The sequence below is a fragment of the Phaseolus vulgaris genome, chromosome 4, assembly GCF_000499845.2.
Source record: "Phaseolus vulgaris cultivar G19833 chromosome 4, P. vulgaris v2.0, whole genome shotgun sequence".
Classification (NCBI taxonomy): Eukaryota; Viridiplantae; Streptophyta; class Magnoliopsida; order Fabales; family Fabaceae; genus Phaseolus; species Phaseolus vulgaris.
In genome coordinates this window covers 5,205,269-5,266,216 of record NC_023756.2, presented here as the reverse complement: position 1 = coordinate 5,266,216, position 60,948 = coordinate 5,205,269, and the positions used below count along the sequence as shown (strand labels likewise).

The 60,948-nt window shown below is 33.2% G+C and overlaps 10 protein-coding genes across 43 annotated transcripts; 4 read left to right on the top strand and 6 right to left on the bottom strand.

Annotated features, from left to right (window-relative positions):
* Positions 1 to 2,402: 2,402 nt before the first annotated feature.
* Positions 2,403 to 8,588, top strand: LOC137837036 (uncharacterized). Of its 4 annotated transcripts, none has more exons than XM_068645861.1 (9): positions 2,403 to 2,743; positions 3,666 to 3,750; positions 3,884 to 6,168; positions 6,249 to 6,563; positions 6,642 to 6,741; positions 6,818 to 7,632; positions 7,732 to 8,146; positions 8,235 to 8,345; positions 8,460 to 8,480. In XM_068645861.1, exons 3-6 carry the CDS (start codon positions 4,853 to 4,855, stop codon positions 7,604 to 7,606), a joined length of 2,520 nt encoding a protein of 839 aa, XP_068501962.1. In that variant the 5' UTR covers positions 2,403 to 2,743; positions 3,666 to 3,750; positions 3,884 to 4,852; the 3' UTR covers positions 7,607 to 7,632; positions 7,732 to 8,146; positions 8,235 to 8,345; positions 8,460 to 8,480. The 4 variants fall into 4 exon arrangements, with proteins under 4 accessions (XP_068501962.1, XP_068501961.1, XP_068501960.1 ...); XM_068645860.1 differs by having other exon boundaries at positions 8,235 to 8,361; positions 8,460 to 8,473; XM_068645859.1 differs by having other exon boundaries at positions 2,403 to 2,740; positions 8,235 to 8,588.
* LOC137836964 (uncharacterized) lies at positions 3,887 to 4,795 on the top strand. The gene has a single exon (XM_068645773.1). It carries the CDS (start codon positions 3,887 to 3,889, stop codon positions 4,793 to 4,795), a length of 909 nt encoding a protein of 302 aa, XP_068501874.1.
* Positions 8,589 to 14,778: 6,190 nt separating the features above from the next.
* Positions 14,779 to 19,861, bottom strand: LOC137837042 (putative disease resistance RPP13-like protein 1). The gene is made up of 2 exons (XM_068645868.1): positions 15,608 to 19,861; positions 14,779 to 15,103 (listed from the first exon to the last, which is right to left on the bottom strand). Exon 1 carries the CDS (start codon positions 18,975 to 18,977, stop codon positions 15,645 to 15,647), a length of 3,333 nt encoding a protein of 1,110 aa, XP_068501969.1. The 5' UTR covers positions 18,978 to 19,861; the 3' UTR covers positions 14,779 to 15,103; positions 15,608 to 15,644.
* Positions 19,862 to 20,054: 193 nt separating this feature from the next.
* Positions 20,055 to 22,531, bottom strand: LOC137837047 (calcium/calmodulin-regulated receptor-like kinase 2). 2 transcript variants are annotated; one of them, XM_068645901.1, is made up of 6 exons: positions 22,359 to 22,531; positions 21,301 to 21,427; positions 21,088 to 21,170; positions 20,937 to 21,008; positions 20,408 to 20,611; positions 20,055 to 20,332 (listed from the first exon to the last, which is right to left on the bottom strand). In XM_068645901.1, exons 1-6 carry the CDS (start codon positions 22,434 to 22,436, stop codon positions 20,198 to 20,200), a joined length of 699 nt encoding a protein of 232 aa, XP_068502002.1. In that variant the 5' UTR covers positions 22,437 to 22,531; the 3' UTR covers positions 20,055 to 20,197. The 2 variants fall into 2 exon arrangements, with proteins under 2 accessions (XP_068502002.1, XP_068502003.1); XM_068645902.1 differs by having other exon boundaries at positions 20,421 to 20,611.
* LOC137837044 (chaperone protein ClpB1) lies at positions 22,478 to 25,777 on the bottom strand. Its single transcript, XM_068645870.1, has one exon. It carries the CDS (start codon positions 25,536 to 25,538, stop codon positions 22,797 to 22,799), a length of 2,742 nt encoding a protein of 913 aa, XP_068501971.1. The 5' UTR covers positions 25,539 to 25,777; the 3' UTR covers positions 22,478 to 22,796.
* A 2,356-nt stretch (positions 25,778 to 28,133) lies between these two features.
* LOC137837045 (pentatricopeptide repeat-containing protein At4g02750-like) lies at positions 28,134 to 36,611 on the bottom strand. 29 transcript variants are annotated; one of them, XM_068645881.1, is made up of 12 exons: positions 36,056 to 36,611; positions 35,194 to 35,472; positions 34,584 to 35,002; positions 32,328 to 33,880; positions 30,303 to 31,277; positions 29,886 to 30,073; positions 29,721 to 29,799; positions 29,202 to 29,266; positions 29,001 to 29,079; positions 28,773 to 28,899; positions 28,538 to 28,634; positions 28,134 to 28,366 (listed from the first exon to the last, which is right to left on the bottom strand). In XM_068645881.1, exons 4-5 carry the CDS (start codon positions 33,825 to 33,827, stop codon positions 30,471 to 30,473), a joined length of 2,307 nt encoding a protein of 768 aa, XP_068501982.1. In that variant the 5' UTR covers positions 33,828 to 33,880; positions 34,584 to 35,002; positions 35,194 to 35,472; positions 36,056 to 36,611; the 3' UTR covers positions 28,134 to 28,366; positions 28,538 to 28,634; positions 28,773 to 28,899; positions 29,001 to 29,079; positions 29,202 to 29,266; positions 29,721 to 29,799; positions 29,886 to 30,073; positions 30,303 to 30,470. The 29 variants fall into 29 exon arrangements, with proteins under 29 accessions (XP_068501982.1, XP_068501976.1, XP_068501989.1 ...); XM_068645875.1 differs by having other exon boundaries at positions 34,584 to 34,885; positions 35,194 to 36,611; XM_068645888.1 differs by having other exon boundaries at positions 28,763 to 28,899; positions 30,245 to 31,277; positions 34,584 to 34,869; positions 35,194 to 36,611.
* On the bottom strand, positions 34,079 to 34,711 carry LOC137836944 (pentatricopeptide repeat-containing protein At4g02750-like). Its single transcript, XM_068645748.1, has one exon. It carries the CDS (start codon positions 34,709 to 34,711, stop codon positions 34,079 to 34,081), a length of 633 nt encoding a protein of 210 aa, XP_068501849.1.
* A 6,867-nt stretch (positions 36,612 to 43,478) lies between the features above and the next one.
* On the top strand, positions 43,479 to 46,602 carry LOC137837043 (chaperone protein ClpB1). Its single transcript, XM_068645869.1, has one exon. The coding sequence runs from the start codon at positions 43,675 to 43,677 to the stop codon at positions 46,414 to 46,416; it is 2,742 nt and encodes a 913-aa protein (XP_068501970.1). The 5' UTR covers positions 43,479 to 43,674; the 3' UTR covers positions 46,417 to 46,602.
* Positions 46,586 to 48,618, bottom strand: LOC137836921 (calcium/calmodulin-regulated receptor-like kinase 2). The gene is made up of 6 exons (XM_068645717.1): positions 48,589 to 48,618; positions 48,449 to 48,506; positions 48,231 to 48,342; positions 47,743 to 47,896; positions 46,738 to 46,875; positions 46,586 to 46,603 (listed from the first exon to the last, which is right to left on the bottom strand). The coding sequence occupies exons 1-6, from the start codon at positions 48,616 to 48,618 to the stop codon at positions 46,586 to 46,588; spliced, it is 510 nt and encodes a 169-aa protein (XP_068501818.1).
* Positions 48,619 to 53,663: 5,045 nt separating this feature from the next.
* LOC137837035 (calcium/calmodulin-regulated receptor-like kinase 2) lies at positions 53,664 to 58,303 on the top strand. Of its 2 annotated transcripts, none has more exons than XM_068645856.1 (8): positions 53,664 to 54,057; positions 54,928 to 55,323; positions 55,658 to 55,811; positions 56,789 to 56,915; positions 57,045 to 57,127; positions 57,206 to 57,277; positions 57,603 to 57,806; positions 57,882 to 58,303. In XM_068645856.1, the coding sequence occupies exons 2-8, from the start codon at positions 54,995 to 54,997 to the stop codon at positions 58,188 to 58,190; spliced, it is 1,278 nt and encodes a 425-aa protein (XP_068501957.1). In that variant the 5' UTR covers positions 53,664 to 54,057; positions 54,928 to 54,994; the 3' UTR covers positions 58,191 to 58,303. The 2 variants fall into 2 exon arrangements, with proteins under 2 accessions (XP_068501957.1, XP_068501958.1); XM_068645857.1 differs by lacking the exon at positions 53,664 to 54,057 and adding an exon at positions 54,521 to 54,631.
* The last annotated feature ends 2,645 nt before the right edge of the window (positions 58,304 to 60,948 follow it).

Here is a 60,948-nt window from a genome sequence, read left to right as displayed (position 1 = left end):
ATGCTAAAAATCACCATCTACATGTTCTCCTTTATTATTTTTCCTTAAGCCTTTATTTCTTTTCATAGATTCAAGTTCTACTTGTGTTTTGAATTCCTTGAATATTGGAAACAACTTTGACTTCCTCTTAATAAGGTACACCTAATATCCTAAAGTAATAATCAATGAATGATACAAGATAATTTGCTCCTTCAAAGGATAATACTAGTGATTCCCACACATGAGAATAAATCAAGTCCAATATTTGCTTACTTTTGGTAGTCATCCTAGTAAAATTCAATCTATGTTGCTTTCTTATCCACAATGCTCACAAAAAAGTGAAATAACTTATTTGAGTTCAGGTAAGAGATTATTGGTAGATAATAGATTCTTTATTAAGTTCTTCACATGTTGTATCCTTTGAATTGTGCATACAATACCATCATAAATTTTTATCTTAACAATACTTACTCCAAAAACATTTAAGGCTCAACGTGGAGTCATGTGTCAGGTTGGACTTGAATCCACTACACACCCATCATAAAATTGTTTTTTACTATTATAGCTAATTATTATTTTGCTAACCAAAATATCTTTATCTTCTGGCGTGCTTGCAACACAACCTTTCGAGGTTCGTGCTTCAAAGTTATGTCCTCCATTCTTCATATGCCAACAATCTTTCTTCACATGTCCTCTTTAGTCACAATGGTAATATTTAAGATTCTTCATTCTTAGATACTTTAATCTACCATGATTTTGACTCCCACTAGAGTCATGTTTTATTGATTTATCTCTCATCGTGATTAAAAGGGTTAGTCAATTAAAAAAGGTTAGTCAAGAGTCACTTGATGCATTCATGTGAGCCAAAAGTGATAATAAATATATTTGTTGTAATTTGTGAATTATAATAAAATCCTTTAAGAGTTGCTTGAAAGAGAACTTAATATAGCTTAGTTTGAATCAGCCAATATAAATAAGTACATATCTTCTTTTTTATTGTGCTAGTCGTCAAACTATTTTCAACTAAATTTTACAAAATTATTTTCAATAGTTAGATGATCTTCCACCAAACCATCTGGTAAAGGTTGTGTTTTCCAAAACTTATGCAAAAAAAAATTAAACTTCATTTAAACCCCTTCTTAAATTAGTTTAGTCGTATATTCTATTTGGTGTTGGTTATTTAATTTATTCTAAAGGTTTGCATCCATGTAATAAATTTGTTGTAGGTGACATAAATTATCTTATATGGAGACTAAGTGGACCAACTGACAATTGAATCATAGCATTTGAGTTGTTACACTCTTAAGTAGAAAAATATCCACCCTACTATAGATTTTGGTCTAATTGTAAACACTTAATACAATAATTAGTATAAGAGTTAATTGGTACAATAAGTCACGAGTTTGATTCCCACAAGACAATTGTTGAGGAAAAAGTTGTTACAGATGACCTTAATTGTCTCGTGGTGGAGGTCAGGTGAGCATCGAATCAAGTGACATTAATTATCCTATGACAAAAATTAGATGAACTAAGTCACAATTGGATCATGACATTTGAACTGCTACACTCTTAAATACAAAGAGTTTACTATCACCTATAAATTTTGTTAATACTTGAAGAATCAGTCTTGGATAAATATATTTAAATCTTATAACCATGTCATTGATATAAGGAAACTTTATAACTATATTGCAAAAACATATATTAAAATATAAACTAAATAAATTTATAAATAATGAAGTTATTCATTTGTAAATTATTTAGTCAGTTTTATTTATCTTTACTTGCTTCAAACATTGTTTATAAATATATCAAAATACACACAACTATTAAATTAGAAATTTACAATTAATAAAAATTTACCAGTAATTTTATGTTATTAAATTATAAATTTACAATTAATAGAAATTTACCAATAACTTTATGTGGATACAATTTGAAAATTACAATAGAACATTCACTACAAGAAAATGATTAAATGACAACTAATTTAGAAACCAAAAAAAAATAGTTTCTATAGTAACTAATTTAGATACCATTTTATAAACTAAAAGTTATTAGTTACTAAAATGGTATCTATTATTAATAAAAAATATAATAAAATTAGATACTACATTTTTGGTAGCTAATAATAAATAAAAAATAAAATAAAATTAGAGACCATTTTTTTAGTCTCTTTGTTAAGATGTAATTAGAAACCAATTTTTAAGTCACTTTTAATCTATTTTAGAAACTAATTTTTTTGTTTATAAAAATAAAAAATTAAAAACTAATTTTTTAGTTTCTAATCATCACATAATTAGATACTTAAATTTTTAGTCACTATTATTTAAATTTAGATATTTAAATTTAGTTACTAATTTTAGAGTAATTAAATTTTATAAAATTATTTTTTTTTTAATTTGAGCAAATTGGGTGCAGGAGGTAAAATTAATTATTTTTTTAAATTTTTTTAACTTGAGCAAATTGGTTGCAGGGTAAAATTAATCTAGGGTAAAATGAATCTATCTTTTTCTCTGTAGCTTTTTCTTCTCATCTTTCAATCTCCACAACACACTCTCCAACCGGCGACGCATCCACGACGGCGACGCTCTCCGACGGCGACTCACTCGCGACAGCAGCGCGCAACGGCAGTGTATCCCGCGACAGCAGCGTGCGACGGCAGCGCATCCCGCAACAACAGCGTGCGACAGCAACGCGCGACGGCAGCGCAACGCGCGACGGCAGCGATTCTGCGACAGCAACGCACGACGACAGCAGAGTAGTATACTTCTCCTTGTCTCATTTCGTGCTCTATTCTTACTCTGTTTTTTATTTTTTGTGCTTGCTCATCCTTATAGATTTTAGGTCATTGCAGTAGAGTATGATGTTTTCCCTTGTCTCAAATTTAACAATTATATTCCAATGTGGAGTTTCAACATTTGATTTTCCCATAGAATGGTCCTCCTTCACATTTTTATTACTATTTCAGAAATTCAAAACTTAGCAATTCTTTTTAATCTTCTCAGATTGCGTAAATACTTAATTTATAACTTCTCAACTATAAACTGATAACACAGTTGTTCCTTATAAGATAATAATGTTAGTTTTATATTAGTTGATAGTTTTTTTAATCTATGTACAGAATCCTTATAACATAATAGTGTTAGTTTTTGTTTTTTGAATAGAGTATTCTCTGCTGTGTGCTATAAAATGCAAATCAATTCATTAATTTATTCACAAAAGTCTCCATCACTCTTAAATTTATGCATCTTGAACACATTAATAAGATATCCATTTGTATGAAATTGGTCTTATAATCTTGCACACACTTTTTGATCTAGTTCCAGACCTATAGGATTGTTACATATAATATTGAATGACTGAGTATTAAAAGTCATAAGATTAGAACGTCTTATGACTTGGGATAACCTAATTTTTTATGAGTTTCCTTTCTACTTATTGGACTTAGGATTTTAATTGGATATCCTCTTTGTTATCAATCCTTTTGAAAAATGGGATTTGTTTAGCACTACCATCTGCATGAAGCTGAAAATTAAACAAGAACTGCCCAAGATAACTTAATTTCTTCTATGTGTTGAGATGGATTTGTTTAGAAGTCTTATATTTATTCATAGGCTTTATATATGAAACTGTTTTGTTGAATGTCTACGTAGCTAATATGTGTATTAATATGTGTGTGGTAGGTGAGTAAATAGGTTGAATTCTTTTAGTCCAAGACTAGTACCTGTGGGGCTGCAAGTTTCTCCTGTTCTTCCGGCAAAAAAAAAGGTTAGAAATTTTTTATTTTAGTCATTGTATGTTAATAGTTTAGGGAATATTTGATTGTTCTCAAATAAATTAAATAATGATAGATTATTAGACTTTCTTTTATAGTTGAATGATGCATTGTGTTATACGACAGATTATGGATATTCGTCAAAATCGAAGTTGGATGTATGATAGATTTATGTCTGATAGAAGGGGATATAAAGATGCATTTTTAAAAGGAGTAGATGAATTTGTGTCATATGCATGTGCAGAAACAAATTTGTCAAATGGAAAAATAAGATGTCCTTGTTCTAAGTGCAAAAATCTAAGGTTCTTCCATTTTGAAGAAGTTAAAGTTCATCTTTATAAGAAAGGATTCATTCCTGAATATTGGTATTGGACATGTCATGGAGAAAGTGACCCAAACATATGCATAGATACTAGTCTTGAGATTTTGAGTACACAAGAAGGATACCTCAATAGATTTGAGAGCATGGTTTATGATGTTGCTGGTCTAGAGTATGAAATATATCATGATCAAGAAATGGATGACTCTCCAAGTATGAATGAGACTCCAAACATAGAAGCCCAAAGGTTTTACGAACTATTAGATGCAGCCCAAAAACCATTATGGCCCGGATGTAATAATCACACCGAATTATCTTTTGCTGTTAGATTTTTGACAATTAAATCAGAGGGGAACATGTCTCAAAGATCTTGTGATCAAACATTAGCCCTTATGAAAGAGACACATCCTATTGGTAATCTTATTCCTAAAGATTTCTATAGGGCCAAAAAGTTAGTCTCAAAACTTGGTTTAACTGCAAAAAAAATTGATTGTTGTGTTGATGGTTGTATGTTATTTTACACTGATGAAGAAATGAAGTTAAGAGAATGTAGATTTTGTCACAAACCACGTTTTCAGATACGAGGTGTTGGTAGAGATAAATACAAAGAGGTTCCTGTTAAAAGAATGCATTATTTACCTCTCATTCCTAGGCTTAAGAGATTATATGCCTCCATGAGTTCTGCTCCACATATGAGGTGGCATCATGAAAATAGATGAGAACCTGGGGTGTTGTGTCATCCATCTGATGGTGAAGCTTGGAAACATTTTGATAAAATGTATCCTGAATTTGCATCTGAACCAAGAAATGTAAGGTTAGCTTTATGTTCTGATGGTTTTTCACCTTTTAATAATTCGACTCCACCTTATTCTTGTTGGCCGGTAATTATCACCCCTTACAATCTTCCTCCAGAATTATGCATGACTACTCCTTTTATGTTTTTGACATTAATTATCCCTGGGCCACATAGTCCAAAAGGTAAAATTGATGTGTATTTGCAACCATTGATTGATGAGTTAAAACAATTATGGAATGGAGTGTTGACATATGATATTTCAAGAAAGCAAAATTTTATGATGAAAGCTACATTAATGTGGACTATTAATGATTTTCCTGCATATGGAATGTTGTCGGGTTGGAGTACATCAGGGAGATTAGCATGTCCATACTGTATGAACCAATCAAAAGCTTTTAGATTGAAAAGAGGTGGGAAAATTTCTTGGTTTGATTCTCATCGTCAATTTTTGCCTATGGACCATTCATTCAGAAGAAATAAGGATGCATTTTATAAAAATCGAATTGAAAAGTCTCAACCTCCAAAATTTTTTACTGGGAATGAATTGTGGGAACAAGTTTGTTTTCTCCCAAAAACAACTGAAGTTAGTCCTTGTATTTGTGATGAACATGGTGGGTCTCATAATTGGACAAAACAAAGCATCTTTTGGGAGTTGCCTTATTGGAAAACCAATTTGATAAGACATAATCTTGATGTAATGCATGTAGAGAAAAATGTGTTTGATAATGTCTTCAACACAGTGATGGATATAAAAAATAAGACCAAAGATAATGTTAAGGCGAGAATGGACTTGAAGGAGTATTGTAAGCGAAGAGAACTAGAACTACAAGTTCAATCTAGTGGAAAAGTCTTAAAGCCTAAAGCAAAGTTTGTTTTGTCCAATGAACAAAAAAATATTGTTTACAAATGGATTAGTGAGTTGAAAATGCCAGATGGGTATGCCTCAAATTTGCGTAGATGTGTAAACCTAAATCAGAGGAAGTTGTTTGGAATGAAAAGTCATGATTGTCATGTGTTAATGGAGATGTTATTACCTATTGCTTTTCGTGCACTTCCCCATCAGGTGTGGAATCCTATAGCTGAATTAAGTAAGTTTTTTAAGGATTTGTGCTCAACAATTTTGAGAGTGGATGATTTGTTATTAATGGAAAAAAACATCATCATTACGACATGTAAGTTGGAACAAATATTTCCTCCTGGATTTTTCAATTCCATGGAGCATCTACCTATTCATCTACCTTATGAAGCTAGAGTGGGAGGTCCTGTTCAATACCGCTGGATGTATCCATTTGAGAGGTAATTGTTTACTTCATTTAATGTACACAATTGTATATGTTACTTATAAGTTTAGTAGTTAACAATATGCTTTTGTATAGGTACTTGAATAGGTTGAAACGAATGGTTAAAAACAAATCCCATGTAGAGGGTTCTATTTGTGAGGCATACTTAAGCTTGGAGACTTCTCATTTTTGTTCATATTATTTTGAGTCACATGTCCAATCAATGAGAACTAAAGTTGGTCGAAATGATTTTGGAGGTCAAAATGACACGAGGCAAACAACTTTATCAGTTTTCAATCATGTTGGTCGTCCAGGAGGAACTTGTAAGAGTCATTATTTGAATGAGAAAGAATTAGCTACTGTGCATTTGCATGTCCTGCTTAATTGTGAGGAAGTTCAACCATATATTGAGTAAGTATTTTAATTTTATATCTCATTTATTTATTTTTTTAATAGTTTTAATGTATATAAGAATGTATACAATTACAGACACTTTGTGCAATATTTGGAAGCATCTATTCCAAATATAAGTAGAATTGATATTGATGGGAGAATTGCATCCGAATTTCCATTTTGGTTTCGAACATATGTAAGTATTATACACTTTTCTTTTGAATAGTTTTATTAATTATGAAAAATAATGATTTTGGGATTGTTATTTATAGGTTCATGATAGAAATAACTTAGTACAAAATCAACATTTGCATCACTTGGCATGGGGTCCCCAAAAAAAGGTTCATACTTGGCCCATATACTTTGTCAATGGTTTCAAGTTTCACACGAAAGAATGGAGTATTGGTAAGAAAACAATCAATTGTGGAGTTTGTGTGAAGGATGATAATGAAAAATACTATTATGGTATTATCAAAGAGATTATGCAAGTAGAATACTCAAGAGAACCAACCAAACAATTGGTGGTATTTAACTGTGAGTGGTTTGATAATACCATTAATCATGGTATAAAAGTTCAACCTCAATATGACATTGTGGAGGTTCATTGTCAAAGAAGATATTCAAATTTTGATCCTTTCATATTTGCAACAAATGCAATTCAAGTATATTATGTACCTTATCCAGAAAAAATAAAAGAAAAGGTCAATTGGTGGGTGGTTATTAAAACCAAACCAAGATGTACAGTGGATGATCGATATACATTAGAGGTTGCTTATCAAGAGTCAACAACTAACGTTAATATCACAACAAATGAGGAGTTACTTGGTCATTTGATGGATGAAGACGAGTATGAGGAAATAGATGAACTAGACATGAGAGTTGTTGAGAATTCGAAAGAAAGTAAGCAAATGGAAGAGGAAGAAGAGGAAGAAGAGGAAGAAGAGGAAGAAGAAGGTTTTTTTGAAAGTGAATTTGAGTATGATTCTGAAGATGATGAAAACTTAAATCAATATAGACTTGATGATTACTTTAATGGTAATAGTGATGATAGTGATGAGTAAATCACTTTCTTTATGATACTGTAAAGGTGAGGCTTCATTTGTATTTGTGTTCTATTTTCTATAATTTTTTCTATTATGTTTTATTGATTTCAACAATTTTCTAATTTGTTTTATAATTATTGCAGATGTTAAACAAAAATCATGGTAAAGAAGTTACTTTTTGTGAACATTCGACCAAACAACGTTCAAGACGTCCTTCTCAAATTACTTGTGCTTCTCGACCAATTGCTTTCCATCCATTGATTCATCATTCAGAACATCTCAGTTTGCAGCTCAACCTTTGGCATTAGGAGCTTTTAGTTCAAATTCAAAACCAAATGTTAATCAATCATTCAAAACACCTAAGTTTGCAGCTCAACCTTTGGCACCAGGAGCTTCTAATTCAAATTCAAAACCAAATGTTGATCAATCATTCGGAACATCTCAGTTTGCAGCTAATTCAACATCAAATGAAATTAATTCAACACCAGATGAAACTAATTCTACATCAGAGTCACATGGCAATTATGTCAAGTCAGTTTTAAACCTTGATGGGCAAGGGTATGTATATCAATGTAATCATTACTCTTATAACAACCAAATTAATAATAAACTGTGGAATTATGATAATTTACATGTCATTTTGCAGATTCTTACCTTCACGCCCTGCAGCTAATGGGATTGGAAATATCTTCAAAAGTCATTATACCGATCCATGACCATCTTGGAAGAAGATACCAATTAGAACAAGAGACTTGTGGTTTGGAGAGTTTTTGGTTGATTTCATATAATTAACTTTGTTTAATTATCTAGTTTAATTTTATTATCTATGTTAGTCTTACATATAATTAACTTTGTTTCTTTATTAATGCAGAAGAAGTTTTCGATTTGTCCACCGGATCATTGGTGGGCAAGAAAGAATTTTGAAATGCGAGGTGCTGTAATCATGAAAAATAATCTAAATAAGGCTCGACAGAGAAAGATTAAGCCAAACTGGATTGGAGATAGTACATGGGATATATTATGTCAGCAATGGGCATCTGAAGAATTCCAAAAGAAAAGCACGATCGGGAAAATAAATAAAGTCTCTGGATGTGGAGGTTTTGGAGGATCTCGTCACACATGTGGCTCTATTAGCACATCTCAGCATAAATATAATATGGTAATTTGTTTTCTAACTATTTTCTTTTTATAACATCTCAATATATATATATATATATATATATATATAATATGGGAAGTGTGTGAATTTTATTTTTTTAGACAAAGATGAATGGAATTCCTCCCACTATATTAGAATTGTTTTGTCGCACGCACCAACGACGTAAAGACAACTCTTGGGTGGATAAAAAATCAGAACAAGTAAATGTAATGAACTATTACCTTTTATTTTAGTTGTTTTGTTATATTTTTTGTTTTTTCATTTTCAATGTTAAAGTTATTGTTAGTTTATTGCTGTTGTGTGTTTAAATATTTTGAAATTTTGGATGAAAAGTAGTGTGGTTGAAGTGAAACAGCTTGCGATAAAGCTCAATTTCATGATTTTCAAAAGCTGGGATAGGTTTGTAGAAAAAGTTGTTAATGTGCTTTCCCTGAAAACTGTTTGAGCTAGAGGCATACACTGCTATAGTGATTAGTCTCTCTCAACCTCTAGGTTCCTAGTCTATCCGACCTGTCCTTCATCATCAAGTTCATCTAGATTTTGCCTCTTAGGTGCATCTTACAAGACAAGGGTATGTATGTATGTTCCTTGTCACTTTTTTATTATTATATTTCAAGGGTAGGTGCATCCATAACTATTATTACAAAACACAACTCAATTATGCAAGACCACAGTGTAAGAACCGAGGGAAATCCTAGACATGGATGGGGCAACCTAGACATGGTAAAAAGCAACCAGAGAAAGGGTTACTCTAAGTGAAACCCTAAGCCTGCAAAGGAGTCAGACTCTGACTGGATATCTAGAATGGCCATAGTGAGCACGGGCTTTTGAATTAATATCTCACAGAGCAAATATGGAAGCATATTGTGATACTTAGGCCTTGAGGCCCTCCTGACCAATAGATTAGCTTTGAGATGGGTTTTCCTCCTGGGTTTGAGTCGTACTAAAAACATTGGAACAAATCAAAGGGAGCATGTCCCAATTAAATAAAGACTAAATCAAATTTAAATGCAACTTTCACGTTTAATTTAAAAATATAAACTGCTATTGGTGGTGATGAAAAGCCAGAGGAACCAATAGCTCCAGTTATGGCAGCATTGGCTGCCTGCTGAATATACACCATGTTGTTATTTTGATTACACCTGCTGAATATAAATCATTTGTTTACAGTTTTACACTTTAGAGCATATATAAGTGACCTCCAATTACAATAAAGAAGCTTTGCATGTAAGTACACAATGAATTTAAAGAAAATTAATAAAAGATAACAAGATAAATGTCTTGCACCACTGTATCAGAATGAAACCTGACAAGGTTTTAAATTTCTAATCAATAAAAACAATACCTTAAATCAATGCTAATGAACCGAGGGGAATCAAATCAGTGTGTTAGGTTGTTATTAGACATTGGAAAAACCGAGGAACCAGTATGACACCAAACCAACACTGGCAATTGCTTCTTTGGTGCCAAAGAGAAAGAGGGGAATTGCTGGCACACACATAGATCCTTACCAAATAAACCTCAGAGTACACTGTTATGATATGTCACTGTTATTGTTTACCTGTACATTAATGAAAAGTTTCCAACTAATTTCTTTTTAATTACTTCAAATAGACCGAGAAGCAATCATTCATGAAATAATATCTGTTTGTTTTCTTGATCAATATTCTATTGGTATAAATATTCTATTGATGTTAACAGGCAGAATTTACACGTAAATTTGAAGACTTAACACAAAATGCATCTGCACAAGGAATTCCCCCTCCAAATGAGTTAGATGTTTGGTGTGATGTAGCTGGAACCAAGAATGGGAGGATATATGGTCTTGGAATTGAATCTACTGTTATTGGAGGTAGGCCTTACTACCTTGGCTCATCTTCTTCCTCAAATGGGTGGATACAAAGTCAAGAGCTTGATGAACTTAAAAGAGATATGGAAGTAGTTAAGAAAGAAAGAGATGAGCTTCGAATCAAAATTTTAAATATTGAGCAACTTTTTGAGAAAAACAATGCAATGATTCGACAATGGATGGATAGTATTAATCGTCAATCAATGCCACCAAGTTTTGAGGAAACTCAAGATGAGGATGAAACACAACCACCTAGTCAACCACTCAGTCCTTATCAAGGTAATTTTGTTACACTATTCTATATATATTTTTAAATTTCAATCTTGCTAATAAATTTTATTTTATATTTTTTGACAGGTAGATGATTATTGTTATAGCTAGCATCAAAAGCTCACATGGTACACCACTGAGCATTAGCTCTTCATGGAATAAAGTTCACAAAAAAATGATAGATTAAGCATTTTACTTTTCAAGCGCCTTGTTTGAATCATTTGTAATGATTAGCAGCAGCTCTTAGCTTCTACATTGCATAAAATTACTTCTAACAATAGAAATAGTTGTTATAAGTTGTTAATGACAGCATAGTTGGTGCTGCAGAATTATAATATGTGTCATTCTCATGTGCTTTGAAGTCCTTTTGTTCTGTTTTTTATGCAGTTTTATTCCAGCTATGCCAATCTTTTTTTGCCTCACTGTCAGGAACTAAAACCATAGTTGGTAGAGGGTAGATAAAGTAAGAGTGGGTATGCTAGTAGGTGCAACTGTGTAATTTTTTACCTTAGCTGCAGGTTCCTTCTGTTGATAAGCTCAAGAGGGGTGGTTCTGCAGAACCTTATATAGACAAGTAAGATAAATGATATAGTGAACAATATTGAGAGGGCCACTATTACAACCATCTTGCTTGGACAAACTGGTTGATGGAAATCTTGCATGGTGTCTGTCTCACTGTATTGTGCTTGAACATTAGAATGAAATAAAGAACCATCATGATGAACACTGGTAAATGGTTCTTGAAAGGCATGTTCCTGAAAATTGAGATCATGCCACCAGTGATGATGCTCCAATGCATATTTGGCAAATCATTTTTAGAGCTATAGCTATATCTGTATTTGATAAATGCAGACAATGAGAAAGTTTTCAATCTTGGCTTTTAATTAGTTTTACACTCCCCAACAAGGAAGGTTAATCTGTTTGTTGGTTTATGCAATGAACGCATCAACAATTAAATAAAAAATAATAATAATAATAAAATAAAAAAAAAATAAAATAAAATAATAATAACATAAATAAATAATAATAAAATAATTAAAATAATAAAATAATATTTTATAATAAATTATATTATTTAGAGACCAATATAGTGACCATTTTTTGGTATTTATATTCTATATATTTTGGTCACTAAATTAGTTTAAATAAAATTGGTTGTTAATTTGGTTTTTATATAATTGGTCACTAAATTAGTTTCTATATATTTGGTCACTAAATTAGTTTCTACATATTTGGTTACTAAATTAGTTTCTACACATTTAGTCACTAAATTAGTTTCTATATATTTGGTTACTAAATTGGTTTTTATTTAATGTCACTAAATTGGTTTCTAAATTAGAATCTAAATTGGTATCTAAAATTAGCGACCATGATTTTAGCCACTTAAGACTATTAGTTTCTAAATTAGTTTCTAATAAGTTAATGACTAATTTTATCATTTTAGAAACCAAAAAATTAGTTTCTAAAAGCACTTTTTCTTGTAGTGATTGATACGTTTGTCATATAAAAATATTATCTACTCCAAAATCTCATCACAAACTTAGACTTTAATGATAGGTCAGAATTAATTTGGTCTAATATTTTTCCTTATCTTATTTGGCATAGTTTTTATAAGAACCTGGAATGTCTACCTATGCATAGTTTTGCTTGATTCTTCCACATGAGTTTATGTTGTTTTGTTATCGTGTTGGAATGAATTAAGGAAAGAGGAAACACAAAACATCTGATAACAGAGAAAAGGATACTCTAAGATGCACCCAACCGTGTTGATTTTCAATTGGATTTAGTCCCTTCATTTTGATCTTAAGGGTTTAGGGTTTATATGCAGTGTATGTATGTGGTTTTTTTTTTCATTTGTAATGGAAAGGTTGGTTAGTTGATATCAATGGAAACAGATTTTTTCCTGAATTTTTTCAGTTTACTAGAACTTCTCAAGGAGGAGGCCATCATAATGACATTCTAGCACTCCTGATTATAGAAAAAAATTTATGTTGTTTCAAAGTGGCATGCAGGAACTCATGTTCTATCAAGAATGGTTCATATAGTGAATTTTCCCTTCAGTCCATGATTTATAAATGGCAACATTGGAACATTGATTTGAACATATAAGTTGTTTCATTAGATTAGCTGTAAAATTCCTTGGTGCCATAGTAGCAATGGACCAAAGTGATTCTTTGAAATCACCCCATATACAAGTAATTATGTTCATACAGTTTCTGTTAGGCTAATGGTTGACATCCTGCTAAGTTCAACCTATTCTATAGTCTCTACCTTCCTAACCCTAACCCTAACCCTAATCTCTCTCCAAATCTTTCTTTTTCAAACTCAAAATCTAGCTAATTAGCTTTAACACCAATGGACAAATTTTTTTTTACCAAATATTAAACAAGAACCAAAAGACTTAGAACACAATCACCAACTTTTTAGGTCAAACTCAGATTTAATTGGACAAACTTCAATACAAAGAGTGATAGCCCAACAATAAAAAAGAATAAATTAGCTCAAAGACAGCTTTGATAAGTAATTTTGGTAAAAAAAATATTGAAAATTTAAAATTATTTGGTTGAAAACTAACTTTTTCCATAAAAAAATATATAAGAAAAAAGTATATAAATATTTTCATAAATTAAAATTAACTTATATACACAAATAAAAAATGATCAATTTTTAAAAAACTTAAATATGATAATTTGGACTAATTATTTTTTGTAAATTATAAATTAATTAATTTCCTTTTTTTCTTTCATTCTTTTCTCATATGATTTCAAACGATTTTTAACAAATAAATACCACATCTTAATATTTACGAAATAAAAACATTACCAAAATGTAATCTATGGTTTTTTTTTACGAAAAAAAATAAAAATGACCTTTTATATTTTTTCTTCAATATGAAAGTAATGTTTTTTCTCGAACAAGGTGTGAAGAATCTAATAATCAATTATAGTGGGAAAATAATACACTCGTTTAATTTATGTGATAAAAGGTTTAATTTTTTTTACCAAGAAATTTGTAATTTTTTAAAATTGGTAATATCTATACATAATTCCAACAGTTTGATGAACATTAATTAATAGTTTTATGAATTTGAAATATTTTATATTATTATTTAATGACAAATAATAATATGTAATGATTTTTAGTAATCATTTTTCAAAAATTATATTTACGTTATTCTTTTACTAAGTGATAATAAACTTTTTATATTGATAATGTGTAAAATTCAAAACCTCAACATTAAACATTCAAATTCTCACATTATTATTTAATTTTTTTACATTTTAAAAAATAATATTATATGTATCACATGAATAATTATATAATAGGATAATATGATACATTTAATAAACCTTATTAAGATAATCTCTTGTATTATCTTAAATCAACCTATAAAAATGACTCTTAAGGTTATCTTTAATGTAGTATCTTATTATTTTTTATATCTCATTATTTTTCACATTTTCTTACTTCAATGCAAAAGTTATATAATTTTTCTTTTTTTTGATAAATTTCACATTAATAAATTTAATTTTGATAAAAATAAGGTAATTTAATTTGAGTAATCAATTAAATAAACTTTAGATGTGTTTTCAAAAACATTAAAATTGAAAATTGACATTTAATTTTTTTCATACTCTTAAAAGATCGAAAAGTATTCATAGTTATTTATTTCACATTTGAGAATCAAGTAAAAAATAAACTTGTTAATTCTGCAAATTTTGTGCTCTTACAAGGTTTTGAAACAAGTTTTTTCTCCTTATGCATGGTTTTTGTAGTCATTTGACTTTTTAAGCTTTTAGTGAGATTACTTTGTATACTAATTTGACTTTTCTTTTCTTTTAAATTTGAAACCAATTTAATAAAAAAGAAAAGAAAAGGAAGGTTAAAATTCCTTACTATTAAAAAGCAAGATTAAAAATCCAATTACAATCTCCAGATTGTAGAGGAGAGGTAATAAAGTAGTAAAATATAATTGAAACAGTAACATACAAATAAGAAAAGTGGGTTCTATTTTATTCCTTCAAAGACAAGTTTAGAATCAAATAGACCCACCAAGAGGTTCAACAAAAGAGTTTGGTTCAGAAATCCACTTTCCAATCTACAATGTTCTAAGAATTAATGTTTAAAGTATTTGAATTTCAAAACTCCATTCTTTCAATTTGTCTCTCAGATGTTGGAGTTTGCTCGGGAATTGTATAATATCATGGTACACTGCTAGAAACCAACTTTGGAAGAGCTGTGGAAGAAATAAGGTAGAAACAAAAGCATTAGCACATTGTTCCATTTAAATCATTAACTTAAAATTCAAGAAAGAATGTGTGTACCCATCATAAATACACTAGCATACAAATTTTATAGAGCTGCATGCAATGGGGTTGGAGTAGCTACAGCTTGAATTGAGTATGGTGAGTGAGTGATGTAGTTGATGAATGATAAAGCACATGTCTCTGCCATTAATGTATATTCTAATTCCTACTTTCAGAACCTCTACCATCACATGGAAAATGTTCGACACATTTGGTTGGAAGAATTGAAATAATTTTGCACGAAAATAAGAGTAAAATAAAAGTAATTGATTGATGAAAAACGTAGTTGAGCCATCCTCCTTTAATAAATATCATGAGTTTAAGAAGTATAACATGTGCTGCTCTTTTTTGGAAAATGGCAATTATAGGTTTACCGTTTGCAACTAAAAAAATTGTAATCCAAAAGGTACAAAGATACTGTGGAGAATTCGAACCTGTTGAAGTGACAGACAAATTCAAATAGGTGCACGCCTAATATGATCGAATATCCAGTTTTTGGATGTGAGCAATCTTTCCCCAGTCTTCGCCATCTGGATTCCGACAACGCTCCTTCAGCAATGGACAACCACAGATTGTAAGAGAATAGATGGATTTGGGGAGACCCTCCGCTGGTAAGCATTCAAGCCTGGGACAACCATGAAGTGTGAGAGAGGAGAGGTGGCAGAGACCCTTGTAGTGCATCTTTTTAAGATTTGAACAATTATGGATATATAGAGAGATGAGAGAGCGTGGCAGCAAAACTTCATCGGGAAAACACTCCACGTCGTCCAACTGTTCAATAAACAAGGTTTGAAGAGATGTGTTGGGATCCAAGTTGTCTCTCAAGGAGGCTATAAGTTTTAAACTTGAAAGAAACATATGTTTTATATTTAATGGCAAACCTCCATCTGGGAACAACTCAACTTCTGGACAATTAAGTATATAAAGCTCAGTAAGAGACGGAAACAGGATTTGCATGGGTTTGGGAAACAGGAATGATTTAAATTGAGGGCAATCACGAATATGTAGATTCATGAGATGATTATGAGCGTACTCCTGTGAAATTATTTCTATGTGGTGGCACAATGTCAGATGAAGTTCATGGAGCTTTGGAAAGAAATGTAGTCGAAAGATGCCATCAGTATGCGATGTGTCCATACTGTTTCCGCTAATTCTGAGCTCATCACTAACAACTTCTTTCGTACCTTTCAGTTTCGGACAATCATTCACAAAAAGCAGTTGAAGACGTGGAAAAGAAGTAGTTTTACACTCCCATTCTTCCCATTCCTTCATATTCCTGAATTCCAACCACTCCAAGGATGCAAACGAAGAGTTACTCCCATAAAATTCATCACCAACGCTCACTATTCCATCTAACCCTATAATTAGGAGGGTCTTCAGTGATGACAAAAGTCCAAGGGGAGGCAAACATAGGCAATATTTACACTTCTCCAACTGTAAAAACACCAGATTTGAATTATCGAATTCCCAACTTGGGAATTCTGTACCACTGTAGTTCCTAATAAACAAATTCTCCAAGTGATTGGAAGGTTGTAGATTCTGAAGTACTTCCTTTTCTTTCTTTGGATCATCAGGCATGTGGTCCGACTTCCATTCTAATTCTAGCTTCACAAGGCGTTTATCTTTCAAATTTGCTTTTAATGCATCCAAAGGATTCCCAATATTCTGCACGTCATTGATTGATAGCCTTCCATGAAGATTGAGTCCTCCCAATTCGCCCAGTTGCTTAGTACTTAGCTCACTATTTTTATCCACGAAAAACATACTTAGTACTTGAAGATTCTTCAATTCTCCAAAATGCATTGGCATCTTTCTCACTTTTGTACCTTCAAATTCCAGGCAACGCAATTTGGTAAGCTTATGCAAATTTGAGGGAAACTCCTCCAACAATGAACAAGAGCTCAACTTCAGTATTAGTAAGTTATAGAGCAAACATATCGAGTCAGATAGCTTTTGTATAAATGTAAACGAAAGATCTAACGATTGGAGATGTTTAAGATCACCTACAGAATCTGGGACCTCTCTAAGGTCTGAACAACCATAGAAAGATAACACGCGTATAAACTTAATCTTGGAAAACAAATCATGTATCAAAATCTTGAAATGCCATCCCCCAAATGTTGAGATAGAAAGAAATGAACGAAGTCTTTTAGCATCAGTTAAACTCTCAAAACCATCAAAACTTTCGACGTCACGAAATTCAAATGAAAAATGACGGGTTGTTTTCGACATACATTTTTCATTATAAAATTTCAACCTGAAACAGAAATCCGCACATACATATTTTGCCAAATCATTCAGAAGGTCATGCATGACGAAACGCCCTACGAAGCTTGATTGGTTAAAAAAACACCTTGACAGTAGATCATTGAAGTACTCTTCACCAACTTGTTCTGGATGTCTAATCTGTTGTGGACTCAGTAGAAAATTTTGGGCCATCCACAAAAAAATTAACTCCTCCTTCCCAAACTTATAATCTTTGGGGAATAAGGCACAATAAGCAAAGCACCTTTTAAGATGAGAAGGAAGATGGCGATAGCTCAAAAATAACGCAGGAATAATTTCACTGTGTTCTTTTGGTAACTCCCATATCTCACTTTCCAATATGTTCTTCCAATCTGAAATGGATGACTTTGTGCTCAAAAGACATCCAATTGTTTTGAGAGCTAGAGGTAATCCCTTGCACTTCTCAACTATTCTTCTACCAACCTTCATTAACTCATCATTCAATTCAAGATCACCATCTTTTAATGCATGATTTTCAAAAACTTTCCAGCATTCATCCTCTCCTAATTGCTTTAGAAGATGCACTTCAGACCTCATGCTAGAAGCAACTTTCTCACTTCGAGTTGTGACAAGAATTCTACTTCCTGGAGCCCCGTAGCTAAGAGGAGTTCGCACAGCTTCCCATTCTGCTGGTCTTTCGTTCCAAACATCATCCAAAACAAGAAGAAATCTCTTTCCTAACAATTTTTCTTTCAGTTTTTTGTGAACCATTTCTAGGTTCCCACTGTCATCTTTTTGATTTGTGATTGCCTCAAGAATTGTTCTTGTCACGGTCAAAACATGAAAATGATCAGAAACACAAACCCATGCTTTGATATCAAATTTTGCATCTTCGATCTTAGGATCACTGTACACATGCTGGGCCAGGGTGGTCTTACCCAACCCACCCATGCCCACAATGGAAAGTATTGATGGCTGGTTAGGATTGTCAGTTTCAGATGTGAGCCAATTAATTATTATATCTTTATCAGCATCTCTCCCATAAATAACACTTTCAACCACCAAAGAAGATGATGGCAATTTCTGTGACATTCTACTGCCTGATCTATCATTATCATCAGAATAAGTACCCTTTTTCAAACCAAGAGCATCCTTTTGGTTTGCAAGATATTCTAGTTTCTCGAGGACTTCTTTCATCTCTGATTCAATTTTCTTGTTAAATGAAGTAGAGTTGAAGAAATTTGATACCTTGGAAGTAAAGGTTTGAGGTTGGGATTGAGCTTCGACTTGGCATCTGGTGAGTTCGTAGTCAATTTCACCCAACAGATCCTCTGCATCAAAGACAGCCTCTTTGGCATCAAAAAGCCATGCTTTGACGTGTGGATCTGTGAACTGCTTTAGTTCAGCATCATCAGCGAGAGCATTGATGGAGTGCAGCATGGTTTTCAAATTGCTGAGGAGCTTCTCATCAAGTTTTCTTCCACGAAAGAAGTCTACAATTTGAGGAGAAGCGAGCCTATCGAATGCAACCTGAAGAAAGGCGGAAAGAAGAGCACCACCAACAACTTCTGCTGCCATGGTAGGAAGGAGTTGGAAATGAAGTGAAATGGATTGAGTGCAGGAATGAATGGTAGAATGATGAAAAGAGAAGTTAGAAAGGATGACAGGGGAACATCTTTTTCTTTAAAGGAATGAATGGATATTGATTGAACTGAAGAATGATGGCTTGACTTTAATTGCTACTCAAGCAATATGCATTCAAGGGTTGTGATGAATTAAAGTATGAAATCCTGATATGGGAAGAGGGTTGTGGGCCCCAGTGAAGGAATAATTGTTGACTGTTTCTGATAAGAAAAGTGTTGCCAACTGTAATCCATGAATGGATGTCTGATAATAAGATGAAACAAATGAAATCTGAGAGTATTTCGAAACCAAAATTTTAATTGCTTGGATAATCTCTGACTTCAAATAATATCTTTTATGCAACAATTATATTATATTCATGCAAATTTAAAAGATATATGATATGGAGGAGTTTAATTTATTTATTCATATACTCTATATAGAGTAAAATATAACAAAATATCAAATATTAACAATATCTCAATCTGAATGTCTTAAATATAAATAATAAAGGAATATATTTTTATCTTTATGCAAGAGATATTTGTGAAGGAGAATTAGGGTAAGAAATGCTCGTAAGAGGAATGATGATAAAGATGCCAAGGAACCCTTGTCACTCTTGTTGAAACCTGCGACTGTGAAAATTTGTGTTCTGAGATACATGCCTTACCATGATGAAAGGCTTGTTTTTTAAGTTCTTCAATATAAAATTTTAGCACGTTAAAAATTAGCACCTGAATTGGACATTTTTTATTTATTTTAACTCCATCTTGAGTTCAATTACTATAATTTTTAATTTCTTATATTTTACTAATTTATTAAATGTTTACATATGTATTAATATAAAAAAAAAATCTTCAATACCTGTAAGATGACATTGTTTTCATATTGTTTCATTTTCTAAAGTTTTTTTTTTACTCATTAATAAATCTTAAACTATTCTATCATCTACGTTTCTTTTCATAATCTATCACTGTATTGTTACCAACTATTCTAAAAAAAAAGTTTAGTTGTAATGTTAACTTCAGACTCTTTTCTCTGGAAAGTTTGCTTTTTTTTTCCAACTAGTGAATTGGACATTTTATTATTTCTTTTTTTTAGCATGAACATAAACTGTCTATAACAGTTCTCTGTCTATAACATAAACATGTTCATCAATATGACATTGATGAACATTAGGACCATATGTTAGGTGATTTGTGCAAGCATTTGTGTCCAATCTTTGCAAGCTGCCTCACTTCTTCAAGATTGCATTTTCCCACTATTTTCTTGTCAAGAATCTCATCTATACCATCATGATCCATTGCAGCCTTGCAAGATAAACAACAAGATGAGACAGAAATTGTGAAGTATTCCAACATCTTCTTCAAAGAAAAGTAACTTACAAGGTTAACATACTCCATCAAATTTTGATGAGGGTGGATGGCAGTGATGAGCTCAAAAACTATGATACCAAAACTGTATATGTCACTCTTCGTTGTTAACTTGCTTGTGGAAATGTATTCAGGATCCATGTAGCCATATGTACCTTTGAGACCAGAATTCCGGCCATCAAAGATCTCTTCTTTTGAGAGTCCAAAATCAGCAACCTGCACAGTTCAATTTTGATAACAATTTATTCATATCTGGATAGAATATTATCAATGCCATGAATGCCAAATTTAACTGTTTATTATATATTCCAATATACAAACACAAGCTTTAGAAATGCCACCTAAGCTTCTTGATTTTCAATCATTTAGCCACCATGCAAGAGCTTCTCTCTGATTTTGTAGTCATGCACAAAGTTCTTTTGACCAACAATAACAACATAACCAATGAAGGATAGCACTGTTTGATTCAATATCTAATGCAAAATTAGGAAAATGAATGGGGATCTGACTTTTAAAAAGAGCATATACAAAAAAATATTACCTTAGCTCTCTTTGAGTGATCTAGCAATATGTTGGCAGACTTTAAATCGCGATGTATGACAGGTGGGATTGCCTGTTCCATGCATATTCATATTCATCAACACATTTTCTCATACATTTAAGAAAAAAAATACATCAATGAAAATACATACTCCTTCATGAAGGTATTCTATTCCATGTGAAATATCAAGAACAATTTGCAGCCTTTCATCCCAACTCAATACTTTTTCTTCACCTACAAACATTTGCAGACTATTCTCAATTGAGACAACTTAGTTTGTCACGTGACATGTAAAAACATGCAAAAGAAGATACTAGACAAAAAAACAATAAAAATAGATGAACAACAAAGACCTTCCTCTTACCATATAAAAGATTTGCTAAACTTCCATGACTCATATACTGATAAACCAGTATGCGTTGCCCTTTATCTACACAATATCCAACCAAATTCACAAGATTCCGGTGATGCAGTCTTCCTAGCAGAAATACCTGAAGCAAAAAGTTAAATATAAAAAGTTCAACAAACCAACTGATGGCTGATGTTATAATATATTAGCTTATCCTGAATTACTCAAATTAGAACCAATATCATCAATTACATAAATGATATAACCTTGCGGAAGTGGTCTTCCCTATCCATTTTAAACTGTGATATATTCAGTCTTGAAAATTAAACAACCACTGCAGGCTTTTATTTCCAATGATGATAACCATACTACAAAAACCAAAATAATAATTCTAAATTTTAAGGTCATTCATATGGTAATGTTCCAAAACAATTTGATAAAACGGGTACACTTGGGGTTTCAATTGTGAGCTAAGTTTTCTAGTTTTTTTATAAAAAAAAAATTATAGAACAATTTTCAAATTTTGGAGAGTAAAAGTGGGAGAATATGAAACAATGCAAGGAAGAATGCAAGTAACAGAAAACTTAAAGTAGAAAACCAAAACAACTTAGAAGAGATGTTCAGATCTTCTTTTAGATATGAAAGATGTCTTAGTTTTGAAAACAGTTTTCAAAAATTAATCTTATCAAGCAAGTTTTTCTGTTTTCTTTCTTTTTGTTTTTAAGAACAGAAAAAAATTTGCGAATGAGAATCGCTACATATTTTACATATATATACTGATTTTCTGAAAATGAACAATAAACTCTTTAATATGAGGAGTAATTGAAGCAAAAGCAAGGATAATCATCACCAGCTAGATTATTAATCACTTCAATTGAAGTCAAATAAATAAGTATCAAATCATCTATGAACTTTGCAACGGTTTAATACCTTTAAACTTATGTTTTTATGAGTCTCTGAATGAAAGGAAAGAAATGTAAATGGCTGAGGAGGAAATGTATAAGATAATTATGACACCTTTTTCCAGTACTATACAAAATTCTGAATCCCACAAACCAAGTAACAGAATATACCTCTGTTTGGAATTCTTTCTCCCCTTGTTTGGAATTAGGTGCAAGCACCTTCACTGCTACAACCTCCCCAGTAGGCATTGTTGCTTTATAAACTGTCCCAAATGATCCTTGTCCCAAGGTTATCGTGAAGTTTTGTAAGGTAAAATTAATTAAGAACTTAATACTAATAAAGTATTTTGGTACAATTTATACAAGATTTGTTTGCATTGTAAACTGCAAACTTTGAATAAACCAAAACCAACTAAAATCTTTGGTTTGAAATTTTTTACATGTCTGAACTGAATACAATATTTACAAGAGGATGATCCTCCTGCAATCACTCCTATTTAGAAAAACTTTCAGAAGATGCGAAAGTATCAAAACAAGTTGTCGAAAAGAACCAGAAACATGAACTTAAAGGTCTCACAGTCATCATCCATCGTTATCATCAGTGTGCAGTCACATCTCCATTTCACCATCTTCATCCTCATCCATTTGCTCAATCTTCAACTTCTTCACTGCCTGGGCAGCATCAGATCGTTGCAGTGGTCCATTAGGCATCTGAATCAGAATATCAGACTTCTGACCAGTCACAGCATCAACCATTCCACCGTTGTTTTCCACCCGGTAAATTAGGTCGCTGCCCTCAGGACCAGCATCAATGTAGACAGTGGAGTTCTCATCAATTTCTTCCTTCACAAGCATTCTAGAAAGCTCCGTCACAACCTTCTTCTCCAGCCACCTCCTAATCGGTCTGGCACCATAAACCGGATCATAGCTCTCACTAAGGATATAGTCAAGAGCTGCATCAGTGACTGCCATGGCAATTCCCCTCTCAGCAAGACGAGAAGCAACGTCCTTCATTTGTAACCGTGCAACCTTCCTTAGTTGCTGGTGCGAAAGTGGATCAAACACAACAATTTCATCAAGCCGGTTCAACAGCTCTGGCCTAAAATGTCTTCTTACCTCCTGCATTACTTTATCACGACCCACTTGCATTGAAGATTTTCCTGAAAGTCCAGAAAGGAGGTGCTCTGCTCCAAGGTTAGAGGTCATGATGATGACCGTGTTTCTAAAGTCCACAGTGCGGCCTTGGCCATCGGTTAACCTTCCATCATCCAAGACTTGAAGGAGAGTGTTGAAGACAGATATGTGTGCCTTTTCTACTTCATCAAACAGTACCACACTGTAAGGTCTTCGCCTCACAGCTTCAGTTAGCTGACCACCTTCTTCATGTCCAACATACCCAGGTGGTGCACCAATCAAGCGTGAAACAGAGTGTTGCTCCATGTATTCAGACATGTCAATTCTCACCAACTGGTTTTCATCGTCAAAAAGTTGCTCGGCGAGGGCCTTTGCAAGCTCGGTCTTGCCAACACCAGTTGGACCCAAGAACAGGAAGGAGCCCGTTGGTTGTTGAGGTCTCCCAAGCCCTGCTCTTGATCTCAGCACAGCCTCTGCCACAGAATTAACTGCTTGGTCTTGTCCTACAACCCTCTTGTGCAATCTGTCAGCAAGACCAATCAACCTTTCTTTTTCATTTTGCCCAAGTCTCGTCACCGGTATGCCAGTCCAGCGGCTCACCACCTCCGCAATGTGTTCGGGTCCAACAGTTTCTGTCAACATTACATTCTCCTCAGTGTTCCCTTCAAGCCCTTGAATTGCAGATTCCACCTCCTGAATCGCCCCATACCGCAAATCCGCAGCTCTGGCAAGATCATATCGCCTCTCAGCCTCCAAAAGAGCAAAGTTCAGCTCTTCTCTTTTCTGCTTTAGTCGTCGAATCTCATCAACCCTCTGCTTCTCCTTTCTGTACTTCATCATCAAAGGTTGCAGCTTGTCTCTCAGGTCATCAAGCTCTTTCCGCACTTCTACCAAACGAGCTTTGCTGGCTTTGTCTTTCTCTTTCTCCAGAGCATGAAGTTCCACTTCCAACTGCATTCTCTTCCTTTCAAGGTTGTCAATTTCCTCTGGCTGGCTATCAAGCTGAACTCTCACATTCGCGCAAGCCTCGTCAACTAAATCAATTGCCTTGTCTGGAAGATGTCGACCAGTGATGTAGCGACTAGACAATTGAGCCGCCACAACCAAAGCACGATCAAGAATTCTTACACCATGGTGGCCTTCGTATCTTTCTTTCAAGCCACGGAGTATACTTACAGTATCAACAACACTCGGTTCCGCCACATACACCTGCTGAAACCTTCTCTCAAAGGCTGCATCCTTCTCCACATACTTCCTATACTCCTCAAGTGTAGTGGCGCCAATGCACCTCAACTGACCCCGCGCAAGCATTGGCTTAAACAAATTAGCAGCATCCATGGAACCCTCACCTTTCCCAGCACCGAGAACCAGATGAATCTCATCAATGAACAGAATAACCTTCCCCTGAGCCTCTTCCACCTCCTTCAAAACTGCCTTCAACCGCTCCTCAAACTCCCCTCTGTACTTCGCACCCGCAACCAACGCACCCATGTCCAATGCAATTAGCCTAACATCAGCAAGATTACTAGGAACATCTCCTTTAACTATCCTCTGAGCCAACCCTTCAACCACAGCGGTTTTTCCAACACCCGGTTCACCAATCAAAACCGGGTTATTTTTTGTTCTTCTGGACAAAATCCTCACAACCCTTCGTATTTCCTCATCCCTTCCAATAACCGGGTCGAGCTTTCCTGCCTGTTCCACAAGGTCTCTTCCATAGGTATGCAAAGCCTGAAAGGTCGTGTCACCGGTGGCGCTTTCCACTTTCCTCCCTTCCTTGCCGCGAAGCTTCTCGACTTCCGATTTGACCTTCGATGCCGCCACGCCGGCTTCCTTGAGCAACTCCGCGATCTGAGAATCTTCCAGAAGGCCGAGGATGAGCTGGTCGACTGCCAGGTGCGTGTCGCCACGCGTCTTCTGGTGCGTCTGCGCTCTGCGGATGACTTTCACGAGGTTCGTGCTTGCCGGAACCTCATCCGGAGGAGGAGTTTGCGAGGGCAGTTTCGTCAGCGCCTTGCTGAACACTCTCTCCGCCGCGCGCGCCGATTCCTCGCCGGCCGCATTGGATAACGCTTGGAAGAAGATTCCGGCCTTGTCGGAGAGCAGAGAGGAGGCGAGGTGGAGAGGAGTGAACTGCGCGTGGCCATTGCTCACCGCTGTTTCGTGAGCAGTGACGAGAGCCTCGTTGGTCTTGTGCGTAAACTTCTCGGGATTCATTTTCGGACTTGAGATTATAGGTTTGATTTGTGGGAATAGAGAGATGAAATGTTAAGGAAAAAACGAACAGAATATGAATTGGTTTGAGTTTTGAGTGATCAATGTCTGAAATGAGGAAGAAAGGAAGCATAGCCAATTTATTACTGGAAAAGATGTTTCTTGAAAGTTTTAGAGCCTCCTTGAGGATGAATAAGAAGCTTCTTGAAAGTTTTAGAGCTTCTTGAGGATAAAGAAGAAGCTACCAGATACTTCCATTTTTTGTTATTTTAAATAAAATAATAGTTTATTATGTCATCATAATAAGCTATTCTCACTGTAAATACCAATTCTCTTTCTCTTTACAATAATTTTATTCTACCAATATTATTTTCTTCAATTGAAAATCAAAATCCTTACATGAGAACAAACCATTTTATAATATGTTCTTAAGAAAAGAATAATATGAAAAGAACCCAGAATTCGATGCAATAAAATGCAAAAGTTCGAAGAGGGAAAGAAATAAAAGAATTTATTAAATCAACATGTACTATTTCACTAGTAACTAATTATAAGACACACTGTTTTGATTTTGTTAAGTTTTAGACACTATTTTATTTGACAAACTTCCCATAAATAAATAATCACCAAGGAAAACATAAAAAAGTCATTGCTTGATCTCTTGATGTTTGAACAATTGCTCCCATTTGCATCATACATACTGAAATATGATATTTGTTGTTGACCCGAAAAAATAGACAAAATAAACTTCAAATATTACAATAAATTATAGACCATAATTAAATGTGCGATTAATTAATTAATTATGTATTGACTTAATTTGTGAACGATCTAAAAATAGTTAAGTACATAAGTCTTTCATAACTTAGATAACAGACTAAGAAGTATTTGAGAGAACAAAAATATTTAGTTTAAGAAAAAACTCATATCAATTATAATTTGTTAACAGAAGAAAAATCAGATATGTTAAAATGATATTGTCGAAGTATACTAACAAAATTATCAAAATTATAAAAAACCGAAATAAGGAGTGATATAATTATAATTGTAATTAGTCACGTCATTATTTAGATTTTAATAATATATGTGTTGTCTTTATTTTAATATTATCACGTTGATAGGACTTAATTTTTTATACCGTGAAAATATGACAAATTATTAACATGATGTTGTAGCAGCCTTTTTTTTTATTTCTTTTGCCAAAATGGTAAACATGATTTAATAGATTTTTTAATGTAGTTGTGGGTTTCACATACAACCTACTGTTTACTTATTAAGATAAAGTAATATTCATGCTATAAGATTTTAGTAAAATCATAGTTTGATTAATAATGTCAAAAGAAATAGTTATACCCTAAAAAAAATTATATTAAGGTTGAATAATTAAAATTATGATTTAATTGGATGAATATGTTAATGTGTGTTTGATATGGATTTCAATTTTAAATTATAGTTAAGCTAATTTGTATGTGATATTTCAAACTAAAAATTACGGAAATCATCTGTAAAAAATACAAATTTTCTTATATTGAAGTAAATTATTTTTATTATTTATTTTTGTAATTCAATTTATGTTTGAATACTATCTTTATTAAAATTTATGTTTTTTTTTTCCTTAAAAGACTATAATGTACTATTTATTCTTTAGATATTATTACATTTTTATTCTGTGGACATATTAATTTCTACAAACAGTTTAATTTTTGTTAACATTTGAACTTGAATTTTATTTAATATCTATTAAAGTTTTATTTTAAAATTTTGTTATTTTACAAATTATACACACTGACAATTATTATTTTACAGTGAAAATCCAATTTATAGGAAAAACACTTAAAATTTATTAACATTTAATCAAAAATTCATTTTTAAGAAAAGGAAACTTTGTTCATTTATTAAATATGTCAATTAATTTTTTTAATCTATCAAATCAATTAAATTATTGTTTCATTTTTCTTCATTTTTTTACTCTCTTTTATTAAACAATCAAATATTTCACTTTTTCTCTCTTTTCTTTCTTTCCTTCTTTGCTATCTTATTTTCACTTCTCAGTCCAAACAAACAATTAAAGTGGTGTGTGAAGTCTTAAGAAGTTCTTTTGGTGAGGTAAATGGTCTTTTGAAGTTGTTATAAAGAGCTAAAGCAGCATCATGAGAAATTAGTTGTATAACAAAATTTAAATGCATGATCAATTACTGAAAATGAAAGTTCTTTCTGATGATAGCCCATTTTGTTTTGTGGTGATTGAATCTTCAATCCACCTCATATTTGGTTGTTATTCCTCCTATAAAGTGTAACAAAGATGTTATGAATGTTGGAGCTTATCTAATCCTTTTTCTACTGATTATGCATCTCCTTTGTGACCATATTTGAGAAATGAAAGAGAACAAAAATGCAGAATTGTGAAAATTACTGATGTAATGTTTTGGTTTAAACCACTTATTATAACTCCAAGTTATTATATAATATAATTTCAAATCACTTAGATCGATGTTAAATTAGACAAATTTTAGTATAACTCCATATTATTATATATTTCAGTACAGTAATATAGTCCTAGATCACTCCAGAATCAAGAATAAATTAAACAGATTTTAATTGGTCTCCAATAAATATTGGCAAGAGTGGAGCAGAATTAAGTTAAAAATGAAACTTGCAATATTAAATATGTGATGAGCTTAGTCCATTTATCCATGCTAGATGTCACCATAAAAGAGATGAATATAGGACATAAAGTTTTCAAATTGGTATGGATGGATTATTCCTCCTAGAATTGTTACCCCTTGACCTTGGATTTTTTGAAAACCAATACACCACACTGCTGCACCACCCTGTAACATGCATAGGTTCACCATAGCATCTAGTGAGGTCACATATAGTACACAAAAGTTGGACAATACAAAGCAATAAAGTGTACGTGAAGAACAAAATGCTATCAGCAATATCTGTTCTCAAGACGCTCAGAGAATCTAAGAAATAGCAATTGAAGTTTGAATACTTACAATAGAATTATGTTGTATCAGGTAGTCCCGTGATCTTAAAAGCAGAGATGCCCCACCAGCAAAGTTCAGACTTACTTGAGGAAAAACGTTAGTGACACTAGACACCGTACATGCAAAAAGGATTTAGAAAAACAGACTATCAAGATGATCCACTTTTTAGAACCCAATTACCAATGGGAAAAATAAAATAAAAAAGAAAGTCCAAAAAAGAGAAGCATAAAATACTCAGTCTAACTTAGTGGTGAGTAAGTAACATTGATTTCCCCTGGAAACAACAGTGCGTACAGATTGTAGAATTGTAGTTGTAATCTGCATTGATGAAAATAAGCATTCTTGCCATCAATAATTGATAAACCTCCAACCTAGCAAAAAAGCATGCAATGATTAATGATTGCTAATTATTGCATGACGATAAACATTAAAGCAATATATGTTTTAGATAAACTGAATTATTTGAAATTACCTAACTGAAACTCATCGCATTGACAAAAGGATCATAACCCTTTATTAGATTGAGTTTCTCCAAATGATCACAAGTATGCCTGTACTATGCAAAACATCCATAAACTTCTAGGAAGAATGATATTTGGATCTCACAGTACAAGTTGCCATAGCAGTAGTTAATCATATGCACAAATTTATCAAGTAAAAACCCTGAAAATACCTTTTTATTTGGTTATCTTATCATGAACTTGGTTTCTTCATGGTGTCTTGCTCTTAACTTGCAGGCTGATAAACATGAAGCTCCAGTGAGCAGTTGGCATGAAAAACAAAGAATATTCTGATTTTTAGCATCTAGTAAATTTTCCTTTTGGGTTCCTTCAGCTTCTTTCAGGTTTAACCTTTTTTCAGATAGAAGTGACTAACTAATTACTAAAACAAGTGTTAATCACATTGCTAAGATGTTAATCTTTCTAAAACAAGTGTTTATCATCTTCTTCTATCAACTTCAAGTGGAAAAATTTAAAGATAACTCTTTTATTCCTAAAATTGTATATCAAAATGTAAATATGAACTTGTCCTTGTTTATATTAGAGAATCCCAACAAACATTGCATGATTGTTGAAATGTAAATGTCTACAACTTTTAAAATATTGGTATGCATCAATTGAAGCAAAGTGCAACTTTGAAAAGGCTTATGTTAAATACTTTATATTTTTCAATCAATTACTTTAGTCCTTACCACCAGGTGGTACAATTGCAAGAGCCATAACATTGTTTTCCTCCAATTCCATAGCTATTAGATTTATTTCATTAAGTCCCTACAAAGGTATACAAGTGTTATTCATTCCATAAAGTGAACATCACAAGCATCTATACAAACAATTATTTTATAATCAACACATACCAACAAATCATTTGTACCATCATCACTTGATATCAAAGGACCACCTCCTCCTCCTTGGAATGTACCTCTTCATCTGCTACCGAATCTTCCTCATTGACTTCCTCATATTGTTCTCCATTTTCTTGAGGCTCTCCAGTTTCACTGGATTTTGAATCTTCTTTAGATGATTCATCGTTTTCTTGATATTTCTGATGTTGAATGACATTTATTACATTGCAAGTATAAGTATTTTTATAGTGAAAGCATTAGAGCAAGTTTTTTATGAAAAATGATCACATTGTAATAATGACATTGATAAATTTTTGTTAACTATAATTCTGACAAATAAATTGTGAAACAGGATTCGGAAAAGAGATAACTTCTCTATGATGTAATTCAAAGAAATGCCACATTCCAACTTCAATCAGATGATCATACTTTGTGATTCTGACTAAGGTCGTTGCAATTCAGATTATCTGATCACCCTTGTCAGCTTTATACATTCGCGTGGATCAACACAGACATAAATGTGCTTCACATTGCTTTCAGCACTTCTCAAATAGTACAACTATTCTTTTAGTTAATTTCCATCGTATCTGTCTATTCTTACCAATAATCCCCACAGGAACAGATACCGTCATTGAAGTGGTGAAACCGGTTAGAATCCCTTAAGATAATCAATCTTCCAACAATCTTGGATATGTGTCTGATGGCATTATGACAGTCTTGACAAACACGTAAGTTTTTCATGACTCGTATTGGTCTGCCAGCACGAATAGTCAGAATTCCAAATGCTACAGCCAATTTCTCACTGTGATACTTGAGCATGTGCTCCTTTTCTTCCTCTTCCACATCATGCAAAACCAATTTTGTTGAAGAAACATACCCGTCACGCCTCATTTTCAAATCTAGCTCTTCTAAGAAGGCATATATTCTATCCTTTTCTGGGTGGAAACAATCCCCAACTGCGAATGTATGAATCTTGTTTTGTACCTCAACCCAACTATATCCAGTTACCTTCTGCACACCAACTTCCTTCATTCTTGATCTCATCTTGCCAACATCAACCCACCTACCAGAAGCCGCATATAGATTTGAAAGAAGGACATACATCCCTGAGTTGTGAGGTTCCATCTTAAAAACCATCTCAGCAGCCTTCTCACCCAGTTCAATGTTACCATGAATCCGGCTTGCACCTAAGAGAGCTCCCCATGATGCGGCACCAGGCTCAAATGGCATTTTTCTCATTAAGTTCTCTGCTTCTTCCAGGCGGCCAGCTCTTCCAAGAAGATCAATCATGCAAGTATAATGTTTTGAACTTGGTGTTACATTGTAATTACTATTCATTGAATAAAAGTATTCAGTTCCCCTGTCTATCAAGCCAGCATGACTACATGCAGATAAAACACTAACCTGAAACATAATTAGAAGAATAAACAGAAAGTTAGAACACAGGAAAGGGTTAACGAAGGCATGCCACTACTGATTTGTAGAGACAAACAAGATTAACGACTCCTTTTTAGTTCTTTTTTCAGTAATTGATTATAGTTTACCGGGCTAAGAGGAAAGTACTTGAACAACTAATTGTATTTACAGGGAAAAAGAAAAACTTTACTAAAACAAGGAGGTTGCAATAAAAATGAAGATACCACACAAAGGAAGAAAACTAAGGGAATCCGTTATTAGTGCAGGGGGCACCTATCTTTCATCTTATGAGATAAATAAAGCCAAGAGGTTCAGTAACACAAGCTAGATAAAACTAAGCAAATTGACATTGTACACAAATGCTCTAGTAGCATTTCTGATAGGATTTGCTTATCCAAGTTGATGATAGTGACAAAAGAAAGACAAAGTCAGAGAGACCACAGCAGTATACTCTCGCTTTCCCTTATTCCACTTTTGTCTGTACTTAATTTTTTGGTATTTTTTTGTGTACTTGATGAAATACTTCTCTTGCAACAAATTTAAAAGTACACAACGGCATGCATCACTCATAACTAAAGAAGAGAAGTAGTGGGGGTAAGAACCAACAAAACTGTATTAAAAAGTTATCTTTTATATTAAGCTGTTCCAATTAATAAGGTCAACTAATCAAGAACATTCTTAACACCATATACTACATCAGTGTCAATTTCTTCATGAACAAACATAATCATCACAATATAAGTAATAGATTAAGAAAATGATAATGTATTACAGTATTACTAACAAGGATTAATTTCATATCAAGAGAGATAGCAGGTTCTAGAGTATGAGATACTGAGTACAAAGAAAACAGGAGAACGAATGGTCCAAGGGAATTCAAGAGATTTCCACATCTTCCCAATGCCCAATCTAATTCCAGCCTAAACCTTCCCAAGCTTATACCTCCTATAAACCAAACTGGATGACATATGAAGTACATGCAAACAACAAGCTCTAAATGAAAAATCTAAATTCTTATGAAATGTAAAGAATGTATACCATTGTAATCTCATCAGGTTTAACACCTTCTTTCTTCATTGATTCAAATAAAATTAAAGCTTGCCCACCAAGTCCATGCCTAGCATAACCAGCTATCATTGTGTTCCAAGAGACGACGTCTTTCTCCTCTATTCCTTCAAACACTTTATTAGCCTCATCTGTGCTGCCACATTTAAAATACATCCCAAGAAGCGCATTTCCCACAAAACAACCAGTCTCAAATCCTGCCTTCACCGCCTGCCCATGAACTTGTTTCCCTAACTCCAAGGCAGCAATATCAGCACATGAGCTCAAAGCACAACTAAAGGTAGACCTATTGGAACTTTCCCCATCTCGTTTCATCTCCAAAAACATGTTAAGAGCCTCCTCAAAGTGTTCATTCTGAGTATAGCCAGCAATGATCGCTGCCCAAGATACACAATCACGCTGAGGCATCACGTCAAACAGTTTTCTGGCTTGAGTTATACCACCATTCTGACAATAGCCAGTAATCATGGTATTCCATGAACTTATATTTTGACAGGGCATTGCCTCAAACAACTCCCTCGCAGTGTCCATTTTCTTGTCTTGCACATATCCCGCAAGCATTGCATTGTATGAAATTTCATTTTTTACCGGCATCTCGTCAAAATATTTTCCTGCTTCATCCACCATTCCATTTTGCACATATCCAGAAACCATTGTCGTCCAAGTGAACACGTCCCGAACTGGAGATTCATGGAACAACCTCTTAGTCTGAGACAAATCTCCAACCTGAGCATAACTAGAAATCATAGTGTTCCAGGAGATGGCATCCCTAACAGGCATCTGGTCAAAAATTCGCTTAGCATCACCCAACATGTTTCTCTTCACATACCCACCCATCAAACAATTCCAAGAAATCAATTCCCAGTCCGATTGGGACTCAAACAGTTGTCGTGCCTCCTCAAGTCTCCCGTTGTGAACATAAGCTGCAAGCAGCCCATTCCAGGAGATGGAATTCCTATGAGGCATCTTATTAAAAACCTCCCTTGCCTCATCAACAAATCCATTCTGGGCATACCCAGACAACATGGCATTCCAGGATACAACATCCTTTTCAGGCATAAGGTCAAACAACTTGCGGGCTTCGCCGAGCCTGCGGTTCCTAACATATCCAGTGAGCATAACGTTCCAGGAAAACAAGTCCCTCTCAGGCATTTTATCGAACAGGTCCCTTGCGAGGGAGAACTTTGCGTTCCTCAAGTACCCAGATATCATGGCGTTGTAGGAGACAGAGCTCCAACGAGGCATGGAGTTGAAGACTCGAAGAGCAGAGTCGCAGTGGCCATTGCGCATGTGGGAAGAAATGGCCTTGTTCCATGTCACAATGTCAGGGTCTTTGACTTTGACGGAGTTGGTGGTGGTGGATGAAGACTCGTTGCTTCTGCTTCGTCTTTTACTCCTATAACTATTCGTACAAAGATAACGTGAATTACACTTACGCAAATGCCTCACAACATAGACATAGTTGGTGTGCATTATATTATGCTTCCACGCACACTGTCTTCTTCACCATGCATCAACTTGTTCAACTATCAAGAAAATACATGTCACTAATGTTAGCAAAAAGAGGTAAAATATCTTCATATACTATTAAAGTATAACACATAAAGAAGAAAGGTTCAACTCTCAAAATAAAGTATAAAGGTCATCGAAGAAAGAGAGAAGGTACAATAATAGAGTACAATTTGTACTTATAACTAGTTTAATTCTCATCATATTTCACACTGTTACCAATAATCCCCACAAGAACAAATACCCTCACTGAAGTGGTGAAATCGATGAGAATCCCTTACAATTATCAACCTTCCAACAATCTTGGATTTGTGTTTGTTGGCATTATGACAGTCTTCACACACTCGTAAGTTTTTCATGACACGTATTGGTCTACCGGCCTGTAGAGTCAGAATTCCAAATGCTACAGCTAATTTCTGACTGTGATACTTTAGCATATGCTTTTTCTCCTCCTCTTCCACATCATGCAAGACCAATTTTGTTGAAGGAACATACCCTTCTTGTTTCATTTTTAAATCTAACTCTTCTAAGAAAGTGCATATTCTACGTTTCTCTGGGTGAAAAAAATCCCCAACTGTGAATGTATGAATCTTGTTATGTACCTCAACCCAACTATACCCTAGTGTTTTCTGAACACCAACTTCCCTCATTTTCAATCTAATTTTACTAACATCGACCCATCTTCCTAAAGCTGCATATAAATTTGAAAGAAGAACATACATTCCCGAGTTATGAGGTTCCATCTTGAAAATCATCTCAGCAGCCTTCTCACATAGTTCCATATTGCTATGAATTCGGCTTGCACCTAATAGAGCTCCCCATGTTGCAACATCTGGCTCAAAAGGCATGTTTCTGATTAAGTTTTATGCTTCTTCCAGACAGCCTGCTCTACCAAGAAGATCGACAGTGCAAGTATAATGATTTGAATTTGGTTTCACACCATAATCCTTATCCATTGAATGAAAATATTCAGTACCCCTGTCTGTCAAGCCATTATGACTGCAAGCTGACAGCACACCAACCTAAAATATTATTTGAAGTAAAATGATATTTCTTGTAGAATAGAGTCAAAAGGCAAGCTAGTGCATTATAGATAAAACAATAATATTCCTCATTCATAATTGATTTGCCATTTGCTCCTGCAAAAAGAAAAGTTATTTGAAAGATAGGAATAACTTTGGAAATGGATGATTAAACTGGGTTAAGTATTAAAGCCTAAAACTTAATCAGAAATTGAGTTATTAATCTGTTGAAGTAAAAAAACAATTAAGTGAAATTTAAGCAATAATGACAATTATTCACGCATAAGAAGAGCGTAAAATATGTGTACCATGGTAATCTCATCAGGTTTAACCCCAGCTGTGATCATTGACTCAAATACTGTTAAAGCCAGCCATCCATGCCTAGCATAACCAGATAACATTGTGTTCCAAGAGCCATCTATGCAGCCACATTTACAGTACATTCCAACAAGTGCATTCCCCACTAAACACCCGTTCTCATACCCTGTCTTCACCACCTGTCCATGAACTTGTTTCCCTAACTCCAAAGCAGCTATATAGCACATGTGCTCAGCGCACAACAAAGGGTGGATCTTACCTAGGCAAGTCTTGGTTAAACATTTGGTTAAAACTTGTTCAAATATTGGATTGACAACTTGCACATTAAACAGCCTTTGTTCTGTTTTTTTGGAGATTTCATTGGTTTCATATTTGTTATTACTCATGGATTTTAATATTAATGTCTTTTCAAATATGAGTTTGGCAGACCAGCCTATGAACTTTTTTTTTTATTTTTATAAAATGCCTATGAACCTTTTCTGTAATACTCAATTTCACTTTATGCACAGAGAGAGTTTGTGCTCCCAAGGATGAAAGTAAACAACACAACGATTCTGAAAATCCAAGTGGATCAAATCTGCCGAGTTCTACAGAGTCTAATGCAACAGGTTTTCAAAATCATGGTTGTCAAGTCAACTCGTTAACTCATCCGAGTTCACGTTTCCACATACCTTACCGAGTTAACTCGGTAGTAAACTCGGTTTTTTGAGTAAACCCGGCAGAATCGGAGTGAACTCGGTGAACTCGCTCAAAGTCGCGAATCTGCTCCAAGTTTGCGAGTTCAACTGGGTTTTCGTTTTAACCCAAAACGGTGTCCTTTTGAATGGGAAAAATTAAATGAAATAAACTGACCTTTAGGATTTCGCGTTTCGTTTTCGTTTTGGTTTCACTTTGCGGCTACTGTGGAGTGCGCGGAGGTTGTGCGTCTTCTCTGAACGAGTGCGGCGGTGGTGGCGATCGAGCGGAATGGTTGCGGTTGTGGCGGTTCGTACATTCGTGCGTTCGTGCGGCGGCGATTGCGGTGGTCGCGAGTTGCAGGTCGACGGTGGTGTGAAGGTGTCGTTCATCATATAAGGTTAGAGATGGATGGTGTGGAATTAGGGTTCCATTGTTACGTGGTCTGATATAGGAAATTAGGGTTCTGTTTTTATTTTATTGGTTGCACAAAATGGACTCCAAATTGGATTTTTTTTACTTAATTGAGGTGCAGAATTTATTTTTGTTTGCTAATATCTTTTCACGTGCATGGCTTTATGAAAAGAGAAATTGTTTTCTAGTTTAAGAACATGATGTTCCAACCAATCTTTTAGGGGGTGTTTGCTTTTGGGGGTGGTACTGTAGACGCAGACGGATGTTGGGTGCCATCCCCGTTTGGATTTGTAGATGGGTGAGGGTGAGGGTGAGAAGAAAGTTGGTCAAAATGAGGGTCTTCTCATAAGTGAAGAGAAAGGAGAGGGTGAGGGAGTGAGTGCCACGTAGGATAAGAGAAAAGTTATGTGTGCCCTTCACTTGAAGGTATCTGGCCATGCATGAGGAAGTATTTTGTTTGAAGCTTTTCAGCAAAAGCATGCATGCACATCAGCAACAAGCACATGAGATTCCTCACAAAACAGAGACAATTCACTTGTTCACAAAGCTTCTGTGAATTTAATTTCGTTCTTAACCGACTATGAGTGAAAATGAACGTCTGCCATAATCGATTATGTGGGAAAAAATTTGGTGGGATAATCGATTATGGTGTTTTTTGCACTTGAAGCATAATCGATTATGTGTGGTATATTGTGAATAATCGATTATGCTCACGACATAATCGATTATCTGTAAAAAAAATTTGGTGGGATAATCGATTATGGTATTTTTTGCACTTGAAGCATAATCGATTATGTGTGGTATACTGTGGATAATCGATTATGTGATAATTTACACTGAGGTGATAATCGATTATGTTTCTTAATTTTTCAGACTTTTGGATTTCTATTTTTTGAATTAATTTTTGAATGATTTTTTGGACAATTTTATTTTGAATTAAATTTGTTTTAATTATTTTAAAGTACTTGTTAATTAGTTTATAATTTTAGATGTGAATGTTTAGGAAAATTGATTATCTAAAATTGTATATTATTAATGTAAAAATTTCATGAAATTTGAATATGTTATTTTTTTATATGAATTGAATTCAATTTATTATAGATTGAAATTAGAGATCTATTATTTTAATATGCCTTTATTAAAAAGATTATAAAAATTGTTGCAGTAATTTAAAAACGGAAAAACTAAATATACAAAAGATTTTTTAACATTTAACAATGTTAATAAATAAATTTATGAATGTATACATAATAATTTTATTTTTTTAACTTTGAAGCTGTTAATAAATAAATTTTTTGATTTAAATTTACATAATAGATTATTTTTTAGAAATTATTATTTTTACAGAATGTAAATATAACTTTTTAATGTTATTTTTTAAAACAAATATTGTATTAATAAAAAAAAGAAAAAAAATTACATAATAAATTAGAATTTGTAATATTATGTGTACATAGTTACTATTTTCTGAACATTTAATTCTTTATAAAAAAATATATTTATTTATTTGAAATGATTATTTTTACTTAATGGAAATATAAATTTTGAATGCTATATTTTATAATTTTGGACATTTTACATACACATACCATAAAATACATATAATTTATTTGTCATATGTTATTATGAAAAAATTAAAACAAATATTGTAGTAATTAAAAAGAACAGAAAAAATTACATAATAAATTCGATATTTTAATAACATATGTAGATATTTAATATTTTTTTAACATTTAATGCTTTATAAAAAAACATTTATTTATTTGAAATTATTATTTTTACAGAATTTAAATATAATTTTTTAATGTTATTTTTTTTAAAAAATATTATTAATTAAAAAAACAGAAAAAGATTACATAATAAATTAGAATTTGTAATAATATGTCTACATAGTTACTATTTTTTGAGCATTTAATTCTTTATAAAGAAATATATTTATTTATTTGAAATGATTATTTTTACTTAATGGAAATAGAAATTTTGAATGATATATTTTATATTTTTGGATATTTTACATACACATACCATAAAATACATATAATTTATTTGTCATAGTTTACATAAAAATTATTTATTTGAAAATTATTATTTTTATAGAATGGAAATACAAATTTTGAATGTTATATTTATAATTTTTGTTCATTTTACATAGACATACCATAATGTTGTGAACTATTTGCATTATATATGGCATCCCAGAAACGCCACAGAATCCATAAGGGTAAAGAGCCAGTAGAAGGTCATGCCGTTAATCCTCCACCAACAACGGGGATTGAAGAAGTACTTAATTATTCAAGATACTTTACTTCAAAACGGCAAATGATGGTGTTTGAAAATATGTTTCATGGAAGACCAGTCATAACTTCGAAAGCAATGCATTCTCCTTTTTTTGTTGCACCAGGGTTTGAATTTCAAAAGCTTCTAAACTTCCAGCACTTACAAACTTTCCTTGGAAAGAAACTTCCCTACTATGAGGAATTAGTGCGAGTGTTTTATACAAATTTGAAGATCACACCTCATGGTGAACTTGCCATTGAGATTTGTGGTAAGCGGATACACATCAATGAAATGGATTGGATTAATATTGCTTATTTGAGGTATGACGGTGTTAAGTTAACACTTGGGACGATCCCTGAGGACTGTAATTTTGATCGAGCCTTAGCATTATCGTCCATGCTTCGTGAAGATGTTCAGGAACAGAATGTCAGAAATGTCGCTAGTCTAACAATGAATTTAATAATATTAAAACTATCAACAAACAAAAATTTAACTAATACAAATTTTTTCAATTAATAAAATTAAAAATAAAGAAATCATATTTCATTTCTATATTTTATTTTTTAATTAATTTCAATTTTATATTATTTTTTAAGTTATAATTGAAACTTACAATTATTTTAATTATCAAAGTTATGTACAAAATTAATAATTATTTTATTTTTATTTTTTTACACACATGAACAAAAGTGTACTTTATTATTATATATAACATAATGTAATAGAAATTAAATAATATAATACTAATTAATTTAATTAACTTAAATTTCCTTTAAACTAATTAATATTTCATTTTCTTATTTATTTATATATAAGGGTAATTTTGTAATCTTACAATTTACACTATTCAAAATATATTAAAATACTCTCACAACTATCACATCATTCACACTTTCCAATAAACTTTCTTCACACACATCCCTCAATCCAAACACCCTCAACTTTCTCCACACTTTCTTCACACTTCCACTCACTCACACCCTCAACTTTCCACTCACCCACAACCCCTAATCCAAACAAAGCCTTAGTAACCAAACCACGCACGTGTAAACGCATTCTTCACTTTATAAAAAAGTGTTAATAATGTGTTACATAAAAATAGGTTGGAACCAGACGATTTTGGACCTCAAACTAACAACAAAACCATTAAATAAAAATTAATTAATTATTTTATTAACTAAATTAGATAATATTTTAGATACTAGAAAAACTATTGATTTCTAAATTACTTTATATTATTGATAAATAGTTTTTAAATTATATCTAATTAGGTACAAAGGTTTTGCTACTAATTTAGAATCTAAATAATTGGTAATTAAAATATTGGTAGTTAATTAAGTACAAATTTAGAAACTTTTTATCAATAATAGAAACTAATTTAAAAATCAATATTTTTTTAATTTCTAAAATAGTATCTATTTTGGTACAACAACTAATTATTATTTTTTTATTTAATAATTTTTTAATATTAGTGTGATTGTAAATGTTGTGAGTAAGATATATTGATGTAATTATGTATTTGTTTTGCATTAGCAAGAGGCAGTGAGGGAGATAAATGATGAAGAGGTGGATGGAGTGAGAGATGTTGGTGCCCTCCATGCTTGATTATGATTTTGGTCTTGCTTCGTTCCTTATTTCCATACTTTGATTCTTTGCAAAATCAGAGAGAAGTGTTGATGGTGGTTTGAAGCAATGTTAGTGCGAGAGAGTAAGGTACCCTGTAGGGTGTGCAGTTGAAATTTATTAAATTTGCTATATGATATTAATTGTTTACTTAATAATTTAGGCATATTGTTTTGCATTCTATGAGGCTCGAACACGTATCTTAAATGGTGTATTTGTGTCAGACATATGTATTGGATACTGACACTCGTACGACATTTGCACTTCTATGATATGTATCCGTGAACCGTGAAAAGTCAAATACAAAAAACATTGTTGAATTTATGACAATTTTAGCATAATTTTAAAAAGGAGAAATATATTAATTTTTTAAAAACTTAAACTTATTGTATAAATTCTTATTATGATTATAAAAATATGGAATAAATGTTTTTGAGCTAGTAATGAGAAATATATTTCTTTTAAAAAAAAGTGAAACATGTTTGTATACATAAATTTGTATTGTCAATTTATGTAATTTATTATTATATAATATATAAATCTGTGTCAATATGTCATACATTTTAGAGATTATACATATCTCTGTATCCGTGTTTATGCTACATATTACACTTCATTGGGCTAACATGTATGCTACATAGGCAATTTCTTCCTGCACCATATCATTTTTAAATTGCCACAAGAGCAAGCCTATCCGCCAGTATCTTGGAAATAATTTTAAATTTGAAATTAGCAACAGCAATTGGTCTGTAATCTTTAATGGAATCAGCACCCTGAATCTCAGGAATAAGAGATACCACATTACTGTTCATTCCAGGGAGAACCCAATTTTGTTTAAAGAACTGTTGAACAGCATTACAAACATCTGTCGCAATAATTTCCCAGCAAGAATGATAGAAAACACCACCAAAACCATCAGGACCAGGAGCACTATTACCGTTAAAATTAAAAACAGCATTCTTGATTTCAGAAAAATCAGGACATTTAATCAACATCATATCCTCCTCAGAGGAAACCATCGCAGGAATATAAGTACCAATAAAATCTTCCATATTATCAGTATACTCAGCATAAAGATTTTTATAAAAGTCCAAAATATGATCCTCAATGATTTTAGGATCCTCCGTAACTCATTATCAATCCGTAGACGATGAATCCCACTAGAATTATTTCTCCTTTTGACCACAGCATGGAAAAAAGTGGTATTTCGATCTCCATCCTTGAACCATAACATCTTAGCCCTTTCTTTCCAAAACAAATATTGACAGTGAAGAGCATGATCCAGCTCCTCCTTAGCAATCTTTTCTTGACAAAGAAACCCATCACTATCAGACAAACTAGCAGTCTCTAAGTTTTTTTGAATACCAAGGAGGATACCCTGCTTAAGAAGAACTGCATTGTGAACATTACCAAAAGAATTTTTATTCCAGTCTCGGAGCTCAAGTTTCAACCTTTTTAACTTATGTTGCAAGATAAACATAGGACAACCAACAACCTTATTAGCCCAAGAATCATGAATAAGCTTCATACACGAAGTGTCCTGAAGCCACATAGAAAAGAAACGAAAATTGCTAACCTTCCGCAAAGAATTACTAGCAAGACTAGCAAGAATAGGGGAATGATCAGAACAATTTTTAACAAGAACCTGATAAGTACAAGAATCTCATTCATCCAGACACACTCCATTACATAAAGCCCTATCCAGTCTTCTATGAATTCTATGCAACCCTCTCCTTCCGTTACACCAAGTATAACAAGATCCAGTAAAAGGCATACAAGAAAGATCATTAGTATTAATCCAGTCTAGGAATTCATTACAAGAAACCTGATTAGGAGCCACCCCCCTTTACAGTCCTCCGCCGAGAGCACAACATTAAAATCTCCCAGAATACACCAAGGCCCTGTAAAGAAACTAAGATCCCTCCACAAAAATCGTCTAGACAAGTATGTGTTAGCACCATAAACACCTGCAAAGCTAAAACTTTTATCCTGTAGAAGACAAGTTACAGAGATAAATTGATCATTAACCAAGAAATTTTGGACAAGATTAGGAATCGACAAACACCAAAACTTAGCAACTTTATTAACAATAGGAGACGTAGCCACCAAATGCATATTAACAGATTTGAAAAGGACATCGAAAGCATTAGTGTACGGCATCATGGGTTCAGCAAGAAAAACCAGGATAGGTTTATGTAGATTAAGTAAACTAAGCAACATCTCCACAGTTTTGTGGTTTCCCAATCCTCTGACATTCCAAAAAAATGAAGAGACCTTCATTGCGACGTTGTAGAGAGAACTGCCTTAGCATTTTTTCTGGATTTACCAGTCCCCTTAGGTGGTCTTCCTGGTTTTCTTTTAGTGCGAACTATTTCCTCCCCATTATCACTGCCATCCTCCTCCATATCATTAGAGTCAGCCCAAAATTTTGAAACAACCTGATTTTCAATATGATCAGAATTAATTCCAACAATGGTAGGTGGAATAGTTGACGCTCCAATATGAGAATCACCTCCCACATTTGTAGTTTCCAAACCATCAAGAGAGAAAAAGTGATTTTGAAGGACCAACGATATTGCTTTAACATCCCCAATATATTTAGCCTTCCGAGGGGAGGTATGAGGTGACTGAGATGGTACAGTCACAATAGCAGAGACCTCCACATTAGGATTAGTATCTGCATGTGATTTAGCCATCCGAAGAGAGGTAGTACGCAACGGAGATGGTACAATCACAGGAGCATAGGCCTCCACATGATGACCATCAATAAGAATCGTTGAATGTGACTCTGAGTCCTTAGCTTGCATAACACCAAGTGAGTCCAAAGTGGGAGTGGACAATAAATAAATAATCCTTGCTGATTATTTATTTATGGGAAGTTTGTCAAATAAAATAGTGTGTAAAACTTCAACAAAATCAAAATAGTGTGCCTTATAATTAGTTACTAGTGAAATGGTACATGTTGATTTAATAAATTCTTTTATTTCTTTCCCTCTTCGAACTTTTGCATTTTATTTCATCGAATTCTGGGTTCTTTTCATATTATTCTGTTCTTAAGAACATATTATAAAATGGTTTGTTCTCATGTAAGGATTTTGATTTTCAATTGAAGAAAATAATATTGGTAGAATAAAATTATTGTAAAGAGAAAGAGAATTGGTATTTACAGTGAGAATAGCTTATTATGATGACATAATAAACTATTATTTTATTTAAAATAACAAAAAATGGAAGTATCTGGTAGCTTCTTCTTTATCCTCAAGAAGCTCTAAAACTTTCAAGAAGCTTCTTATTCATCCTCAAGGAGGCTCTAAAACTTTCAAGAAACATCTTTTCCAGTAATAAATTGGCTATGCTTCCTTTCTTCCTCATTTCAGACATTGATCACTCAAAACTCAAACCAATTCATATTCTGTTCGTTTTTTCCTTAACATTTCATCTCTCTATTCCCACAAATCAAACCTATAATCTCAAGTCCGAAAATGAATCCCGAGAAGTTTACGCACAAGACCAACGAGGCTCTCGTCACTGCTCACGAAACAGCGGTGAGCAATGGCCACGCGCAGTTCACTCCTCTCCACCTCGCCTCCTCTCTGCTCTCCGACAAGGCCGGAATCTTCTTCCAAGCGTTATCCAATGCGGCCGGCGAGGAATCGGCGCGCGCGGCGGAGAGAGTGTTCAGCAAGGCGCTGACGAAACTGCCCTCGCAAACTCCTCCTCCGGATGAGGTTCCGGCAAGCACGAACCTCGTGAAAGTCATCCGCAGAGCGCAGACGCACCAGAAGACGCGTGGCGACACGCACCTGGCAGTCGACCAGCTCATCCTCGGCCTTCTGGAAGATTCTCAGATCGCGGAGTTGCTCAAGGAAGCCGGCGTGGCGGCATCGAAGGTCAAATCGGAAGTCGAGAAGCTTCGCGGCAAGGAAGGGAGGAAAGTGGAAAGCGCCACCGGTGACACGACCTTTCAGGCTTTGCATACCTATGGAAGAGACCTTGTGGAACAGGCAGGAAAGCTCGACCCGGTTATTGGAAGGGATGAGGAAATACGAAGGGTTGTGAGGATTTTGTCCAGAAGAACAAAAAATAACCCGGTTTTGATTGGTGAACCGGGTGTTGGAAAAACCGCTGTGGTTGAAGGGTTGGCTCAGAGGATAGTTAAAGGAGATGTTCCTAGTAATCTTGCTGATGTTAGGCTAATTGCATTGGACATGGGTGCGTTGGTTGCGGGTGCGAAGTACAGAGGGGAGTTTGAGGAGCGGTTGAAGGCAGTTTTGAAGGAGGTGGAAGAGGCTCAGGGGAAGGTTATTCTGTTCATTGATGAGATTCATCTGGTTCTCGGTGCTGGGAAAGGTGAGGGTTCCATGGATGCTGCTAATTTGTTTAAGCCAATGCTTGCGCGGGGTCAGTTGAGGTGCATTGGCGCCACTACACTTGAGGAGTATAGGAAGTATGTGGAGAAGGATGCAGCCTTTGAGAGAAGGTTTCAGCAGGTGTATGTGGCGGAACCGAGTGTTGTTGATACTGTAAGTATACTCCGTGGCTTGAAAGAAAGATACGAAGGCCACCATGGTGTAAGAATTCTTGATCGTGCTTTGGTTGTGGCGGCTCAATTGTCTAGTCGCTACATCACTGGTCGACATCTTCCAGACAAGGCAATTGATTTAGTTGACGAGGCTTGCGCGAATGTGAGAGTTCAGCTTGATAGCCAGCCAGAGGAAATTGACAACCTTGAAAGGAAGAGAATGCAGTTGGAAGTGGAACTTCATGCTCTGGAGAAAGAGAAAGACAAAGCCAGCAAAGCTCGTTTGGTAGAAGTGCGGAAAGAGCTTGATGACCTGAGAGACAAGCTGCAACCTTTGATGATGAAGTACAGAAAGGAGAAGCAGAGGGTTGATGAGATTCGACGACTAAAGCAGAAAAGAGAAGAGCTGAACTTTGCTCTTTTGGAGGCTGAGAGGCGATATGATCTTGCCAGAGCTGCGGATTTGCGGTATGGGGCGATTCAGGAGGTGGAATCTGCAATTCAAGGGCTTGAAGGGAACACTGAGGAGAATGTAATGTTGACAGAAACTGTTGGACCCGAACACATTGCGGAGGTGGTGAGCCGCTGGACTGGCATACCGGTGACGAGACTTGGGCAAAATGAAAAAGAAAGGTTGATTGGTCTTGCTGACAGATTGCACAAGAGGGTTGTAGGACAAGACCAAGCAGTTAATTCTGTGGCAGAGGCTGTGCTGAGATCAAGAGCAGGGCTTGGGAGACCTCAACAACCAACGGGCTCCTTCCTGTTCTTGGGTCCAACTGGTGTTGGCAAGACCGAGCTTGCAAAGGCCCTCGCCGAGCAACTTTTTGACGATGAAAACCAGTTGGTGAGAATTGACATGTCTGAATACATGGAGCAACACTCTGTTTCACGCTTGATTGGTGCACCACCTGGGTATGTTGGACATGAAGAAGGTGGTCAGCTAACTGAAGCTGTGAGGCGAAGACCTTACAGTGTGGTACTGTTTGATGAAGTAGAAAAGGCACACATATCTGTCTTCAACACTCTCCTTCAAGTCTTGGATGATGGAAGGTTAACCGATGGCCAAGGCCGCACTGTGGACTTTAGAAACACGGTCATCATCATGACCTCTAACCTTGGAGCAGAGCACCTCCTTTCTGGACTTTCAGGAAAATCTTCAATGCAAGTGGGTCGTGATAAAGTAATGCAGGAGGTAAGAAGACATTTTAGGCCAGAGCTGTTGAACCGGCTTGATGAAATTGTTGTGTTTGATCCACTTTCGCACCAGCAACTAAGGAAGGTTGCACGGTTACAAATGAAGGACGTTGCTTCTCGTCTTGCTGAGAGGGGAATTGCCATGGCAGTCACTGATGCAGCTCTTGACTATATCCTTAGTGAGAGCTATGATCCGGTTTATGGTGCCAGACCGATTAGGAGGTGGCTGGAGAAGAAGGTTGTGACGGAGCTTTCTAGAATGCTTGTGAAGGAAGAAATTGATGAGAACTCCACTGTCTACATTGATGCTGGTCCTGAGGGCAGCGACCTAATTTACCGGGTGGAAAACAACGGTGGAATGGTTGATGCTGTGACTGGTCAGAAGTCTGATATTCTGATTCAGATGCCTAATGGACCACTGCAACGATCTGATGCTGCCCAGGCAGTGAAGAAGTTGAAGATTGAGCAAATGGATGAGGATGAAGATGGTGAAATGGAGACGTGACTGCACACTGATAACGATGGATGATGACTGTGACACCTTTAAGTTCATGTTTCTGGTTCTTTTCGACAACTTGTTTTGAAGGTTTTTTTAAATGGTAGTGATTGTAGGATGAACATCTTCTTGTAAATATTGTATCCTTCCTTGTTTTTTTTATGCAAGATTAAATATCTTAGTCCCTTTTCTTCACCTAGAAACATTCGCAGACTATTCTCAATTGAGACAACTTAGTTTGTCATGGGACATGTAAAAACATGCAAAAGAAGATACTTGACAAAAAAACAGTCATTTAAAAAACAACAAAAATAGATGAACAACAAAGACCTTCCTCTTACCATATGAAAGATTTGCTAAACTTCCATGACTCATATACTGATAAACCAGTATGCGTTGCCCTTTATCTACACAATATCCAACCAAATTCACAAGATTCCGGTGATGCAGTCTTCCTAGCAGAAATACCTGAAGCAAAAAGTTAAATATTAAAAGTTCAACAAACCTAACTGATGGCTGATGTTATAATATATCAGCTTATCCTGAATTACTCAAATTAGAACCAATATCATCAATTACATAAATGATGTAACCTTGCGGAAGTGGTCTTCCCTATCCATTTTAAACTGTGATATATTCAATCTTGAAAATTACACAACCACTGCAGGCTTTTATTTCCAATGATGATAACCATACTACAAAAACCAAAATAATAATTCTAAATTTTAAGGTCATTCATATGGTAATGTTCCAAAACAATTTAATAAAATGGGTACACTTGGGGTTTCAATTATGAGCTAAGTTTTCTAGTTTTTTTAAAAAAAAATTATAGAACAATTTTCAAATTTTGGAGAGTAAAAGTGGGAGAATATGAAACAATGCAAGGAAGAATGCAAGTAACATAAAACTTAAAGTAGAAAACCAAAACAACTTAGAAGAGATGTTCAGATCTTCTTTTAGTTATGAAAGATGTCTTAGTTTTGAAAACAGTTTTCAAAAATGAATCTTATCAAGCAAGTTTTTTTTTTCTTTTTTTTTTTAAGAACAGAAAAAAAAATTTGAGAATGACAATCACTACATTTTTTACATATATATACTGATTTTCTCAAAATGAACAATAAGCTCTTTAATATGAGGAGTAATTGAAGCAAAAGCAAGGATAATCATCACCAGCTAGATTATTAATCACTTCAATTGAAATCAAATAAATAAGTATCAAATCATCTATGAACTTTGCAATGGTTGAATACCTTACTAAATGTGTTTATGAGTCTCTGAATTAAAGGAAATAAATGTAAATGGCTCAGGAGGAAATGTATAAGATAATTATGAAACCTCTGTTTGGAATTCTTTCTCCCCTTGTTTGGAATTAGGTGCAAGGACCTTCACTGCTACAACCTCCCCAGTAGGCATTGTTGCTTTATAAACTGTCCCAAATGATCCTTGTCCCAAGGTTGTCGTGAAGTTTTGTGTGGCCTTTTGAATTTCTCTGCACCATGTAAAGTGTCAGGTTCATACCATTACAATGTTAATATCCCTTTAATAGTGTTTTTATCTGAATTACGTAACATCTCCATTTCCCTACTTTCTCCTTTTCCTTTGTCTTCTGAACTAAGGTAAAATTTGCAAGGCGATTCATCCAATTTATAAAGAAACTTCCCTATAAAAAGATATATAAAGTTCACGATGCAACAAATCAAATAATGAACAAATTTTGATATCTATAGTTATATGCTTCAATTTTAATAGTAGTTATCCATATACAGAACAATTAGGCAAAAAATAAAGACTTAACCTCATGCTTAAGAGAGAAATGGGCATACCTGTATGAATACTTCAGAATGCCTGATGCAGAAGTAAACCGATCTCTGTTTTGATGATTCCACCAAGTGAAATGGGAATTTTTCTTGAGATGCACTGAAGTTTCAACCAGATCTAAATGACATCAATTGAACTCCAAGACAGTAATATATCCAAATATTCTTCTATTTTATTCCCCTTTTGACAATAGAGGAGATAAAAGATTGTTTAAACCAATGACTCAAATGCAACAGCATTTGCAAACTTTCAGATGTAAAACTCATGGATGCAAATTTACTCTACAATTGCAAAAAGCTAATACCATTATCAATATTGAAACACCTAAAAGTTAGGCTTAACTAAAGAATGTAACACGGATACCTTAATTCTGACAACAATGACTACATGCATCATATCTGAAGTACCATATTTAGAAGAAAAAAATTTCAAACCAAAAATTTTAGTTGCTTTTGGTTTATTCAAAGTTTGCAGTTTATCAATGCAAACAAATCTTGTGTAAATTGTACCAAAATACTTTATTAGTACTAAGTTCTTAATTGATTTTTCATAATTTCCCTTTTAATCTTTTATAGCTTACACTCTTCAAGGAAATATAGGATTCTTTACAATATCATCTAGAAACCCTCCTAATGTCTGATCAATAAAGTTTATGTTAAAATATTTTATTTATGTATTTCTGCGGGCCTCAATAACTGTATAAGCCTGATAGTTTTTCCTTTTCTGTTTTTGCCACATGTTTAGGGAAAGCATTTTCTTATTAATACACCACTGTAATTGCTTTCGGATACAAATGATATAATAACCTTTTTTCACTTTACTTTCATATCAGACTTCTTTTTCTTCTCTCATGCTTTTGTCACTATTTGCTTGCGTTCTGATTAGGAGCTTTTGTTTCTCTCTTGCTTTTTTGTGTTTTCAGAGGATCATCCTCATCATGAACAAAGCATCATCCTTATCACGGATCGTAATATGATTTCAGAGCTCTTCAAAGAACTTTGCTGCGTTTCTTTATTTATTATATGAATTCCTATGCTACTTGACCCGAAATACAAGACCCAAAAGATATTCTACATTATTTTGTACAAATATTTACGAGACTTAGAATAAAGAAGACTCAAAGATTGAGTGTTCTCAATAATATTTTATCTTATCTGATTTTCTTAGTCAAAGATGTGGTAACTTGGATAAACCTCCATCAACTGTTCCATGTGACTACCGCCTCACCAATGAAAAAATGAAATATTTTGAAAATATTTTCTTGTTTTATAAAAGTAATATTCCTTTCAAGCATGTCCTTCTTATTAAACACATCTTCTTCTTATTGTGACTCTTCTTCTTCATTTTCTTTAAATTTATGGAAAATATACTTTGATAAACCCCTAAGTTTGCTGGTAAATAAACCCCTAAATTTAATTCCATATTGATTTTTTTTTCTTCCATTCATTCTTCTTTTCCGTTCTTATTCATTTTACTTTTTTATTTTCACCATTTTCTTATTTATTATCATCCATTATCTTATTTCTTTTGTTTTTTTCCCTCTTCATTTTCCTTTATTTATGGTGTAGTACGGGGTGATTGTATTGATTATATGTGATATTATGAATATTTTATGTGGACAACTAGGAATGGCAAAGCGGGCCAGCCTGCCCCGCATTGGCTCGTCTCGCGCTTGGCCCGTCCCGCAAAGTTATTGCGGGCTAGAATTCCCGACCCGCCCCGCATAAGAGCTGGTCCGTGGATTTGCGGGCCAGCCCGCGTTTTTTTTTATAATTAAATATTTATTTATTTTACATTTTGTTCTTAAAAAATTGTCAAATTAAACCTATATATTTGTTATTATCCAACCTAATTTTTTTTTCTTCCTTTTCAAATATAGTCAAACATTAAAACATTAAACATTAAGATAAATATCAAATATCACTATTTTTCCACTTCCAAAACATTAAAAATACCTAATTCCAAAACATTAAACATAAACATTAATTCAACAACATTAAACATAAACATTATTGAAATTTTTCAATAACATTGGATGCCACCTTAGAAGAACTTTCATCCATTTTTTCATAATTATAATCTTCCCTGTCATCTGCATATATTAAAATAATGACAATTAATTAATTAATTTTTCATAAAAATAATATAATAAAAATAAGATAACTTTTGGCTCAATTGAAGACTTGGTCATGGGTAACTTCTAAAATATCCTCTGCTTGCTTCTCCTTTTCTGACTGGTGTCTTGCTCCTTTATCGTGTTTGAAATCGATTTAATTGGCATGACCCAGTTTAGGGTGATAGGTATCTCTATTTCGATGGTTGTTGGTTTTTGTGGAATGTTGGGTTGATGGATAAGAATTGTTGTTCTTTTTGCCCCTGGTTATGGTTGCAATGAGTTTTTATTGGGTTTGTTTTGAGTTTGTACGAGTTTGTACGGGTTTTTTAGTGGTAGATTTTTTTTTACGTTGCCTGCAGCTACTAAGTGTCAATTTTTTTTTTCTTGCGGGTTAGTGAGCCAGCCCGCCCCGCCCTGCTACTGGCCCGCGCAGGTTGCGGGCTAATGCGGGTTAGCGGGTTGAAAAGGTCAGCCCGTCCCGCGTTTTTTACCAGCGGGCCGGCCCGCCCCGCTTTGCCATCCCTGTGGACAACTATATAAATTATAGATATTTTGCTTGGAAATAACTTGATTTTTTTTTCAAATGATTATTTTAAGTAAGATATATGAAATTGAAAATTGATGTTATAAAGTTTGCAAGTTGTAGGTATCAATTCCTCTAAATAACTTTCCTAATCTACTCATTGAAAAGAAACTGAGTCTTTGAAGTTCTTGACATATACTCAATTCGATCCTTTTGGAGCTCAAGTCATTTCCTCATGATGAAGCTCTAGTCATTTTTTCCACCAAGTTTCATCAACTTTCCAATTATAATTTTGGGTTTAGGGTTTAATGTAATGTAATCAAAGACTATGTACATTATAATTTTGATTTTTTTTTTCTTCTTGATAAGTGAAAAACACAATTAGTTGGATTACCTAAAAGGGAAGATTTTTAATAATAAATTTTACATAATAATGTATGAAAAAGAAGAAGATGAATGAAAAGGAAAAGAAGTCACATGAAGACGATGACGAGAAAGAGGATCCAATAAAAAAAAAACATATTTTCTAAAACATTATTCTTAACTGACACATAAGTAAATATTTTATAAAATATTATTCTTAACACAACACAAGTAAAAATAAAACTCTTAGTTAACATTCGTGTATCCATTTAAAGACTAATTTTAAAATTTAATATTTTTAGGTATTAAACCAAAAATTAAACAAATAAATAATATATAAATAGGATAAAATTACAAAAAAAGTAATATTATGATGAGAAATGAATAGGAAAAGTATGTGATTTGGATGAATAGGCATATGAATGAAGTGAAGAAATTTCTCCACTTATTTAGATTGATGAAAAAAATGTGAATTTTATGAAACTAATAGTATTTAAAAATGTAAATTATTATTCTTTTTTTTAAAACATGATAATTTTTGAAAATGAAAGTAAAAAAAATCATTTTTCTTATTTCATTCCATTTTAAAGAACATGTCTGGACACACTGCCCTACCTCTTATGAATTGATTGTTTTAGATTACAAGACTTTGCAATTAAGCATTTGAAAAAGAAAGTGGAAAAAACTTACTTATAAGTGTACATATAGAAAAAGTATGTGCTAGTGGCAACTTTTTCTTAACTTGACTCATAATAAAGTGCTTTATTCTTGTGAGTCACCAGAAGATCTTGAGTTCTTATTTGAAGTCTATTATCCACTTTCATAACCCCAAATAACATAAACAAAACCATTAATAAAAAATAACTTTTTAAAAAATAATAATAATTTATTATATTAAATAAATTAAATATTATTTTAATAACTAAACAAATATTAATATATAAAATAATTTTTATTATTGATAAATATTTTTTAAATTAATATTTAATTAATTACTAAAATTTTAGTCGTGAATCATTTAAATTCTAAAATTATAATTAAAATCTTGATTTTAGATACAATTTAAAAATTATTTATTAATATAATAAAAAATATTTTAAATATTAATATTTTTTTTTAATTTTTAAAATAATATATAATTTTATTAATACAACAACTAATTTTTTTTTACGTAATTAATTTAATAATGAGTATATGAATAAGTTAGAAGTTAGCCCCCTTGTAAAATTGACCATTAAAGTATAGAAAAACAAGGTAAGATTGAAATGCAGGCATGCAGAGGCAGAGACATGCAATAATACAAAATAAATGAAATACAGTTACCGGCTTTCTGCTTTTATTCCAATCAAATATTAATAACTCATTGTGAAATCAGAGATTCTTTTATTAATGGAATTTTATTTTAGAAGAATAAAATATAAAAAACTTTTTAATTTAAAAAGTACTTATAGAAGTTACATACATGTATTTTTGTCTGACAGTTATCAGTTATGAGACATGGTCTTTGTCATTTAACACAACCATCATTTTAGGGTTAGGAGATTTTTTTAACTATTTGAAAATTGTTTTAACTATACAAACAATTAAATTGTATTTCCTTATTTCTATATATTTCTTAGAATGAAAAAACTTAATTAAGATGGTGTATATAGATTATGATTGAGAAAAATAGTTGAAAGTTGAACAATAATTAATTATTAAAGTTATTGGCTAAAAGTAGAAAAATACTCAGATGATTTATTGAGTTATAAGTATTTGATAAAATTATTCGTTAAGATATTCAATAAATGTATAGTAAAAAAAAGAGCATATTTACGTGATTAAAATTTTATAAATTAAAAGTTTTTTCATGTATGAAAAATATTTTTAGTAATTACAAATTTAGTTCTTAGTTGATTACAGGATCTCTTTTAATTTTTATTTGAACAAGTTATTTTAATCATAACTTTTAGTTTTGGTTAATATAACTTTCACATCATATCTTAAAAGGAAATTTTAGTAAACATTTTAGTAAAAGCTAAAAAATTAAATATAAAAAAAGTTAGAAGATAAAGCGTTACTTGAAGCAACATTTCAAAAAATTATGTTAGTTATTGAAAAACTATTTATTAAAAATTACTTAAGAAACTTACTGTTTTTTTGTATTTTAAGGAATGTTTTAAATTTTTTGGAAAAGTGATATAGGAGTAAATGATAAAGGAATGTTTAACCGTTTTTATTTAATATATTTATAAAGTAATGATTAACAGTTTTCATAAAAGCACGAGAGAAGACATTTTTTGATGAAAGGTTTTTTTAAAAAATAAAATTAAACTGTTTAAATTTTCTTAATTAAGATAGATTTTTTATTTATAGTAAGGTTAGAAAAGTAATATTTTTTATTTCTGTTTTATCATAAAAAAGTAAAATATTAAAACAGCAGAAGAATAATGAGACAAACAAAGAAACAAACATTCCAAAATCTGTACCCATTTCCCCAAGTTTTTAAAACCTTAAAACCCACTCTCACTTCAATTCAACTGCACTTAACGCCCTCACCCACTCCACAACCCTCTTTTTTATCTCCACTCACTTCCATTTTCAATCCAACTCAAATCTCTTCCAGTTATACACTTTTACTGTTTCACTCTCACCACTAACAAAAAACAGTTTCTTTCATCAACTTGGTCTTTGTTTCTTCCACTCATGCCGTTGACTCTGGACTCCTAAGTCAACAACAAGCTCGTATAGCCAAAAGGGGGTTTGTTTCAGAACCATGGTTCGCACTTCACACACCCCAGAACAAAAAAATCTGTTTTTTCCATCATGGTGTTGTTATTCTGCTGATTAGGTATGTGGGTTTTTTTTTTCTTACAAGGTCAGTGAAGGTTTCTGATTCAATTTTTAAGCTTGGTGGGTTTGTTTTGGAGGATTGTTTTGTTGCTGGTTTGTGGGTTCTTTTTTGTTTATGCTTTCACCGTTTGAAGAGGGTAGTGAAAAGTGGGAATCTTTTTTTATATGCTCATGTTTGATAGGTAGTGCAAAGTGAATGAACAATTAATTGATGTTGATGAGTTTGTGGATAGCGCACTATCTCCCAAACCCACCCTACTCCATTTTAGTGTTATCTGAATCATATAATGGAGGAAAAGGGTTTACTTTTGTTTTTATTAATTTTTCAGATGTGTGATCTATCTTCAGGGAAACTTTTAATATGCCTCAGTTTTTTGTGGTTTTATCTTACTGTTATTATCAACTGTAAAAGATAATTAGACTGTCTTTTATATCTTGTAATGTTTTAGGAAAAAAGGAATTCTTTGTTTTTCTTCCGAAGGCTCTTTTAGAAAGATGCAAAATGGAAAGATGTTGTTTCTTCTAAATATGGTACTTCAGATATGCATGTAGTCATTGTTGTCAGAATTAAGGTATCCGTGTTACATTCTTTAGTTAAGCCTAACTTTTAGGTGTTTCAATATTGATAATGGTATTAGCTTTTTGCAATTGTAGAGTAAATTTGCATCCATGAGTTTTACATCTGAAAGTTTGCAAATGCTGTTGCATTTGAGTCATTGGTTTAAACAATCTTTTATCTCCTCTATTGTCAAAAGGGGAATAAAATAGAAGAACAATTGGATATATTACTATCTTGGAGTTCAATTGATGTCATTTAGTTCTGGATGAAGCATTGAATTAACATAAAATTGTGCCAACTCTGTGACAGTGGACCTCTGCAGTACCAGTCTTCTGCAAAATGATTTCATTGTTTGAGTATCAAGAGAGATCAAAGAATGGTTCGCCAAACTGATTTAGTTATCATTGGTGTTTCTGTTGGTTTGGCACTTGGAATTCTGATATCTTGCCTCATATTTTTCGGCATAAGATGGTACAAGAAACGTGCTGCTCATCTTAGATTATCTGCAAATGAGTCTAGTATAACAACTCTTCCAATACGAACAAATGGATTGGGAACAAGTACCGACTTCAGTGCATCACTTGATAGTTCCATAGCCACATCGAGGTCAGAAAATCTCAAGAAAAATTCCCATTTCACTTGGTGGAATCATCAAAACAGAGATCGGTTTACTTCTGCATCAGGCATTCTGAAGTATTCATACAGGTATGCCCATTTCTCTCTTAAGCATGAGGTTAAGTCTTTATTTTTTGCCTAATTGTTCTGTATATGGATAACTACTATTAAAATTGAAGCATATAACTATAGATATCAAAATTTGTTCATTATTTGATTTGTTGCATCGTGAACTTTATATATCTTTTTATAGGGAAGTTTCTTTATAAATTGGATGAATCGCCTTGCAAATTTTACCTTAGTTCAGAAGACAAAGGAAAAGGAGAAAGTAGGGAAATGGAGATGTTACGTAATTCAGATAAAAACACTATTAAAGGGATATTAACATTGTAATGGTATGAACCTGACACTTTACATGGTGCAGAGAAATTCAAAAGGCCACACAAAACTTCACGACAACCTTGGGACAAGGATCATTTGGGACAGTTTATAAAGCAACAATGCCTACTGGGGAGGTTGTAGCAGTGAAGGTCCTTGCACCTAATTCCAAACAAGGGGAGAAAGAATTCCAAACAGAGGTATATTCTGTTACTTGGTTTGTGGGATTCAGAATTTTGTATATTTTGAATCTTTATGACTTGTATAGTACTGGAAAAAGGTGTCATAATTATCTTATACATTTCCTTCTGAGCCATTTACATTTCTTTCCTTTAATTCAGAGACTCATACACACATATAAGTTTAAAAACCGTTGCAAAGTTCATAGATGATTTGATACTTATTTATTTGACTTCAATTGAAGTGATTAATAATCTAGCTGGTGATGATTATCCTTGCTTTTGCTTCAATTACTCCTCATATTAAAGAGTTTATTGTTCATTTTCAGAAAATCAGTATATATATATATGTATATATATATATGTATATATGTAAAATATGTAGTGATTCTCATTCGCAAATTTTTTTCTGTTCTTAAAAACAAAAAGAAAGAAAACAGAAAAACTTGCTTGATAAGATTAATTTTTGAAAACTGTTTTCAAAACTAAGACATCTTTCATAACTAAAAGAAGATCTGAACATCTCTTCTAAGTTGTTTTGGTTTTCTACTTTAAGTTTTCTGTTACTTGCATTCTTCCTTGCATTGTTTCATATTCTCCCACTTTTACTCTACAAATTTGAAAATTGTTCTATAATTTTTTTTTTTTATAAAAAAACTAGAAAACTTAGCTCACAATTCAAACCCCAAGTGTACCCGTTTTATCAAATTGTTTTGGAACATTACCATATGAATGACCTTAAAATTTAGAATTATTATTTTGGTTTTTGTAGTATGGTTATCATCATTGGAAATAAAAGCCTGCAGTGGTTGTTTAATTTTCAAGACTGAATATATCACAGTTTAAAATGGATAGGGAAGACCACTTCCGCAAGGTTATATCATTTATGTAATTGATGATATTGGTTCTAATTTGAGTAATTCAGGATAAGCTGATATATTATAACATCAGCCATCAGTTGGTTTGTTGAACTTTTTATATTTAACTTTTTGCTTCAGGTATTTCTGCTAGGAAGACTGCATCACCGGAATCTTGTGAATTTGGTTGGATATTGTGTAGATAAAGGGCAACGCATACTGGTTTATCAGTATATGAGTCATGGAAGTTTAGCAAATCTTTTATATGGTAAGAGGAAGGTCTTGATGTTCATCTATTTTTATTGTTTTTTTGTCTAGTATCTTCTTTTGCATGTTTTTACATGTCACGTGACCAACTAAGTTGTCTCAATTGAGAATAGTCTGCAAATGTTTGTAGGTGAAGAAAAAGTATTGAGTTGGGATGAAAGGCTGCAAATTGTTCTTGATATTTCACATGGAATAGAATACCTTCATGAAGGAGTATGTATTTTCATTGATGTATTTTTTTCCTAAATGTACGAGAAAATGTGTTGATGAATATGAATATGCATGGAACAGGCAATCCCACCTGTCATACATCGCGATTTAAAGTCTGCCAACATATTGCTAGATCACTCAAAGAGAGCTAAGGTAATATTTTTTTGTATATGCTCTTTTTAAAAGTCAGATCCCCATTCATTTTCCTAATTTTGCATAAGATATTGAATCAAACAGTGCTATCCTTCCTTGGTTATGTTGTTATTGTTGGTCAAAAGAACTTTGTGCATGACTACAAAATCAGAGAGAAGCTCTTGCATGGTGGCTAAATGATTGAAAATCAAGAAGCTTAGGTGGCATTTCTAAAGCTTGTGTTTGTATATTGGAATATATAATAAACAGTTAAATTTGACATTCATGGCATTGATAATATTCTATCCAGATATGAATAAATTGTGATCAAAATTGAACTGTGCAGGTTGCTGATTTTGGACTCTCAAAAGAAGAGATCTTTGATGGCCGGAATTCTGGTCTCAAAGGTACATACGGCTACATGGATCCTGAATACATTTCCACAAGCAAGTTAACAACGAAGAGTGACATATACAGTTTTGGTATCATAGTTTTTGAGCTCATCACTGCCATCCACCCTCATCAAAATTTGATGGAGTATGTTAACCTTGTAAGTTACTTTTCTTTGAAAAAGATGTTGGAATACTTCACAATTTCTGTCTCATCCTCTTGTTTATCTTGCAAGGCTGCAATGGATCATGATGGTATAGATGAGATTCTTGACAAGAAAATAGTGGGAAAATGCAATCTTGAAGAAGTGAGGCAGCTTGCAAAGATTGGACACAAATGCTTGCACAAATCACCTAAGAAACGTCCCTCCATAGGTGAGGTTTCTCAGCTCATATCAAGAATAAAGCAAAGGCGTCAGAGACGTCTGACAGAAGATAACTTGTCATTTGCAAGCAACAACTTTTCTCGAGCTGTGAGTCGATTAGAAGATCGACAGGTTGAACTTAGCAGGATGTCAACCATTAGCCTAACAGAAACTGTATGAACATAATTACTTGTATATGGGGTGATTTCAAAGAATCACTTTGGTCCATTGGTACTATGGCACCAAGGAATTTTACAGCTAATCTAATGAAACAACTTATATGTTCAAATCAATGTTCCAATGTTGCCATTTATAAATCATGGACTGAAGGGAAAATTCACTATATGAACCATTCTTGATAGAACATGAGTTCCTGCATGCCACTTTGAAACAACATAAATTATTTTCTATAATCAGGAGTGCTAGAATGTCATTATGATGGATATTTTTCTACTTTAAGAGTGTAACAATTCAAATGCTACGATTCAATTGTCAGTTGGTCCACTTAGTCTCCATATAAGATAATTTATGTCACCTACAACAAATTTATTACATAGATGCAAAAGATTAGAATAAATTAAATAACCAACACCAAATAGAATATACGACTAAACTAATTTAAGAAGGGGTTTGAATGAAGTTTAATATTTTTTGCATAAGTTTTGGAAAAAACAACCTTTACTAGATGGTTTGGTGGAAGATCATCTAACTATTGAAAATAATTTTGTAAAATTTAGTTGAAAATAGTTTGACGACTAGCACAATAAAAAAGAAGATATGTACTTATTTATATTGGCGGACTCAAACTAAGCTATATTAAGTTCTCTTTCAAGCAACTCTTAAAGGATTTTATTATAATTCACAAATTACAACAAATATATTTACTATCACTTTTGGCTTACATGAATGCATCAAGTGACTCTTGACTAACCTTTTTTAACTGACTAACCCTTTTAACCGCGATGAGAGATAAATCAATAAAACATGACTCTAGAGGGAGTTAAAATCATGGTAGATCAAAGTATCTAAGAATGAAGAATATTAAATATTACCATTATGACTAGAGAGGACATGTGAAGAAAGATTGTTGCCATATGAAGAATGGAGGACAAAACTTTGAAGCATGAACCTCGAAAGGTTGTGTTGCAAGCAGGCCAGAAGATAAAGATATTTTGATTAGCAAAATAATAATTAGCTATAATAGTGAAAAACAATTTTATGATGGGTGTGTAGTGGATTCAAGTCCAACCTGGCACATGACTCCACATTGAGCCTTAAATGTTTTTGGAGTAAGTATTGTTAAGATAAAAATTTATGATGGTATTGTATGCACAATTCAAAGGATACAACATGTGAAGAACTTAATAAAGAATCTATTATCTACCGATAATCTCTTACCTGAACTCAAAGAAGTTATTTCACTTTTTTGTGAGCATTGTGGATAAGAAAGCAACATAGATTGAATTTTACCAGGATGACTACCAAAAGTAAACAAATATTGGACTTGATTTATTCTCATGTGTGGGAATCACTTGTATTATCCTTTGAAGGAGCAAATTATCTTGTATCATTCATTGATTATTACTTTAGGATATTAGGTGTACCTTATTAAGAGGAAGTCAAAGTTGTTTCTAATATTCAAGGAATTCAAAACACAAGTAGAACTTGAATCTATGAAAAGAAATAAAGGCTTAAGGATAAATAATAGAGGAGAACATGTAGATGGTGATTTTTAGCATTTTGCAAGCAAAATTGTATTATGATACAATTTTCTATTTTACACACACCTAAACCAAATGGGGGTGATAGAACGAGCGGGTATAAGTTTCCTTAATAGAACAAGGGTTATGCTAAGAATAACACGAGTGACCAACTCTTTCTAGGAACAAGGAGTTAAAATAGTGTGTTAGGTGATAAATCTATTACCATCAATAGCTATTGGCTTGAAGACACCGATGAAGATTTAGATAGGCAAACCATCTTACTGTTCTTTCTTAGGTCTATTCAGTTGTCCTTGTACGTGATGTACACAACCAAGAAAGAATAAAGAATAAAGTTGGATCCAAAATCTATTAAATATATATATTCTTAGTTTTATTTTGAGACTGGACGCGACTATACAATTCCATCATGGCGCTTCAAAATGTCAGATTGCAAGCAAATTTCTACCTAAATTCCTATCAATTATAAGTTATTGTCAAGTATGGATCATAACAATAAAGCATAGAGGATGGAAATGTCTTGAGTATCGTATTCATTACCGGTGGAAAGCCTTATGTATACCATGATTAGTACAAGGCTAAACATTACACAAGTAGGGAGAGTGGTTAGTAGATTTATGACAAATATCCTGGTGGAAAGTAGTGAAATGTTATTAAGAGGATCCTTAAATACATCAAAAGAAGTTCAAGTGTGACATTATGTTTTGGAGGATCCAAATTAGTTGTTAGGGGCTTTGTTAGTTCAAAGTTTAGAGGTTATCTTGATAAAATGAGATATATTATTGGCTATGTGTTTATACTTTCAGGATGCACAATAAGTTGGTTATCTAAGTTAGAAAATGTTGTAGCATTGTTTACTACAAAAGTCAAACACATGGTAATTACCCAAGGATGCAAGGAAGCTATATGAATCCAAAGTTTAATTGAGGTACTCAGACACAAACAACATAAAACTGTTGTGTATTGTGAGAGTTATAGTTTCTTACACATTGCAAAGAATTCTACCTTTCATTGCAAGGGATTTTTTGAGATATAGTAGAAGAATGAAGTGTGGATATGCAAAAGAATCAAACCAATAAAAACCTAGCATAAGCTATAAGAAAGTTGGTTAGTAGTGACAAGTTCATATGGAGATCAATCATAATGTCTTATTGGAAAAAAAAAAGTAACATGAATGACAAAAGTTAAAACATGGTGTGAAGATTTGATTAAAATCG

What these genes read in the sequence shown, in the direction of transcription:
- LOC137836964 (XM_068645773.1), top strand. Translation starts at nt 3,887, where the DNA reads ATGGATATTCGTCAAAATCGAAGTTGGATGTATGATAGATTTATGTCT.
- LOC137837036 (XM_068645859.1), top strand. Translation starts at nt 4,853, where the DNA reads ATGTATCCTGAATTTGCATCTGAACCAAGAAATGTAAGGTTAGCTTTA. An exon ending in TGGATGTATCCATTTGAGAG is followed by an intron (nt 6,169 to 6,248) that starts GTAATTGTTTAC and finishes GCTTTTGTATAG; the next exon opens with GTACTTGAATAGGTTGAAAC. An exon ending in CATTTTGGTTTCGAACATAT is followed by an intron (nt 6,742 to 6,817) that starts GTAAGTATTATA and finishes TGTTATTTATAG; the next exon opens with GTTCATGATAGAAATAACTT.
- LOC137837042 (XM_068645868.1), bottom strand. Translation starts at nt 18,977, where the DNA reads ATGGCAGCAGAAGTTGTTGGTGGTGCTCTTCTTTCCGCCTTTCTTCAG.
- LOC137837047 (XM_068645901.1), bottom strand. Translation starts at nt 22,436, where the DNA reads ATGCCTACTGGGGAGGTTGTAGCAGTGAAGGTGCTTGCACCTAATTCC. An exon ending in TAGAATACCTTCATGAAGGA is followed by an intron (nt 21,009 to 21,087) that starts GTATGTATTTTC and finishes TGCATGGAACAG; the next exon opens with GCAATCCCACCTGTCATACA. An exon ending in ATCACTCAAAGAGAGCTAAG is followed by an intron (nt 20,612 to 20,936) that starts GTAATATTTTTT and finishes TGAACTGTGCAG; the next exon opens with GTTGCTGATTTTGGACTCTC.
- LOC137837044 (XM_068645870.1), bottom strand. Translation starts at nt 25,538, where the DNA reads ATGAATCCCGAGAAGTTTACGCACAAGACCAACGAGGCTCTCGTCACT.
- LOC137837045 (XM_068645876.1), bottom strand. Translation starts at nt 33,827, where the DNA reads ATGCACACCAACTATGTCTATGTTGTGAGGCATTTGCGTAAGTGTAAT. An exon ending in AACCTGATGAGATTACAATG is followed by an intron (nt 31,278 to 32,327) that starts GTATACATTCTT and finishes ATTATGTTTCAG; the next exon opens with GTTAGTGTTTTATCTGCATG.
- LOC137836944 (XM_068645748.1), bottom strand. Translation starts at nt 34,711, where the DNA reads ATGCCTTTTGAGCCAGATGTTGCAACATGGGGAGCTCTATTAGGTGCA.
- LOC137837043 (XM_068645869.1), top strand. Translation starts at nt 43,675, where the DNA reads ATGAATCCCGAGAAGTTTACGCACAAGACCAACGAGGCTCTCGTCACT.
- LOC137836921 (XM_068645717.1), bottom strand. Translation starts at nt 48,618, where the DNA reads ATGCATGTAGTCATTGTTGTCAGAATTAAG. An exon ending in ATTCTGAAGTATTCATACAG is followed by an intron (nt 47,897 to 48,230) that starts GTATGCCCATTT and finishes TACATGGTGCAG; the next exon opens with AGAAATTCAAAAGGCCACAC. An exon ending in AGAAAGAATTCCAAACAGAG is followed by an intron (nt 46,876 to 47,742) that starts GTTTCATAATTA and finishes TTTTTGCTTCAG; the next exon opens with GTATTTCTGCTAGGAAGACT.
- LOC137837035 (XM_068645856.1), top strand. Translation starts at nt 54,995, where the DNA reads ATGGTTCGCCAAACTGATTTAGTTATCATTGGTGTTTCTGTTGGTTTG. An exon ending in AGAAAGAATTCCAAACAGAG is followed by an intron (nt 55,812 to 56,788) that starts GTATATTCTGTT and finishes TTTTTGCTTCAG; the next exon opens with GTATTTCTGCTAGGAAGACT. An exon ending in ATCACTCAAAGAGAGCTAAG is followed by an intron (nt 57,278 to 57,602) that starts GTAATATTTTTT and finishes TGAACTGTGCAG; the next exon opens with GTTGCTGATTTTGGACTCTC.